The sequence below is a fragment of the Lynx rufus genome, unplaced genomic scaffold, assembly GCF_022079265.1.
Source record: "Lynx rufus isolate CCGP_SWC_20201006 ecotype Redwood Valley unplaced genomic scaffold, mLynRuf1.p SCAF_8, whole genome shotgun sequence".
Taxonomy (NCBI): Eukaryota; Metazoa; Chordata; class Mammalia; order Carnivora; family Felidae; genus Lynx; species Lynx rufus.
In genome coordinates this window covers 27,145,169-27,215,542 of record NW_025814896.1, presented here as the reverse complement: position 1 = coordinate 27,215,542, position 70,374 = coordinate 27,145,169, and the positions used below count along the sequence as shown (strand labels likewise).

General features: G+C 51.3%; 1 protein-coding gene across 5 annotated transcripts; it reads left to right on the top strand.

Annotated features, from left to right (window-relative positions):
• Positions 1-19,833: 19,833 nt before the first annotated feature.
• Positions 19,834-59,110, top strand: HM13 (histocompatibility minor 13). 5 transcript variants are annotated; one of them, XR_006960122.1, is made up of 13 exons: positions 19,834-20,099; positions 28,408-28,506; positions 34,224-34,306; positions 39,363-39,451; positions 41,333-41,418; positions 41,497-41,622; positions 42,433-42,490; positions 45,655-45,738; positions 48,846-48,882; positions 51,469-51,571; positions 55,786-55,871; positions 57,591-57,793; positions 58,641-58,728. XR_006960122.1 is itself a non-coding variant. In XM_047068004.1 (13 exons), exons 1-13 carry the CDS (start codon positions 19,917-19,919, stop codon positions 58,741-58,743), a joined length of 1,284 nt encoding a protein of 427 aa, XP_046923960.1. In that variant the 5' UTR covers positions 19,834-19,916; the 3' UTR covers positions 58,744-59,110. The 5 variants fall into 5 exon arrangements, 3 of the variants coding, with proteins under 3 accessions (XP_046923960.1, XP_046923959.1, XP_046923958.1); XR_006960121.1 differs by having other exon boundaries at positions 41,279-41,418; XM_047068004.1 differs by having other exon boundaries at positions 57,591-57,737; positions 58,641-59,110.
• Positions 59,111-70,374: the final 11,264 nt, after the last annotated feature.

Sequence of the window (70,374 nt, the reverse complement as noted above, 5' to 3'; positions counted from 1 at the left end):
TCCGAATTCTTAAATACTAGTTGCTAATTTTTATTTTTATTTTTTTAAATGCTTATTTATTTTGAGAGGGGGAGAGAGAGAGAGAGAGAGAGGGAGGAAGGGAGAGAACAAGCAGGGGAGGGGCAGAGAGAGAAGGAGAGAGAGAATCCCAAACAGGCTTCATGCTGTCAACACAGAGCCCGTCAACACAGAGCTGGACGCGGGGCTCGATCGCACAAACCTCTATATCATAACCTGAGCCGAAATCAAGAGGTGGACTCTTAACTAACTGAGCCACCCAGACGCCCTTGCTAATTTTAATTTTTAAAAACCCAGGGGGAGAGGGGAAAGTGGGTGATGGGCATTGAGGAGGGCACCTGTTGGGATGAGCACCGGGTGTTGTATGGAAACCAATTTGACAATAAATTATATTGAATCAATAAATCAATAAATCGATAAATAATAAAAAGCCTGGACAAGATAAGCAAAACATGTCCAACCAAATTCTGACCAGAGGCCGAAAGTTTGTAACCTCTGGTCTGAACCCAAACAGTGACAGAAGAATGTACTCTCAGCCATTCCCCCATCTGCAAGGTCAACCTTCAGACCATGAAGTTAGTACTTAATTATAAGGAACAGCTTGTCCCTTTTGTTCAACTCCTCCCCTCCCCTTTCCAAAAGTGCCTCTTCAAGCCTACTGGGATACCAAAGGTGCCCAGTGCCAAGTAGTATATTTTTTAAATTGAACTTTGAATTACAAAAAGAATACATGTTAATTAGAAGAATAGATCAAAACAACAGAAAACTATATGGTAAAAAGTAAAGATGCATTTATTTGTTAAGCTGCCCTCAGCTACACATGATAGAAATCCTTATAAGGATATTTTCTAACAAGGTGTCCAGAGGCCCTAAAAATGCCAGGTCACTGGGTCTGCATCTCCATAATTCTCTCAGCGTTTCCGTCATGGTTGCAATATGGCTGCAACAACCCCAAGCATCACATCTTCACCCCAGTATCCCAAGCAAGAATGGAAAGGGAAAGGTCAGAAAGAGGTTTTCTTTTTACCAAAGAGGAAACTGTTCTCCCAGCAGTTTCCTTTCATATCTCACTGGCCAAACTGGGTCTCACGGCCAGATGCAAGGTGGGCTGAGAAAGCCAACTATCTGGCAAAAAGGAAAGAGATTGCCACACCTGGCTCGGGCCAATCATGATTCATCCCTATGCTATCCTAACAAGATGGTTTTTGCAAGCAAAGGATAAGTGGGGAGGGTCATTGGATAGGCAACTTTAGGATTTGCCACAGAACTCCTTTCTTCTCCCCCAGTACCACTCCTTTCCCCGGGGGTTCCCACCATTAGCAGCAGTTTGGGGTGCATCCTTGCAGATTTTTCAGTACATACATGCAGACATTTGGTCATTTTTCTTCTCTTCCACATTGTCAGAGTTGCAATTTTACTCTGTTGTTCTCTTTTCCATGGGATCTAAAATAAATCCTGATTGCTCAGAACCAGAGATTGGTTTAAAGATGGACCTACAACCCAGCTATGGTCAATGAGACACGAGGGAGATTTTACTGGAAGGTTCTAGAAAAAAGTTTCTTTGCTCTTAAAAAAGAGCTGGGAGGGGTGCCTGGGTGGCTCAGTTGGCTAAGCGTCCGACTTTTGATTTCAGCTCAGGTCATGATCTCATGATTCATGAGTTCGAGCCTGGAGTCCGGCTCCACACTGACAGTGCGGAACCTGCTTGAGATTCTCTCTCTCCCTCTTTCTCTCTGCCCTTCCCCCGCTCATGCCCTCTGTCTATCTCAAAATAAATAAACTTTTTTTTTTAATTTTTTTTAACGTTTATTTATTTTTGAGACAGCGAGAGACAAAGCATGAACGGGGGAGGGTCAGAGAGAGGGAGACACAGAATCTGAAACAGGCTCCAGGCTCCGAGCCGTCAGCACAGAGCCCGACGCGGGGCTCGAACTCACAGACCGTGAAATCGTGACCTGAGCCAAAGTCGGCCGCTAAACCGACTGAGCCACCCGGGCGCCCCAATAAACTTTTTTTAAAAAGGGCTTGTAGATAAACAAACCAAGCTGCAGCAGGAGGAGACCATCCTTTCTCTTCTGGTGGTCATTGAAATGTATGAATGTGATGCTGGAACTGTAGTCAGCATTTTGCAGCTCTGACAAGATCTAATCAGAGGGTAGCAAGGTAGAAAGATGGGAAGTACCCAAGTCCTTGATGAGGAAGTCAGGTCACTGAATTAGCCATCCCAGAAGTGTTCCACCTCTGGACTTATTGTTATGTAAGAGAATATGTCTTCAATGCCGAAGCAAATTATCTTGGGGACTTCTGCACCAAAGTCAAAATCACCCATTTGATACACATATATAGATTCGTTTGCTGTTTTTCACGTAAATGGAATCAGTTATATGCATTGGCACGGAGTTCATTTGCAAGGAATGAAACCCAAAATAGCAGTAATGGAAATAAGACAGGAGTCTATTTCTCCTTCATGTAAAAGAAGTCCAGAAGTAGGCAGTCCAAGGCTGGCATAGCATTCTACAGAACAGGGACCTTGACTCCTTCTATCTTGTGGTTCACCATCCTAAGTACAGTATTCTGTTCAAGCTATAAACAGTCCCATCCACATTTCAGTCAGCAGGAAGTGGGAAGGAGCCAAAAAAAAAAAAAAAAAGGGCACAGCCTCTCAGAATATGCACACATTACTTCTGATTATATCTCATCGGCCAGTATTTAGTCACATCTTGATTGCAAAGGAGTCTAAGAAATGTACTTTACTCTGTGTCAGTTCAAAATAAGGAATTCCATATTTAAAGAAGGGGAGTATGGACATCGAGAGGTGACAAGCAATCCCTGCCGTGAAATGTACATATTAGATATAATTTGCTTTTTTCATTTAATGTACTCTGGCTTTTCATCAATGCCAGTACACATAAATTTACCTCATTATTTTGAGGTCTTTTTGTTATTCTTTTTCTAGCTTCTTAAAATAGGAACTTATATCATTTGTTTAAAAACGTTCTTCTTTTCTAGTACGAGCACTTAAAGCTATTTAAAAAAAAATTTTTTTTTAACGTTTATTTATTTTTGAGACAGAGAGAGACAGAGCATGAACGGGGGAGGGTCAGAGAGAGGGAGACACAGAATCTGAAACAGGCTCCGGGCTCTGAGCTGTCAGCACAGAGCCCAACGCGGGGCTTGAACTCACGGACCGCGAGATCATGACCTGAGCCGAAGTCAGCCGCCCAACCGACTGAGCCACCCAGGCGCCCTGTAAAGCTATTTTAAAAGAGATGCAACTCTTAATCTTGGGATTGTGAGTTCGAGCCCCGCATTGGGTGTAGAGATTACTTAAAAATAAAACCTTTAAAAATAAAAAAATAAAGCTATTTTAGAAAAACACTACATAATTTATATAAAGCTATAAATTTCCCTCTACGCACTGCTCTAGATGCAGCCCAGAAATTTTAGCGTGTTGTTTCCATGATCACTCAGTTCAAAATATTTTCTAATTTCCCCTGTGATTTCTTCTTCCCACAGGTGATTCAAAGGCATGTGGTTTAATTTCCAAGTACTGAGGGGGGCAGTTCTACGTGTCTTTTTTGTTACTGATTTCTAATTTAATTCGACTGCAAACTTGAAACTTGTTCTATAGCACAACATCTGGTCTACCGCGATTCATGTTCCATTGTGCGCTTGAAAATACTATTCATTCCATGATACTATTGAATACTGTTCAATGTCATGATTGGGTGGGGTGCTCTAAAATGTCAGTTAGGTCAAGGTAATTACTAATGCTGTTCAAGCGTTCCACACACTCACTGATTTTATCCCTATCACTTCACCAGTTGCTGAGAAAGCAATGCCGGAACCTCCAATTATAATTGTGTTGTGTCAATTCTTTCTGTCTATTTGTTTGTTTTCACCTTGTTCTTTTTTCATGGGTGCCAGATATTCCACAATATGGATGTACATACACCCATTGAAGGACATTAGTTTACTGTAAATGTTCCGCCCTTACAAACAGGGTGGCGGTGAATATTTTTGCACATATAGGAGAAATCACCAAATGCAAATTTACTAGGTCAAAGAACGTGCACCTTTTACATTCTGACAGGCACTACCAAATTGCATTCCAAAAGGACTGCTTCTTTTTATATTCAGACCAACAGTGCCCAATTCCCCATACCATGACCCACATTAGGTATTACTGGTTTTTTCTCGTTTCACATTTTCTTGGGGCCAGGATGAGGAAAGTTTGGGAACAAAGATGCCTCATTACTTACTTTGCATTTCCTTAATTATAACCAAGTTGAGCAGTATTCCTCTTGGTGATTGTGCCCCTTAGCTGCCCAAAACCCCCGTGAAGCTTTGAAATTACAGCTTGTAAGGGCTGGATTAAAAATCTCAGCCAGAGCTATTCTGCTCTTTATTATCTGCCTGAGGCAGAGGGATGTTCTTTCTTCCAGTTACCAGAGCCTTGGTTAGAAGAGGAAGTCTGGAATCAGCCAGATCTGGGTTTGAATCCCTCTGGCTCAGCCATATGACATCTGTGACCTTGGACAAGTTACTTAGCTTCTCTGAACCTTTGGACCCTCGACTTTACAAAGGGGGTGACAGCACCTTGCACAGGTGTTGTATGGATTAGAAATTGGATACATAGGGGCATCTGGGTGGCTGAGCGTCTGACTTCAGCTCAGGTCATGATACCACGGTTCAAGCCCCACATCGGGCTCGCTGCTGTCAGCGCAGAACCCGCTTCAGATCCTCTGTCCCTCTTGCTCTCTGCCCCTCCCCCACTTGCACTCTCCTAACAATAAAGAAAACATAAAAAAAAAAAAGAAAGAAATCGGATACGTAAAGCATGTAATACAGCATCTGGCCTCTAGTAGGCTCTAATAACAATTAATAAAAAAAAAATAGGTATTCGTTGAACACTTGCCATGTGCAGAGTGCTCAGCTTATTTTATTACCCTCACAACAGTAAGAGACAACACCATTTACAGATGGGGAAAACTGAGGCCCCAGGACGTGTCTTGTCCAAAGTCACACAGTTTAGTAACCAGCTAAGCCAATGAATAAATCAAGAATGTCTGACTCCTGGAGTGCCTGGCTGGCTCAGTTGGTGGAGCGTGCAACTCTTGATCTCAGGGTTGTGAGTTCTAGCCCTACATTGGGTGTAGGGATTCCTTAAAAATAAAATCTTAAAAAAAAAGTCTGACTCTCAAGCCTGCTTCCCAAGGTAGCTAGCTCATTTCACAGATTAAGAAACTGAGGCCCAGGAAGATAAAATGACATACAAAATTAAAGGGTCCCAGAGCGGCAACCAGTTGACCAAGTAAGTATTTCCCCTCCTTCTGGGTCCTGGTGACCACCTGGAGAAGAGGCTAGAGAGAGTGGAGGCAGGGACGGCTACCCAGCATGGAAAATGTCTCTTTCAGCCAATTTTCCTGAGGAACCCTGGCTGGGGCTCAGGGCTGGGAATAGAAAGTGTGCAGGGAGGAGGCAGCAGCCGCGTCCATCCGTCCATCCGGAGAAGCTGTTTGCAAAGTCCTGCTGAGAGAGACAAGTGGACTGGGGGCGGGGGGAGAGGAGCAGATCCCGGGGGCCAAGGGTCTGGCCTCCGCCCAGGGCCTAGTCTCCTGGGAGAGGGGGAGCAGGCGTCCCCTGAGCTCTCTGCTTCCTCCTTGGGCTCCCCTGCTCTGCCAGCTCCCGCTGTGCCCTCCCCACTAGTCTGGGCATCAGTCATCCCGGAATTGAGACGCTGGCAAGTCTGACTCTCTAGGGATTATGCACAGCCTAGTCCGAAGGTGCAGTGACCAGGAAGAAGGACGGATCCTCCTCTCAGAGATCTTGACAAGGGCTTGGCTTGATCCTTCGCTACTCAGTGCCTATAATGCCACTATCAGAGACACAACAGAGGCTCGCGCTCAGCCGGTATGCAGAGTTATGGCCACCCCAGTGGTCAAAATACTTAGATATTTGCCTACTTGTTAACAACCCCTGTCCCGAGTGCCCTCCAGGTACCCCTCAAGCATACTGGCCACTCTGGACCCTCCTCTGGGACTCCCCAGACCTCCCCACTTACAGCTACGAAAGGGATAACCCCTGCCACTGCAGGGCAGTCCAGGCCTGTGTGGACGGGTCCGTGAGCGATGGCCAGTCATAACAGTTGTTAATCCTTTTCCGATCATTCCTGGAAACTACCCTTTGGCTTAAAACTTTGTCTCTTATTTAAAGGCAAACTGAGGGGCGCCTGGGTGGCGCAGTCGGTTAAGCGTCCGACATCAGCCAGGTCACGATCTCGCGGTCCGTGAGTTCGAGCCCCGCGTCGGGCTCTGGGCTGATGGCTCAGAGCCTGGAGCCTGTTTCCGATTCTGTGTCTCCCTCTCTCTCTGCCCCTCCCCCGTTCATGCTCTGTCTCTCTCTGTCCCAAAAATAAATAAAAAACGTTGAAAAAAAAATTTTAAAAAAAAATAAAGGCAAACTGATAGGAATCTAGAGTGAAAAGGGCCTTGTGCAACGTCTTCATTTTCCGGATGTGGAGAAAGGCCCAGAGAGAAGCAAAGACTTGCCCAAGGTTACACAGCGGGTGAGGATAAGAGAAGGCACGACAAGGCAGGTCCCTGACTCCTGACGCCATCTTTGGGCGTCAGTTTCTCTGGCCCCCACAAACACTGAACTTCAGTGGGTGATGGAAGGAGGTGACGGCGAGGGACCTGTGTCGAGGCGGGACTGATAGCCAGTCCACTGGCTCTTGGACCTTGTAATCATAGTCATGGCAACAGTCTCCTCGGTCACTATCTCCACAGAGATAGTCGTCAAGGCAACCACCACCTAGGGCCCCAACTTCCTGACACCAAGAGCCTTAAGATAAACCAGAAGCAAGTCTTTTCCATAGCACTGACCCAGATCGGAGCTCCGAGTAGGAAAGAGACTTGCCTGACATCACACAGCAAGTTGAGGGTGAAGGCTCTCACAGCCACTCCGTCCTTTGGCTGACACCCCCACCCTTGACCCATTTTTCTGCCTGCCTTGGTGCTTCCCACATTCCTCCAGCCCTCAGTCAGGGTCCCCTTCCCACGGCATCTCACCCTTGGCTGCCTGCCAGCCAGATCACCCTCCTGGGAACAGGCTGACATGAGCTCAGTGTAGGACTCCTCACAGGGGTTTTCATCATTCCCTGGGGTTCCCTGGGGGCCAAAACGTCTTCAGCACCCTTTGCCCCCCAAAGAAAGTGATCTCTGCACTGGAGGAACTACAGGCACTCTTAGCTCAGAATTGAGAAGCTCTTTGGGGGGCGGTCAGGCCTGTTCTCTGTGTAACACCAGAGTTGCTGCCCCATCGTGGAAAGGGCTCTGGGCTGGGAGGACAGTGGACCAGATTTCTAGCACAGTCCTGAATCTGATCCCCTGTTGCTTTTCCCAAGTCCCTTCTTCTCTCTAGAACCCTGTATCCCCACCAGAGAGACGGGCACGAGAATACTGGCCTTCTTCAGCACCACCACCGCCCGAAGGCTGCTGGAGACCAGATGCAATCCAGCATTTTAGTGTTACCAGAGAATGATGTGGTTCAAAGACCTGGCCTCCCTTCCGGGCTTCTCCTTTTAGAAGAATGGAATCTCAGGATTGGAAGGACAGTCCTGGCACAGGCAAGAGCTGGAGCCAAAACAGACAGGCTGAAAGAATCTGGAGACCCAAAAGTAGTTAATATGTTGAAGTGTAGGTATGATGCTGGGGGCGAAGAGAGACTAGGCCAGAAGGAGAGGCCAGAGGTGAGTGAAAACAATCGATCGATCGGCAGTTCTAGGGGGAGGACATTGCCTCAGGGACTCCCGCCTGGGTCTGACCCTTGTACTCCCGGGCACCTTGGGACACAGCCATGCAGGAGGAGAGACGAGAGCATACCAGGAATCAGTCCCTCATCCGTTGATTCATGAATACTTATTAGACATGACGCAGGCTGTGTGACCTTGGGCAAGTTATTTAGCCTTTCTGAACTGCAGATTCCTCACATGTAAATGAGGGCAATGAAGACGCCTGCCCATGGGATGGCGTGAGGATCAAATGGGTTGGTTACTATATATAGATGTCAAGCGCAGTGCCCGGGAAGTAAGCACTCCATGCGTGTGCGTGACAATGACCATGATGATAATTGAGTATCCACATATGCCTGGCGCTCTCTAGACAGTAGATGCGCAGGGTGAACACGGATGAACACTGGCCGTCATTCTGCCCTCGAGGGGCTCACAGTCTAATGCAAGAAACAAACCAAAAAAGAGAGCCTCATAAAAGCAGAAATAATAAAAATAATAATAATAATTACAGACTGTCACATCAGATGTAAATCTTAACCCCCAGACTCAGGTGTGCAAGAAATACTCATTTCTTTCTTTTCTCAAAAACCAAATCAATTTCAGGATGCCTGGCTGGCTCAGTCGGGACACTATGTGAATCTTGATCTCGGGATTGTGAGTTTGAGCCCCACATTAGGGGTCTCTACCCTTTAAAAAAAAAAAAGAAACGTGGGTTGCCTGGGTGGCTCAGTCGGTTAAGCATTTTGACTTCGGCTCAGGTCATGATACCACAGCTTGTGAGTTTGAGCCCCACGCCGGGATCTGTGCTGACAGCTAGGAGCCTGGACCCTGCTTCCAATTTTGCGTCTCCCTCTCTCTGCCCCTCCCCTGCTCGCGCTCTCTCTCTCAAAAATAAACATTAAGGGACTCTTGGGTGGCTCAGTCCGTTAAGCATCCGACTTCAGCTCAGGTCATGATCTCGCGGTCCGTGAGTACGAGCCCCGGGTCGGGTTCAGGGCTGACAGCTCAGAGCCTGGAGCCCATTTCGGATTCTGTGTCTCCCTCTCTCTCTGACCCTCCCCTGTTCATGCTCTGTCTCTCTCTGTCTCAAAAATAAATAAACATTAAAAAATAAATTTAAAAAAACATTAAAAACATTTTTTTAAGAAACAAAAAAATAAATTTCTACCCCTACTGCCCCCATCCTTCTGGACTAGAGAGAAATTTAATCTCTGCCCTTACTGAAGGCTACTCCCCGCCAGAGGACAAGAAGGGAAGCCAGGGGGCTCTCCCTGGCACTGGACCACGGGAGGCCTCTGACGGCTGTGCCCAAAGCCTCAACAAGCCCTAAAGTGCAAGCCTGCTTCCAAGCCTGGGGCCTCACAGTCTTGCTGGAGTCTGGCATCTCCGGGCCTGGGTCCATCCCCACAGAGTCTGGCCACCTGTTGCCACACTATCAAGAAGGGGGCAGGAGGATCCCCTCCCCCCACCCCATGCCAGCCTCCATCGACCTTCCTTCACAGCTTCCTAGAGCTCCTTTGTGTCTCCCACCGTCCCTGCCCTCAGAAGCAAGGAGCATTCTCTCTGCAACAAGAATTTGCAAACTCAGAGTCTCTGGAGACCAAACACTTAACAACAGCAACAAAAGTGTGAAGCTTGGTAACGAGAGAACACGTGCTCTACCTAGAGAGGGCAGCACAGCTCAGCCCACAAAAGTGCCATCAGGCCATGCGGTCTAACGGTTAGGAGCCCACATTCTAGAGCTTTGTTACCTGGGTTCAAATGCTGGTGCTGCTGTTTACTGCCTGTGAGTTCCTTTTTTTTTTTTTTTTTCAACGTTCATTTATTTTTGGGACAGAGAGAGACAGAGCATGAACGGAGGAGGGGCAGAGAGAAAGGGAGACACAGAATCGGAAACAGGCTCCAGGCTCTGAGCCATCAGCCCAGAGCCTGACGCGGGGCTTGAACTCACGGACCGCGAGATCGCGACCTGGCTGAAGTCGGACGCTTAACCGACTGCGCCACCCAGGCGCCCCGACTGCCTGTGAGTTCTTAGGCAAGCCACTTAACCCCTCTGTGCCTGCTTCTTTAGCCATGAAAAAGAATATTTGTACCTACCTGTACAACAGCTCCAGGGGAGAAAGCACTTTGAACGGTGCCTGACATCAGTAGGTACTCAATAAATATTAGTGGAAATGCAAGCATGAGATTGCCAGATCCTCTTAAGTGTTCAAGAGAAGCTAGAGATCCAAATTTTTGCTTTGAAATTGCTTTTTCAAAAAATGTGTATTTATTTATTTTGAGAGAGAGAAAGCACGAGCGTGAGTGGGGAAGGGGCAGAGAGAGAGGGAGAGAGGGAATCCCAGGCAGGCTTCGAGCTGTCAGCACAGAGCCGGACGTGGGGCTCAGTCTCATGAACCATGAGATCATGACCTGAGCTGAAATCAAGAGTCAGACGCTTAACTGACTGAGCCACCTAGACACCCCCAAATTGCTCTATTTTTGAACTTTGGCAGCAGAGTGAAAACAGTTGTTGAACCTGTGAAGGTGAAGGTCATACAAGACACATCTGTGAACAGGACTGGACCTAGGGAGCTGAGTTTCCATATCTGTTCTATGATGTTTAAACGTGTACAAAATGGAAGCCAGAAAGGAAACCGTCTTGGAGGCAGCTTCAGCTTTGAACTCTATGACCAAACCTTCCCTAGGCAAGAAATACAAAAAGGGGAGGAGAAAAGAGGGACAAAACCACAAACTGATATGTCAAATTACCCTGGTACACAGCACATTACCCACTGCAGTGTTATGTGCTATGAGGATTTTTTTAAGATGCTGAGATAAAGAATTTAAGGTAACATTATCGACTGATGAATGGGTAAAGAAGATGCGGTGTGTATATATACAATGGAATATTACTCGGCGATCAAAAAGAATGAAATCTTGCCATTTGCGACAACATGGATGGAAGTATTGTATTACGCTAAGTGAAACAAGTCACTGGATGATAAAGATAAATATCATATGATTTCACTCATATATGGAATTAAAAAAAAAGAACATAGGGGAAGGGAAAGAAAAATAAAATAAGATAAAAACGGAGAGGGAGACAAACCATAAGAGACACTTAAATATAGAGAACAAACTGAGGGTTGCTGGAGGGGCGGTGGGTGGGGGAATGGACGAAATGGGTGATGGGCATGAAGGAGGGCACTTGTTGGGATGAGCACAGGGTGTTATGTGTAAGTGATGAATCGCTAAATTCTACTCCTGAAATCCATACTGCACTATATGTTAACTAACATGAATTTAAATTAAAAAAAAAAGTAATTTAAGGCAACATTTAAGCTAAGACTCATGAGAAGGAGCTAGCTTAGCCAAGAGAATCAAAGTGATAGAAGACCAGGAAAGGAGAAACAGCTTATGCAAAGGACCTGAGGCTGAAAAGAGTTTAATGCAAAAGAGGAAAGCAATAATGGATGAGCTAAGTATCTTGGCAGGGACAGGGCATTCAGGGCCTTGAAGACCATGGTGAGGAAGGAACATGAGATTATCTTGAGGGCAGGGGGACCATTGAAGGGTTTCAAGCAAAGAGATAAGATACGGGGGTGGGGAGGGGGAGGTCTCCAGGAGTTGAATGAGGAAGCTGTTGAAATGGCCTAGAAGAGACAATGTGGCCTGGATTGACCAGCAGCTTTGGGCATGGACAGCCCCAGACTTTGGTGTCTGAACTGGCCTCAAAGTCAAAGGCTGGATTTAGGCCTGAGAGCAAACCTACTGCTTTTCCATAAGCCAGGCAATGAATGGCTTTTCCAGAGTCAGGGTCCCTGGGACCATCCTGGATATCCTCCTACCACCTATGCTGTGTCCGTTCACTGGCCTAGTCTGCCCTCTGCTGGCAGAAGGAGGCACTAGCGCAACGGGAGCATCTGCCTCTGGAAGAAACAGTAACGGAAAGAGAGGACACCTGGGCTCCCAAATCTCCCCCATCTCAGTTCATCTTTATCTCAGCACCTTTATCATCCAGTGACTCTGTTCCGAAATGCAGGACTCAGTTTCTCCTCCTCCCTTACACCCCATCAGGGAGTCTTGTTGATGCCGTTTCTTAAATAGAATCCTAAATCAGAAATTTCCTAAGTATATCTTAATCACACCCACTGCTCCCCATCTCCACCAGGCCACGGTAGCCAAAGCCACTTCCCTCTCTCCTTTGGTCTACTTACCTTGTTCTGGCCAATCCATTTCCCACTGGGCAGCCAGAGCCCTCATAATACCCTCTAATGCCAAAATTCTTTCTCCTCAATGCATAGCTCCTCGTACCGCTCAGTGTGGAGCCCAACGGGGAAATCCCTGGCATACACATGCCCTGGCATACACATGTCCTTTCGTTGGCTCCTCTCCTTCCTCCATCCTCCCCTTCATTGCTGTTTGTCTCGTTCTCTGCCTCCTGTTCATGTCTACCACAAAGCAGATTTGCTATTTCTGTTTCTTTGGCACTTGCCAGCCAGGGCTCTCGGGGTCTCACATTCCCCTGGTGCGAATTGTCAAGGTCTTCCCCTGCTAACCATATAGACAGTTGCTTCCCTGGGAAAAATACCAATGCCAAGGCGATAACACTTTCACCCTGAGTACAGTGTGATGCTAACATGCTAGGACTCTAATGTCTCATCATCCCAACATCCTATGGCTTGGCCCATGGTTACAGAAATCCTCACTGACCCTCCCAACCCCCACCATGGAATGGAAGGCTCACCCACCCCAGAGGCCTTCTGACAGTGGGGCGGCACATCATGACCACCCTGAACCAAGAGGGTTCATGAACCCAGGAGCCTCTGGGTTCCTAAGGCAAATCATAACATGTTAACTCAGCTCATGGGGGATGCCATTTGTAACGCACAGGTTTGCTGTGAAAGAGAATAAAGACAGGGAGCAGAGACGAGCCGAGAGACAATCCTGGCAGCACAGGTGCCCTGGTGTCGGAGGGAAACTGAGGCCCAGCTCGGTCCCTGACGTCCCGTCCACAGGTTCGGTTATTCACCTCTTCCTTGTTGTTCAAGAGCCAAACATTCCTATCGTTGCCCAAAGTGTTTGCAGCTGGGTTTTCAGCCCTTGCAAACCAAAGAACCCTGACTCACTGTCTGAAGGGCACTTCATTCCTTTTGCAAATCCAACCTCTGTCCCCAACCCAACAAAGAAGAAAGAGAACTCTGAAATGAGTCTTCGCTTCAAGTCTTCAGAGATCTTGTCTTTTCTTTCTTTTTTAAGTAGGCTCCATGGCCAACGTGGGGCTTGGACCCATGACCCTGAGGTCAAGAGGCACATGCTCTCCCGACTGAGCCAGGCAGGCGCCCCATGTATTTTCTTTCTTGGATCTCCAAAGTAGAGGGATGAGTTCATCATACTCCTTCCTTCATGGCAGACTGTCTTCACTGCTGTCCGGCAAAGTCCCTGTTTCATTTTACTTATGTAAGTTTTGTTGTTGCTGTTGTTGTTTAAAGTTTATTTTTGGTAATCTCTACACCCAACGTGGGGCTTGAACTCGCAACCCCGAGATCAAGAGCCACATGCTCTTCCAACTGAGCCAACCAGGCACCCCTGTTGTCGTTGTTTTAATCCCCAGTTCCCACTCTCATTCCCACCCCTCTATAGGGAACCATTCTAATGTGCTTGATGTATACTCTTTTCTTTTCTTTTCTTTTCTTGTTAGGATTTATTCAGACCCAGGGTTTGGTTTGGGTTTTTTTTAATAATTTATTTATTTTTTTAATTTACATCCAAATTAGTTAGCATATAATGCAACAATGATTTCAGGATTAGATTCCTTAATGCTCCTTACCCATTTAGCCCATCCCCCCCCCACACTCCCTCCAGTAACCCTCTGTTTGTTCTCCATATTTAAGAGTCTCTTATGTTTTGTCCTCCTCCCTGTTTTTATATTATTTTTGCTTCCCTTCCTTTATGTCCCTCTGTTTTGTATCTTAAAGTCTTCATGTGAGTGAAGTCAAGAAATTGGTCTTTCTCTGACTGACTAATTTCGCTTAGGGTAATACCCTCTAGTTCCATCCACGTTGTTGCAAATGGCAAGATTTCATTCTTTTTGATTGCTAAGTAATACTCCATTGTGTATATATATCCATTCATCATCCCTCAATGGACATTTGGGCTCTTTCCATACTTTGGCTATTGTCGATAGCACTGCTATAAACATTGGGGTGCATGTGCCCCTTCAAAACAGCACACCTATACCCCTTGGATAAATTCCTAGTAGTGCAATTGCTGGGTCGTAGGGTAGTTCTATTTTTAATTTTTTGAGGAACCTCCCTACCGCTTTCCAGAGTGGCTGCACCAGTTTGCATTCCCAGATGTATATTCTTTAATATGCAAATATTCCTGTTAGATTTGCAATGTTGCTATGTGATAAGGACTTGTGATTTATGGAAATCATGTTGCACATTTCTTCATACTCAGCTCCACGTTTTAAAGATCTCTACATGTTGGGGCGCCTGGGTGGCGCAGTCGGTTAAGCGTCCGACTTCAGCCAGGTCACGATCTCGCGGTCCGTGAGTTCGAGCCCCGCGTCGGGCTCTGGGCTGATGGCTCAGAGCCTGGAGCCTGTTTCCGATTCTGTGTCTCCCTCTCTCTCTGCCCCTCCCCCATTCATGCTCTGTCTCTCTCTGTCTCAAAAATAAATAAACGTTGAAAAAAATTAAAAAAAAATAAAATAAAATAAAGATCTCTACATGTTGATGAAGATTAGGGAGATGATAAGGGATGTATTTGGTGCCCCACCCAGATCCCCTTTAACAGACATAGTGGCCCATCCCCCAGCTGTTGGGAGTGTTGGCTGAAAGCCACTGGCAATGGCCACCTTCTCTGGAGAATTGCCCTTGGTCAAACGGGGGCCAACTAGTCAGGGTATCTCACCCCCGACTCTTACACTTTGGCCAGTGACGGACAGATACAGGGTACAAGAGGTCAAGGCAGGAACGATTCTGTGATGCCCCAGAGCTCTCCTTGGGGTCACAGAGAACAAAGTCTCTGGCTGAGACCTCCTCCTCACTTAGCCTTTTATTTCCTGCATTCCCTCATGCCCATCCCCCTAAAAACACTCTCCCTCAAAATCGCTTAAACAATGGGGTGTCTGGTGGCTCAGTCAGTCAAGCGTCCAACTCTTAAATCTCAGCTCAGGTCACGATCGCAGGGTTATGGGATCGAGCCCCGTGCTGGGCTCCGTGCTGAGTATGGATCTTGCTTAAGATTCTGTCTCTCTTCCTCTGCCCCTCTGTTCTGCTCAAACATTCTCTCTCTCTCTCTCTCTCTCTCTCTCTCTCTCTCTCAAAAAATCTATTAAGTAAGAATCCTCATCTCAGGTTCTGCTTCTACTTGACCACTTGACTATAACCATTATCATCCCAACCAGTACAAGGGGTTCTATTAATAATTAGGCCAGGGGAGGGCTGCCTGGGTGGCTCAGTCAGTTGAGCCTCTGACTTGGGCTCAGGTCATGATCTCACGGCTCGCGGGTTTGTGGCCTGTGTCAGACTCTGTGCTGACAGCTCAGAACCTAGAACCCTCTTCAGATTCTGTGTCTCTGCCTCTCTCTGCCCCTCCCCTGCTCAAACTCTCTCTCTCTCTCTCTCTCTCTCTCAAAAATAAATAAATGTTAAATTTTTTTTTAATAAATAATAATTAGGCCAGGGCAAAGGGCATATACCATGACTCCCCGCCAAACCAGGAGGCAGTGTCAACCCAGCTGAGCATGCTCTGAGATTGCTTCCTGTTGCTGGCTAGCGTTCCATAGACACATCCATCACATTTTGTCAATCCTTCCCCAGTGACACAGACCTAAGTTTGCTCTAACTTCCTGCTACCAAGAAAAATAACAAACACTGCTGGAAATCCCTGGGCATGTCCCTTGATAGGCCCACGTGAAAATTTCTCTAGGATTATGGAGCTGAAAATAATCCACATGAGCCATTTGGGCCTCCAAAAAGATTTTCCAGGGCACCCGGGTGGTTCGGTTGGTTGAGTGGCCAACTTCAGCTCAGGTCATGATCCCGTGGTTCATGGGTTGGAGCCCCACATCAGGCTCTCTGCTGTCAGGGCAGACCCTGCTTCAGATCCTCTGTCCCTCTCTCTCTCTCTGGACCTCCCCTGCTCATTCTGTCTGTCTCTCTCCCTCTCTCTCTCTCTCTCTCTCTCAAAAATAAACATTAAAAAAAAAAGATTTTCCTGAATGAGAATTCCAGCCCTAAGGCAAGGAGGTATGGAGGCACCAAAAGTGTTTCTCCCTGTTTCTTTCATCTTAGTGAAACCCCAGGGGCATTTCTGCCAGCTCTACTCTGCCAGAGATACAGGGGTTCCTTGGGGTTCCCCGATACTGGAACCTGACACAGAGCTGACGTTCAACTCAAGCTCGGAGGGATTGTGGGGTGAGAAAGTGAAGGTTACGTGAAGAGAATGATATATTCCCTCGTTCATATACAAACATTTATGGATCACATATATGTAAAGGCCCCATGGCCTTGGAAGATATTGAGAACAGTAAACATTTATAGAGTTTTACTGCTTTCTTGCCCATTCTCTTACAGGGATCAAGAACATGGGACTATCTGGGCCCTCGGGCAGACGTATACCATCTAAGAATAAGGAGCTTCTCCTACACCAGCATTTTTCAGACTAAATGTGCATGTGGATCAGGTAGAGATCCAGTAGTCTGGGTGGAGCTGAGATTCTAGATTTCTTCCAGGTTCCCAGGTGATGCTGATGGGGCTAACCTGGGCACCGCACCTGGATTAGCGAGGTCTTACAATCACCAGACAATCATCACACCTAAACAATCCATGTTTGAATTTTCCCACTCATCTCAAACTTTCCTTTCCAGTCTTTTTAAAAATGTTGTGACCCAGGGGCGCCTGGGTGGCTCAGTCGGCTGAGCGTCCGGCTTCGGCTCAGTTCATGATCTCGCGGTTTGTGAGTTTGAGCCCCGCATCGGGCTCTGTGCTGACAGCTCAGAGCCTGGAGCCTGCTTCGGATTCTGTGTCTTCCTCTCACTCCGCCCCTCCCCTGCTCATGCTCTGTCTCTCCCTCTCTCTCAAAATAAATAAGTAAATAAATAAACATTTTTAAAATGTTGTGACCCAGGAACCAATCAAGAATGGTACATTACATTTGTTTCCTTTCATCTGCAACAATCCCCCCCATAGAATTTTCCCCCATGGCACCAACATTTTTGAAGAGTCCAGACTACTTGTCTTGTAGAACCTTCCACAGTCTGTACTTTTCTGACATTTTCTGAGGTTCCTTCATGAGTAGATGGGAGTCAAACATGTTTGGCAAGAAGACCACCCAGATGATGTGTCCCACACATCACATCACCTGTTGTCATATTGTCCCATCCCATCCCATTTTGTCACTCCATTGTAAAGGAAACCTTTTGTAGCTAACAGGTAATCTGTGAGGTGACACTCTAAGACTGTATGGATAGCTCCTCAACCTTTCTCACAACAACTTTAGCATCCATTCACACTCTTTGCTTGTGGGGTCTGGAAATATTTAAATATTTGATAGCGTGTGTAAGTGTGAGTGAATACGTGTGTGGGCATGTATGAGGGAAAAAATTAGAAAATCTGAAACCCATTCACGGTGACTGAACACAGTAATAAGTGAACAAGAGAGAGGGACTACATCCTTCTCTGGAACAAATATTTGGTCATTTAGCTACCTCAGGCTCTCAACAGGCTCCTTTCTTGACGTCAGTTCAGAAATTGGGAAAGTAACCCCATACAGCAGGCTTCAGCAGATAAAGCCTCAGGACACCCACCTGCAGAGTGTCTCATCCCCGTCTCCAGACAATATCAAGACAGGTCTGCTCCAAGCCAGAAATCCAACCCTCCGGAAGCCTTGACAGGATCTTTCTGAACTTGGGTCAAACCCTCAGTTCCCTGGGTCACATTCACAACCTCCCACTCTGGAGTGTGAAGAGAGATGGCCGGATCCACCTTAGAACAAACTAAATCAAGTGCTCAGCCTGGTGGGAAACAGGAGTGTCCAACTTCCGGTCATAGACTCTCAGCTGGGGAGGCACAGAGCCGTGAGGCCTGGTTGCTGGGCAAATCCTGTGGCCTGAATTATTGATGGATGAATTGATCGGGCACACCACCTTCACCCACCCATTCATATCAGGTCCAGCTTAGTGAAAAACGGAGCCTGAAACTGTACGCCATCCTCCCAAAACTAAGTTACTCTGGTCCAAACTCCTTAGCCTCTTGTGTAGCTGGAATATTGCAAAGAGCAAAGGCTTTGGAGTCCTACAGACCTGAGCTCAAGGGTCTCCTTTTCCACTGCTGACTGTGTGTCCTGGGCTGGCTAGTTTAGCTTACCTCAGTGAGGCTCAGTTTCCTCATCTGTAAATTGGGACCAATCAACTCCTACCAGTATTGTGGAGATAACACACACACACACACATACACACACACACACACACACACACACACACACACACACACACAAAGTTACTAGTACAGTGCCTGGCATGTCCTAGGCAAATAACTCTATCATTCAAACTCTTATAGTCTGACTCCTTGCCTTTGTCTGCCTTCACCATGAGCCCCACGCTCCAACCCCACCTCACCACCTGTCAAGCTTGGACCAGGCCATGGGATTTTATACCCTCTGTGTCATTTATCAACTTATTGCCTCTCAGCTCTCAGTCCACTCTTTTTGCATGCTCTGGGTTGATGGAGATGGGCCTTGTAAGTATTTCTCCTTTTCCAGCTGACGTAGTTATGCTTTTTCAGTACCGTGTACTAAAGGGACATTGGAGGGGTGCCTGGGTGGCTCAATCGGTTGAGCGTCTGACTTCGGCTCAGGTCATGATCTCGTGGTCTGTGAGTTCAAGCCCCGCATCGGGCTCTGTGCTGACAGCTCAGAGCCTGGAGCGTGTTTCTGATTCTCTCTCTCTCTCTCTCTCTCTCTCTCTCTGCCCCTCCCCACTCATGCTCCGTCTCTCTCTCTTTCTCTGTCAAAAATAAATAAACATTTTTTTAATAATAATAATAAAGGGACATTGGAGGGAAATGGATCTTTCTTCCTGGTTTCAGATTGGCTTGCTTCCTGGGTTCCAGGAGAGCATACTTTTTCTCCATCACTTGGCCCAAAGTTTCTCCAGTGCTAGGTTTCTGCGGGGTGTAACTTTCTCAGTTTGTCTGCCACATACTTTCTCCAGCTTTTAACTAGGGCAGCAATAACATACCCAGGAGCCCCAGACAGCATGGGCCTGCACCCAAACTCAGATCACGTCTACCCACACCTTCTCAGCCCTGGACACACATACACTGGAAGCTCCACAGGGCTGTCCATCTACAGAGCCAACCACCTGACTTTTGTCCGCTGGAACTGACTGAAGGGAATCACTCTACAGAAGTGCCCAAGCCATATAAGTACACTAGATTCCTAGAGAGGGAGATATCTATGAACTATTTATGTCCCTTAACATGCTATGGAACACACAACTACACACTGACATCCTACACGCTTCATATTTTATTTTGCTCATTTTATTTATTGTCTTCCCAACACCTCCCCCTACCACTGCACTAAAAATGCAACAACCCTCATGAGTATAGGGACGGACTTTTACCCGTATTCTCCCTGTGTGCCCAGAGCCTAGGACGGCGTCTGGCATATAACGGGATATTCAAATACTTAAGGAGCGATGCAAAGATTCAATATTGGATGAATGATGCATGCATAAACAAATTCTCAGTTATTCGGATGAGGACTTGTAGGGAGCAGAACAGCCTGGGATCAAGGAAGCCGGCGAGCACCGGGGCATGGGGTCCTCAGGTCTCTCTCTCCGGATGGATGCCCACCGCAGCGGTCCAGAGTTCCTTTCCCGACCGCTCGCGAGTTGCTTAGCAACTGGTCGCCCGGCCCTCCGCTTCCAATAGAGGGCGCGCGGGCGGGGAGACGTGAACGCGCACGCGTGCGCGGCGCGGGCCGGCAAGCGGGGCACGTCACTTCCTGTTTCTTTAAGGGAACGTGGCTTTTCCCTGCAGCGCCTGTCTTCCTGTCTGCGTCTCTGCTGCGGCGGCCGGAGCTGGAGTCGGACCCCGAGCGCAGCGTCGCCATGGACTCGGCCCTCAGCGACCCGCACAACGGCAGCGCCGAGGCGGGCGGCGCAGCCAACGGCACGGCGCGGCCGCCTTCCACGCCCGAGGGCATCGCGCTGGCCTACGGCAGCCTCCTGCTCATGGCGCTGCTGCCCATCTTCTTCGGCGCCCTTCGCTCCGTGCGCTGCGCCCGCGGCAAGGTAGGTCGGGTCGGAGGCAAAGCCGCGCGCGCTTTCCACCTCCTCTCCGGGACGTGACTGACGCGGATCCTTCCCCCACCCGCCCTACACGGGACAGACACTACCTCTCCCCGGACACTGACCTTTCCCGGCTTGGATCACCACCGCTTCCCCACCACATCCGGGAGCTGGCCTTAGGTGTCCCGGGATCTGACACCTTCCCAGATAGGGGACTGGCTTCTACCCGCAATCGGACCCTGACACATCCCTCCCTCTCCGTGCATCACGCTGCAAACACTGTCAGCCTCACATGCGACTCGGGCATGTATTGTTCTGAGCCTACTGGACCCAGGCAGATCGGCCGCACCCTCTGCTCTGCCTGCTCATCCCATATGGGACGCCTCATCTTGGGCTCTGGGTCAACCCCAATCTGTACCTGATGGGGCGCTGGTCCTGACAGCTGAGTGGTACAATCCCTTGTCATTCCTCCGTTAGGAACTCTGCCTCACCCACCCTAGGGCAAGTTCTAGGATCCAGGTCCATCCCTAAGCTGTGACACCTGTCTAACTGGAATCTGTGAACCGCAGTGCGCTTTCCTAGAACGCCCAGATCAGGCCCCTGCGCTGCCTCAAAAAAATTAACCCAAGGATATAGCCGCAGCTGAGGCCCCAATTTTTTGCATCACCTCTCAAACCACTTGGAAGTGGGTTTGCCAGCCCCTCGGAGCCTGACACCGTAGCACTTCTCTTTTTTACCAGGCATAGACCCTTCTTTTGCTGGTTTGCTCTCCCTGACTGGTAGACACCTCCTACCTTGGACCTGTCCTGGGCTGAACCCAGACCCTACCTCAAAGTAGCTTTTCTTCCTGTGCTCCCTAAAACAATCTCTCCACCAACTTTGGCTTACCTGCTGAGGAACTAAGCTGCTATGGGCCTCTCTTAGGAGACTAGGCCAGATCCACTCCTGACCTTCCTCAGTATATGTCCCATTGGATACCTAAGAGGACCCTGGCACCTTCCACCCCCTGACTTCCTCCCCTCACCCTTCTTCCCTATATTAAGCTCTCTCCAGCCCATTACACCGGTGGCTTCTCACTTCCTGGCACCCTCTCCCCTCCTGATCTGTAACTCCTCCCTGGCCCAAACCTGAAATTGAACCTAAGCGGAAGCTGTCTTACCCAAAGAGGGCAGGTCCACAAAGCAGCTGCCACTTCGGAAACTGCTCAAGCCTGGGTTCTCAAAACATTACCCAACTTGAGGGCTGGCACCTTCCTTCCCCAAGATCAGAGGACCTGCTGTTAGCTCCTTCTGTGGACAAATACAAAGGGGAGTAGTCAGGCAGGGCTTAGGTGGCCCCATTTGCCTGCCTTTCCATTCTGCCTCTTCTAAGCAGAGTTCAGATGGCTTTCAGCCTCCCTGCCATGCCTTTTGGGCAGACACTTGTGGGGGGTGGGGGGCGGGGGGGGGTGCTGAAATAGACCAGGACAAAGGAAAGTGAAGGTGGCATGGCATGAGCTGATCTGAGGGGCTCCCAAAACTGAGTAATTCTCCTTGGTGTCTTCCCCACAAGGATCACTAATCTCTTAAGAAGACACGTTACTGACAACAGAATTTCCTGAACCTCCACTGTTGTTGGGGGGGCATGCTGCAAAAATGAATCGGTCAGAGCTCTGTCACCAAGGGCTTTAGGTGCCTGAATGGAGAAGGAATAACTAGTTATGTGATTGCAGTACAGTCGTGCTGCAGAGTTTAGGGAGAAAGTTGGAGCACACCTGAGGCAGGGCAGAGAGGCTTTGTGCTGGAGGTGGGCTTGAGCCTTGATGCAGACGTAGAATTTCAGCTAGAAGACATTCTAGGCAGAGGAAACCAGGTAAGGAGCTGTATGAAGCAGTTTAGGAGGTGGTGGAAGGTCTGGTGTGGCAGGCACAGAGGGTGTGCATAGAAGGGAGCTTTCGATCCACCGTAGCCTCTAAATACCTCCGCCACCGTCTCCTGCAGGGTAGGGGAGTTAGAAAGCTGCATGAAATCGCAGGCAGCCAGACCCACCACCGATAACTAGGATATTCTGGGAGTTACAGAGCCTTCACCATCTTTGCTTCTCCCAGCAACTGAATGGGACAGATGGAGCCAGTTTTATTTTCCCTGCGGTTCAGAGAAAGAAACTGAGAGTCAGAGAAATGACTTCTCATGATCCCTCTGCCAATTAGGGACAGAACTAGGTGTTGCTAGATCCAGTCCAGGTGCCTCCAAAGACCCACACAAGTGGCATTTGGGCCTAGGGGAGAAAAAATAAACAAAACAAAACAAGGCAGACAGCTCCCTTTTTCTACCCTGACTCATGTTTCCCTGGTCATGTGGCAAGGAGAGAGAAAAGTTAGTGTGGGGGCCCAGGAGTTTTGATTTCCCACCAGTGTTAGACCTTAAAGCCAGCTGAGCGAGGGCATGTGAGGACAGAGTTCTCCCGGGAGCCAAGTTGTCCATAACAGGCAGAGCAAATTGTGAAATCATGGGGAGAAGAAGGTGGAGCATCCAGGAGTGTGTTGGGAAGAAGAAGCCATGGGGGGAGCAGCCTGAGAGGGGTGCCCATCCCTGTCAGAGACCTGTGTTCCCAGAAGGGAGCAGATCCCAGCCCAGGCAATAGCTGGGGATCAGATTGCTTCCCGAGGCTCTTGGCCTGTAACTCAGAGGAGCCCCTCAGCCAACTGGACTGGGCTCCCGCTGTGTGCCAGGCCCCGGGCTGGGTACCAGGGGTGCTGGGACAACGAAGGCCAGGACCTGCCCTCCCGGAGCTTAGTCCCCATAGAGAAACAGATGTGTGAGCAGCCGCCTAAACCGAATCCTGACATGCCTTCCAGAGGAGAGCACAGCTGCCTTTACACGGATGGGCGCAAGTTCAGCGGGCGGAACAGGAGAGAGGGAGGCGTGGCACCGCGGAGTGTGTTCAGGGAGGCAGTGAGCACTGTGATGTGAGCCGGGGCAGGGGCTGGGAGACCGTGACAAGAAGATGCTCAGGCAGCCTGCAGCCTTCCTGGGCGACAGCATCCTGAAGGCAACACAGCAGTTCATCTTCGTGGTTAACAAAGCGACCACACACTGGCGCTTGTAAAGCCGCGCGGAAGTATAAAGGAAGAACCTCCTCAGTGCCACTCCTCGAAGGAACCCACTTAGCTGTTTGGTGTGTAATCTTCCAGAACTTGTCCTGTGTGTATACAAATGTATTATGCGTGTGCCTATGTGTATACACGTACATAGGTTTATTTTTACAACAGTGGGATTTTACAGTACTTACTGCTCTGCAATTTGATTTTTTTTTTTTTTTTTTCCTGCTTTAGCCCTATGTCTTGGTCATTTTTCTATGTCATTACATGCAGATCTGCCTCATTTTATGGTGGGGAGGGTGAGTACTGCATGCTCGTGGCATAGATTTCCAAAGGCGCAGAGGGGCACATGGTGAAAACCCCCCACCCACCCCTGCTAGCCATTTTCCCTCCCCAGAGGCAGCCCCCCTTACCTGTTTCTTGGATGTCCATCCAACAAATTCGTGCCTTTACAAATAAATAAGCATATGCTTTCTCCCGTCTTTGTTGTATAACTTCTATGTTGTTATAAGTACTCTCTTTTTTGCACCTTGCTCTTTTCACCAAATATATGCTGGAGATCAAATACGTCAGTACATACGGAGTGGTCATGTTGTTTAACAGCTACATAGTAGCCTACCTGTGTCCCACAGTTTGTTTAGAGCACTGGTTTTCAAAATGTGATTTCCTAGACCAGCAGCGGCGGCATCACCTGGGAACTTATTAGAAATGCAGATTCTGAATTAGAACCGAAGGTGGGCCTGGCAGCCTGTTTTCACAAGCCCTCCTGGCAATTCTGATGTGTGCTCAAGTGCGATTTAGAGTCCTCCACTGGTCGTTCAGACGGGTGTCAGTCTTTTGCTATTACAAACCATGCTGAAATTAATCTAATACATCTGTTACTTCACACTTGTCTGTGTTTGTGGGATGATTTTTTTTTTTTTTAATCTGCTGGGTCACAGGCTATGTGCATGTTTGACTTAGATGGTTTTACCACATTTGCACCATAGAGGTTGTGTAAATTGTACACCCCCACCAGCAGTGACCTCAATTCCTGGGTGATGGCTGTGTGATAGTCCAGTCTCCAGGGCTTTCTGAGCCAGGTACGTATATGATACAGTCAAGCCCAGGCTTCAGAAAGCGCTCCTGGCAGGGTCAGTGATGGGCGGGAGAGAGGACAGGAAGGAGGCTGGTGAGGTGGTCGTGGCGAAGACTCAGTGGGGCACAGGATTGGAGTGGGTAGTGCTAGAAACGCCTACGAAGCGGAGTTGTGGTGACGTGAGTGAGTGAGTGTAGTGGAAAGGAGAAGAGACCCTGGGGTCTCCAGCTGGGGTGTCAGAGGAACACAATGGTCCACAAATCCCAGATCATTTCTAGGGCATGGCCTGGAAGCAGTACTCCCAGAGCTCAGGCCGAGCCAATGACTTGAGGTTGGGCATCTGTCTTCCCTCACTACTTTTGCTTCTGCCCTGCTAACTGAACGTCCAGAATGTCACTGGAAGCTAAATTTATTTCTCCTATTTGTGTCAGCTTCCCCCCCACACATATTCTCTAATTACGTTTTGCGTTTCGGGAGCTATTGTGTTTGCACGAGAGCGTCTGGCTTAAAAATCCACATTGAACTGATGGAGCATCCTCATAACCTTTTGTATTTTTGTAATGGTGAAGGTCAACTGTTTTATGGCCACAGGCCCCCTGAGCATCCTATCACCGCTTTCCAGCAGGAATTTCCAGGTAGGGAAGGTACAGGTCATCTAGGAAGTAGGAGCTAAGAGTTGGCACACTAGAACCAGAGTGCCTCAGTTTGAATCCTAGCTCTACCACTCACCAGCTGTGTGACCTTAAGCAAGTTGCTTCACCTCCCTGAGCCCCTGTTTCCTCATCTGTAAAGTGGAGCTCTTAAAAATACCTGCTTCATAGAGTTTTTGCGAAGATGAAATCATGTAAAGCACCTAGAACAGTGCTTGGCATCTAGAAAGCTGTCTGTAAATGTTAGGCTTATTACTGTTGTTGTCACATTTCCAGTCTCCCATTCAGACCCAGCATTGCAGCATGGGTATTTACACAGTCACCCACCAAGGAGACCAGGTTCCTCTGTATAGTGGAGCATGTGTCCCACCTTGGCTTGTTGTCAAGTAATTTTAAGCCTCTCCCCACCCAGGTCACTGGGCCGAATTAAAAGGAATATGTGGAAATGAGCCATAACACCGGTTTGTAGGTGAGGCCAGAGTCCCATGTGTTCTGCATCTGCAGCTCCCTCTGCCTTGTTCCCTACCTTGTACACAGAGCAGATTCCTCAATTCAGCATTTATCTCGCTCCTGCCCCATACCAGACCCTGCGCTTGACCTTCAGGGCCTTGCCCTGCTTTCATGTGATTCCCTTCTACACCACCACCACCACCATCACCATCATCATCTTACAGAGAGTCTAGACAGCTTGTGTGATAGCTCAAGGCACAACACTAAGTATTTCCAGTGCAAAAGTCATAGAATCCTGAAGCTCATACAGGATGAGCAAATCGAGGCTTTGAGAGAGAAAATGACATTCCTGGGTCTCACAGCTGAGAAGAGGCAGAACTGGAAGTCGGGCTGGGCTTTCTGACGTCAGAACCTTCTCTCGACCATGTGGCACTCGTACTGGGTATCACACCGGTATACATCTTACTTTGTCACGTGTCACATTGTATTGTGATATTCTGTTTACACAGCAGGGTCTTGGCCCGCCTGCCTGTGAACTCTCTGAGATCAGCAGCTGTCTAATTTATGTTTGTGCCTAAGCTCCTGCTACACAGGACATGCTCTGGATTTGTGGAGGAATTTTCCCAAGCCCCCCCCTAGCACACTGCTGCCCAAAGCAGAAACCTAGGGCCAGGGGAGAAGGAGGGAGAGAGCCCTGCCTCTTTCTGTCAGTACCACTCATCTGCCCCACTCCCCACCTCCCAGCAGAGCTGCCCCCGGGGGCTCCGGAGACGAGGGTCTCCCTCCCAGCCCGGTGCCTAGCCCACCTCAGTCATGCGTGTTGGGGTTTGGTGAAGTGCCTCCCACTCACCTCTCCCTGACCATCATGGCTCCTCATGCAGTCATGGTACTTTACAGTTCGCCAGGCTATTTCACATCCCATCTCATTTCGTTGAAGTCTTTTGGCCCTTTTAGAGGTAAATAAAGCTAGAGATTGTGCTCCTGTTTGACAGATGGGTAAGCTGAGGCTCAGAGAACAAGGACTTGCCACAGTCACCCAGCAAGCTATTAATAGAGCACTGCATACATTGGCCATGCTTTACATGCGTCATTTGCAGGTGTGTGACTTATCTGTAGGAAAAATTCCCAGCAGTGGAATTGCTTGGTCAAAGGTATGTGCATTTGTTGTTTTTTTGGGGTTTTTTTTTTTAAGTTTATTTATTTGTTTTGAGAGAGAGAGAGAGAGAGAGAGAGAGAGAATATCCCAAGCAGGCTCAGCACTGCCAGTGTAGAGTCCGATGCGGGACTCGAACTCACGAACTGTGAGATCATGACCTAAGCCACAGTTGGACCACCAAGCAACTGAGCTACCCAGGCATCCGCATTTATGGTGTTGACAAATATTGCCAACACGCTCTCTGCAGGAAGACCGATTTACCCTCCTGAAGGCACCATGGGTCAGGCCCTGTTTCCCCACAGCCTTACCAGCTCCACCTGTTAGCCAGCATGGGGACCTTTGCCATTCTGATAGATGAAAAATGGAATCTCTGTGTACTTCATTTCAAGTTTCTCTTACTAAAAAAGTGAGGGTGAACATTTATACCTGCAATTGAGAGCTTTAGGTGGTTCCTGCTCTGTGAACCTTCTCTGTCCTTGGACATGTGCAAATTACAATTTGATGCAACTGCCAAGTCGTCCTCCTCAAAAGGCTGGACCAGTGTATACTGAAACCTACAGTGTATGTGCATCCCCGTTCCCCCGCCCCCCCATCTCCATCTCATAACCATTTAACGGGCTTGCTGCTCTCTGCCCCCCTCACCTTCCCCTCCTGCAACTTTCCTTCCATCCTTGAGCAGAAGGCCTGCCTGAGCCAAAATCTTCCCTCTCTGGGCAACTTCCCCTTGAGCATGTTTTGTCCTGTTGGTTTTTAAGAGGCAGCTGTGAGCCAAAAAATTAATGAGACTCTACGGCTGAACATGATCCCTTGTCCCAGGCTTGCTGGTACCTTACTCATAGGACAGATGTGGTGATGGTGGACTCTCGGGCATTGTGACAAGAGAACTTCACTTTGACATGGGCAGAAGTCTCATCTGGCATTGCTAGGACTTCAGGTAGCTAGGTTATGAATAGAATTACACATATAATAGGAATTGCCTTGGGGGGAGTAGGCTTAGCGTGGTGGGAAATCTGGGAAAGGTTGGTGGCAGGGACATTGGCCAGGTCCTTGAGGACTGAGGATCCTGCCTAGCAGAGAGGGCATGGAGAGCGTGATGATCTTGAAAGCTGTTGACTCTGTGTCTTTTTACTATAAATTTAAACCAGAATTCTACTACCATTGGTGGATTTTCATTAGAATGTTTTCTGGCAGGAATTCTATGAAGCTGATACAATCCCTGTGCTGCACTGTTGCTCTACTTTCATTTTTTTCCATTTTTAAAGTACTGACATTATTTTGACTACATTCAGGTTTTTTTTCATGTAAATATTTATCCTCTGTCATCTCTTCACCCAAATCGCGTTGTCGCCAACTATGGCATCTGCCATTGTAGATTTAATTTTGGCTTTTACTCTTACCAGATTCACTTTTCCCAGTCAGATTCCTTAAGTTTAAGTATTGTCCAGATTTGCTTCTTACAAGTTGGTGTCTTCCCACATACAGTGTCCGCGGCTGTTGTTGATTTGTTTCTACTCATACCTATTGGATAAAAAATTCATCCTGTTGAGCTAATCCAGAAGGAAATTGGGAATAGTTCTCACGAGGTCTAGGACTACTCTAGTGTTACCAGTTTCCAGGGTTTTTCCTCTCGGTTATCATATACTGGAACTGCTCTCGTTGTCACCCTTCTCCCCAGATGGGCCACATGTGCCCCGTGTCCTCCCTGGACTGTCCCTATCGGGGTTCAGATCTCCCCAATGGCAAAACGGCAGGGTAGACCATCTTGCTCCAGACCGTCTTTGTCACACGGACACGTCTTGGGTCCAGAAGACGTGGAGGGGAAGGAGGTGAATGAGCTGTGGCCTTTGGAGGCCCGAACCACAACCCCTGCTCACAGCCACCTTTCTTGTCTGCTCCAGAACGCCTCGGACATGCCTGAGACTATCACCAGCCGGGACGCCGCCCGGTTCCCCATCATCGCCAGCTGCACGCTTTTGGGGCTCTATCTCTTTTTCAAAGTAAGTCCTTTGCCACCTGTGTGTCATTTGGTTTCGATAACTTTATTTTGTTTTGTTTTGTTTTTCCCATCACAGGCGACATGCATGTTCATTTGTAGAAAATAAAGAGCAGGGGGAAAACCATTAATCATTCACCCCTAGACCGACTCTGTAGAGATAACCACTGACGGTGTTTGGAACTCATTCCCATGGTCTTTATTTCTCTTCTCCACGTAGCTCTTGTGTTTTGTTTTCACGACGCTGTGTTGGTTGCACTGTCGTGTTCATGCTGGGACGGGGTGTGTAGCTTGTGTCTCCGCCACGCCTCTGCCCTACTAATTGCCTTCTTCTTTTTTTTTTCTTTCTTTTTTTTTTTTTTTTTTAATTTACCGAGGTTTATTTTCCCAATAAAAGTTACACAGGCTCAGTGTTGAAAACCTGGAAAACACAGAAAAGTAAAAAGGGGAAAACAGCAGTCATCCAAAACCCCACCACCAGAGACAATCACAGATTCCCTTTGGAGGTGTGTCCTTGTTCTGTCTTCCCGGTGCGTGGTTGTCCGTCGCTGTGGCCGCGCGCGGCCGGCGTACTCACTTGCGTAGCTGCTGCTTTCCCTCCCCACTAATGACGTCATGGGCATTTGCTCACGTGACCTCAAACTCTTCTTACGCTTCCGTGTTTTTTTTAACGCAGCACATAATATCTCCCGACTGTGAAAGCAGTGGTATCTACGGAAAACTTAAAGGGAGGGGAAGATATCAAGAGAGGGAAGAATACGCAGAGGTGATGATCACTGTTAACATTTGGGCAGGTCTCCTTCCAGGCTTTTAACACGCACGCTTTTAACGTAATTAATCGTCCTCTTGTAACCGAAGCGGTGTGTCTTTTGGTTTTGCGGTAGTGCTGCGTCACAAGCGCTTTTGTCCTGGTCACTGAAAGTTCCTCAAGAAGGACTTTTAATTTACATTTAAGACATGTTTTCATTTTTAAATGTTTTTATTTTTGAGAGCGAGAGAACAGTGCGGGAGGGGCAGAGAAAGAGGGAGACACAGAATCCAAAGCAGGCTCCAGGCTCTGAGCTGTCAGCACAGAGCCCCACGCGGGGCTCGAACTCACAGACTGCGAGATCATGACCTGAGCCGAAATCAGGCGCTTAACCGACTGAGCCACCCAGGCGCCCCTAATTTACATTTTAAAAATACACTTAAAACACTGTTTTCAGTCTAAGGGAAGGTGTCAGTGAGCCGTAAGCTTCTCCCTAGCGTAGCGTCTTGTGAGTCATACGCGTAGATCTACGTTTATGCGAAAATTTAAAAGCATAGATCTGTGTCAGATAAAGGGTTCTTACCACGGAGATATTTTTGTATCAGCAAAAGTCACATCTACCTCATTCTTTTTAGCAGCTGCTTGTGGTTGTATTTTACGGAGGTGGCCCCGAGGGATATCTAATGCTGGGCTATCACCGCAGGGCCGTGTGAACATCACGCACAGTATTTTGGCCCGGCCCGTATTCTCAAGTGTATCTGCAGCGGGAGAAGCAGGTCACATACCACCTCCACTTGTCATTTGAATAGATAGTACCAGATCCCTCCGAAAAGACTGCGCTCATTTACATTGCCTCTAACAGTTAGGAGTATGCTGACTCCCCTGTATTTTCACCTGCATGGAGCAGTATCCGAATTCTTTCCCAGTCTGTGAGTGAGTCAGAAACATAATTTTTAACGCCGGTTTGCTGTTCCATCGCTCCCTCGTTGTTGGATCAGAGCTGCACTTCTTAACGGTTTCAGGATACCCCCACAAGCAGATTCCCCACAGCTAACCTCCAGCATCCCCCTCACTTTAAACAGAAGAGGCCAGGGGCGCCTGGGTGGCGCAGTCGGTTAAGCGTCCGACTTCAGCCAGGTCACGATCTCGCGGTCCGTGAGTTCGAGCCCCGTGTCGGGCTCTGGGCTGATGGCTCAGAGCCTGGAGCCTGTTTCTGATTCTGTGTCTCCCTCTCTTTCTGTCCCTCCCCCGTTCATGCTCTGTCTCTCTCTGTCCCAAAAATAAAAAAAAAATAAAAAAAATAAAAATAAACAGAAGAGGCCATCCCAGTTTTTACTCTTAAAAATAAGAGTGTATCAAATAACGTTAGGTATTGACTGATGGTTTTTTTTCCTGGACCTCGGGTGAAGAGTTGAATTTATTCCCCGCTTTGGTTCACAGCCCACGATCATGCGTCTGTGCCAGGCTCCCCTTCACCCCTAGTGCCCGCCTCCATTTCCCACCTCATCTCCCTCTCCACGAGCAGCACCTGCTCTGATGCGTTTGCTTTATGTCCTCAGATGTGTGTCTCCTTATAAAATGTACGGTGTTAGTATATCTGTGTGTGTCGAGAGTCTAGCTTCCCTAAATAGAACTGTGTGGTACATCTCCCTGTATGCTTTCTCTCCCCCCATACCTCTTTTTTTTTTTTTTTTTTTTTAATGTTCTTATTTTATTTTTGAGACCATGCGAGAGACAGAGTGCAGTCAGCGGAGGGGCAGACAGAGGGAGACACAGAACCCGAAGCAGGCTCCAGGCTCCGAGCTGTCAGCCCAGAGCCTGACACGGGGCTCGAACTCACGAACTGTGAGATCGTGACCTGAGCCGAAGTCGGATGCCTAACCGACTGAACCACTCAGGCGCCCCAGCCCCTATACTTTTGAGAGCGCTCTGTGGCTGTCTCTACATCCAGCCCATTGCCCCCAACTTGGCTTTTGGCAGATAATTCTCAAGTCTCTGCCGTGCTGAGTGCCAGGGATACATACCCAGGCCCTTGCCTCAAGACCTTCTAACGTTTTTACTACTTAGGATTCTTTCCTTCAGCCAGGTTCCCTCTGAGAGAAATTTCTGGCAGCAGAAGGCATGGGCATTTTTCTTTAAAGCACTGGATGCTCAGCCTGTCCCCCTCTCCAGGTAGGTAAGCCCCAGCCTGCCCTGTGGCAGAGGACACAGCATACCTCTTGCCCACGTCTCTAGAGGGTCCATCCTGAGATTTCTGAGAGGCAGCTGGACAACACAGCCAGCGGATTCTCACCAAACTCTGGGCTGGCAGCTTGTGGAGTGGTTTGCCAAACGGTGGTAGCCCTCAGCCCCTTTCCTCCTCTCCCGCCGGGTGGGACAGAGAGAGTTTGTAACGTTTTTCAATATCCTAAAATTTATCTTCTCCTTACCTCATTCAAAACTGATTATTCGAGGCAGCTTATAAAAATTATACCCAGCAGTGTAAGGAAAAAAAGTAAAGGAAGAAATTGGGGTGAAGGAGAGAATTAAAACAGGAGAAAACAAAGCCTTGGGTAAGGACCGCACCCTGACCCCAGGCTCTAAACTTGAAAGACTTGTACTCTTGTCAGAGTGACTCTGAAACCCGTGTGGCTCTGAGTTTCTAACAGCTGAAGCACAAAGAAAGCCAGACCTGGTGCACCATTCACAGGCCGCACAGTCAACCCACTGGGTAGCTCAGAGTTGCAGCCAGAGAGGTTTCCCCAAGGGCCCACGTGAAAGGAACGCAGCCGAGAGGTTATGCCGCATCTTCTAAGACACGGCCCACATGCCATGGAATATGTCCATGGGGCCTTTTCTTTTCCTAGTCACATTATAGGCCACTGCTTTGCTTATCTATTCATTCTGCAAACATTTATTGAGTGCCTGCTATGTACAAGGCCCAGAGTGAGAAAAACAGCTGACCCATCCCTGCCCTCGAGGAGCTTCTTATTAATTGGTGGAGGTGGACACCAGTCAATCACATCGATAAATGTGAAGTGACGGTCCCGGGAAGCATCGCAGGGGCAAGGTCTTTAGCACCAGGGAAGCACGGAAGAGCCAGCCTGGCTAGCGGGAACCTGCTCCTGCCCCCACCCCACCCCTGCACCCCCCATCTCAGACAGCAGCACCTCCGCTTCTGCTGGTCCAGAACAGATCCGCTGCTCATCCCTTCCCTCCGTCCCCCAGCTGAGGGCACCATCCTCCATCCGCCGACTGTGCAGTGCCCTCCTCACCAGGCTGTCTGCTTCCACCTTTGCCCTGTGGAGTCCGTCTTCCACACAGCAGCATGGGATCCTCTCACGCCGTCAGGTCAAGTCATAGCCCTGCCCTCAGCCTCCAATACCAGCCTGCCTCACCCAGAAGAATCTAGTTTTTCTCGTGGCACTGCAGGGTTTCTCTCCCTCTTACCTTCCCAGCTTCATCTCCTGATACACCATCCCATTACTCCTTCGGCTCCAAGCTCACAGGCCCTCACTGTTCCCCACACACATAAGCAATGTACCCACCTCAGGACCTTTGCACTCACCCTCACCTCTGCCCCAAATGCTTCCCCTGCCCGCCCCCCGCCCCCCCCCCCGGCCCTCCAGTATCCTCACAGCAGCTCTCTTGCTTCGTTAAGGTTCTCCTCCTGAACAACAGAAATCTCTTCCCATTGGGAGGCTTTCCCTGGCCACTTGTCTACAGGAGCAGCTCTCCCCTCTTCTCTCTGTCTCCTTGCCCGGCTCTGCTTTTCTGAGCAGCATTACCCCCTGACAAAATATAGTGCATATTTGTTTCTTTTGGGATTCTTTGGCTCATGAACTCCACGAGGGCAGGGACTTGTATGCCTCATTCCTTGCTGTATCCCCAGGGGCTCTCACGATGCCGTGCGCATAGTAGGCAATCAGTAAATGTGAGCTGAATTGATGAGGGGTGGTTGTACCCAGGAGAGCTGCTCCGAGCTGAGAGCTAAAGAGGGAAGAGTGGCCTAGGCGAGGAGAGAAGAGTGTGTACACAGGCTGGCTAACTGTGCCGGGGCTGTGGCGCCGACAAGGCCCTGCAGAAGGGCCACTGTGGCCACAGCAAGTAGAAGGAGAACAGTGTGGCATGAGCTGCAGCTGAGAAGGTCTGCAGTGACCGTCGGGGGTGGTGAGGGCCGAAGTGAGCGTATGAGTCTCGAGCTTATGAAAGCGAGGCTTGAAGTAGGGGAGCAGCGAGGGGAGATAGGCGTTTAGACAGATTCCGTAACAGCCTCCTTGCGAGTGCCTGGTGCCCCTTTGCCCCATACCACGGCTACAAACCCTCCTAAAAACAAACTCAGCAGAGGGTGCGGAAAACATGGAGTGAGATGGCAGAGGCTTCCCAGACTCCTGAATTTACAACAGTGACAGCTGGCTTCGGAACACAGTGAAAGAGAGCTTGACAGTAAGGCCGAGAAGCAGAAGTCAGGGCCTGCTGTTGTAACTTCCAGCCATCACCATGGGAGGAGTCATCCAGAAGCACATAACGTAGAGGATGGAGCCAGGCACGAGTGACTTGTAACTAGTGTGCTTGGGGCGTTGGTGGCCGCCGTAGGGGGCTCCCTAGATATTTGGGCAAGGAGAAGGAAACTTGGAAGAGGGCATTCTGAGGTTCAGATGACTGCCTTGGGACTCTGCACTCCAGACTGTCCTCCCCCGTGATTCCCACCCAAGGACGCTGAGCACAAATCTATTCCCTGTCTCCCGATAGCGGGGCCACCAAGCCCAAAAGTACAGACTCCTTTGCAAGTGCATCTGAGGACCTGAGGTTCCTCCCTTCTTCTCTATAGCCACAGGAGCTAGAAGGCCCCTAGCACTCCCTGAGGTTCTTCCTGACACCGTTCCCTAACTCCAGCGGGTGAGACCAGCCTGGAGAAGAGAAGCGGGGACTCTGGTTTCCTCCTAGCCACTGGCAACCCTGACTTCCTGTTTCTTTTTTTATTTCTGCCTCAGATATTTTCCCAGGAGTACATCAACCTCTTGCTGTCCATGTATTTCTTCGTGCTGGGGATCCTGGCCCTGTCCCACACCATCAGGTCAGAAGGCATCTCTGCAACATTTGAAGCAGCTTTCTCAGGAACCAGTACAGGGTCTTGGATGAGAACATGACCTTTGGCGTCATTCAGAGCCAGGTTTGAATCCTGGCTGTAAAACCCAAGGGCACCTTTCCCCTGTGTTACACCGTGGATGACCTAGAACAAGAACCTTAACCTCTGGGGGACACAGTGTCCTTACAAGGAGTCATAAGAGTATCCAGTGGGTGTTTCCCACCAGCACGGTTGTTGGGAAAGTTAATTTGTGAGCAGTAACGTGATGTCAGTCGTCACGGTGCTGAGGTGGGGAATACCAGTGCCACCTGCCAGGTGTTGTAGGCTGTTGTGCACCAAGCACTGAGCCCGGCTTCTCCCACGTGATCTTATTTCATAATGAGAGAGAGGCAGTATAGTGAGAAGAGTGCAGGCTCTGGAATTTGATTACCTGAATTTGAATCCAGACTCTGCTACTTAATAGCCCTGTGGCTTTGGGCCAGGTATTTAATCTCTCTGGCCTCAATTTCCTCACCTGAACGTGGGGGAAAATAACGGAACCTTCCTCGTGGGTCGTGTGGAAAGCTTTTCACATAGCATCTGGCACCTGATGTGTCCGGTGACTTAACTGTCGTTGCCATTATTACCTGTGCTCATCTGCCAGGTCACTTTATGAGGTTAGCTGTTGCTTTTAATCCTGTGTTATCTTCAGAAACTGAAGCTCAAAGAGATTAAGGAATTGGCTAGGATCACACATTGGATAAGCAGCAGAGCCAAGATTCAAATCCAGGTCTGGGTGACCCCAGAAGCCCATCTTCTCACTGCCAGCCTGCTAAGACTGCCACGTGCTTATGTCCGTTCTGTGGGGATGAAGGACCTAGGCCAGAGGCCCTCAGGGGTTGCTGCTGTTAACGTTGTAGACAGGCCAGTTCTCCGTGTGTTGTAAACATTTGGCATCCCTAGCCCTGCTTACCAAATGGGAGTTGTGTCCCCAGCCCATCCCCTAGCTTGTGACTACAAAAGCGTCCCCAGCTGTTTTCACCTGATCCCTTGGGGTGGTACAGCCTCAGGTTGAGAACCACTGACCATGAGGTGGTCAGCAGACCAGGAAGTTCCCAGAAGGAAGGAACTCAATTTGTAGTCAACTTTGAAGGGTAGGAAACCTGGAAGAGGTGTGAAGGAGAGGGGGAAGCCAGGAGCTGGAAGGTCTATATGCAGTGAAGGCACAGTCAGGATCTTTCCACAGTAGTCAGAGAGAAAGCTAGAGAGGAAGCGCAGGGCCTGCTCACCAAAGGCATTGGAAGCCATTTGAGTTTGGCTTTGCTCCTCTAGGCACACTGGCAGGACAGTGTGGTTGGTAATCAAGAGCATGGGTTCAAGAGACAGTTGGCCCTGGGACCAAGGCCGGCTCTGCCGGCTGCATGATTTGTGTAAGTTTCTCAAGCCATCTGAGCATCAGTTTCTTCACCTATAAGACAGAGGCACTACAGCACCTCCTCATTGGGGCGTGGGAAGGAGCAAGCGAGCCACATCTATCACCTGCCTGGAGCTCGGTGCTGGGCACACTGTGAGTTGTGCTTCTGGCCCAGGGTCGCATACTTGAACTCTGGTCTTTTGACTGAGTTCATTGTTGTCTTCAACTATACCTACCCTTTACCCACAAAATCTTGTTCCGGCCATCTTACGAGAACTTTAGTCCGGCCCCGTCCTTAAAATTAAGGCTCAGAGAACCTACCTAGGTAACTTGGACCTAGCAGCAAGATAGAGGCAGACCCGGTCTCAAAGGGCGGACCTTTCTATCTGATGGATCTGGGGTGGGGTGGGGGCAGTCACTTCCAGGCACTGGGGCCCCTCCTTCCCCATGATGATTAGGATCGCCCTCCCCCCCTTTCACCCATCCCACCCCTGCATCTGAGAGGCTTGAGATTCCCAGGCCTCTTGGTGGCCCAACCCCCACCTCAGAATGAGAACCCAGTATATTTTGTTTGTCTGTCTTTTAACTAATTCATGATTTTGACTGGTAGAAATTACTGACGGGAATAGAACCAACAGCAAACGGAAGTGCGTGTAGTAAAAACTACGTCGGTGACCGAAACTTCATGGAGGAGTCATTTTCTTGATAAAGTTGAGGGCACAGTATTTGACACATGGGAAAATCCGACGTCCTAAGGCTAACAGATGACCAGGGACAGGCAAGGTGTTCACCGCACAGGGTCAGGGCTGTCCTCTGAAAAATTGCATATGGACCAAAAACAGTGAAAGAAATTGCTTTGGAAAATTTACAGGGAAAAGAACTGATCAGATGCAAATAATCTTAGCAAAAAGGGCGGAGGGCATAATTTAATCACGTTGTTTAGAAAGCTGAGCCAAAAATTAAATTTATTTTTCTTCTTCAGTCAAATTGAGTTTCCTCAAATACTTTATGGAAGAAAGTCTACAGCGTTGTTAGCATTTCCATGAGCTGTTTATATCCAGACTTGGAGTCAGACCTCTGTCGAGATCCAAACCAGAGGGTCTGAAGGTGGGATTCGGGGAAGGTGTGGCTCCAAGGGGTTGTGTGACCACTGGGATTCACAGCTGGTGGGAGCAGACGGGGTTTTGAGCCGAGGTCTGTCCGACTTTGCAGCCCATGTTCTTTCCAATGTGGTGAGAGTAAAGGGGAAGCAGAGCTTGGAGGGGGTGACTGGCTGTCCCCTTGGAGCAGTCCTGCGGTCCCCAGAGGACTGGGGTGGGGAACAGACCTGCTGAAGGGCTGGAAGAGCCCGCCCCGAGCCAGGTCAGCCCCGGGAGGAGATTCTCATGGATCCTTCCACCCCCGCTGCCATCGCCTGGCCGGCCACCTGCCTTCACCTCGTACAGCCACCGAAACTCGAGCCCCTGCCAGCACCCTTCCTGCCAAGGGAACCTCAGCTTATTTTTATCATATCTGCGCTGACCTTTAGAGGGAAAAGGGCCCACAAGGCAAAAATCTGCCACCCCGGGAGGAAAAGGCCAGTTTCACTGCCCCTTGCTTTCCACTCCCAGGGGAGAAGGGCACCAGGATGTGGTTTCCCAGCAGGAAGCGGTGACCTTTATTTAGGTTTGATGTGAACCATCAAGGGCCAGAAAGAATCTGCCTGCTACAAAGTCTGCATTCAGAGGCATTCAGCAAGCGTTTGCTTACCACCTGCTTCCCAGGCACCAGGCCTGTGGTGGGTGGGGGTGAAGGTGATGAGACAGGACCCCTACTCTCAGGTTCAGCCTCACCAGCCAGGTTGCTTGACTCCTGTCCCATGTCCTCCAGCAGCCCTTCTTTTCTAGGGATAACCAAGTCGTCAGTCTAGAGACTTCCTACTTTAAGTCGAAGCTGCAGTCGAGCTTACAGGGTGTCGAGAATTCATTTAATACCCTTAATAACTAAGAGAAAGATATTATCGTAGTGTTCCAAATGATCCAGATGAAGAGACCGTTGTACAGAACAGTTAAGTAGCTTTCCCAAGGTCACGCAATTAATCAGTGGCCGGGTCAGGATTTAAAGCCAGGAAGTCTGGCTCCCAGAGTCTGTGTTCTCAGCCATTGCACCCTGCTGGTTCCCAAGTTCGGCATCAAGCTCCTCAGGAAGAGACCGAGCTGCGGTGAAGGGCTTAGCTTCTCAGCCTTTTCTCGGCCTCTGCTTCAAGCTCTGGCCCAGCGTCTCCCAAAAATGATTCAGCAAACGGAGCTGAAAGTAGTTTCCAGCCTTACCTGTCCCAGCGTCTGCCCCCCACCTCTTCAGAGCCCTCCTGTGGAAGCTTGCTCCCGGTTCCGTCCTTGTGCCCACTACACTTCTGTTCACAAAGCCTTCTCGTTCATGGCACAGCCCTGCAGACAGGCGTTGGCTGTGTGATGAGTGGGGAAACTGAGGCCCTAAAATAGTTCTTAACTCCACATCTTCTTTCTCTAACCTCCAGGGTCTTAGAAAGGGAGCTCTCTTTCCCTGCCTTTACTGCTGTGCCCTGGGTACCTCTTGGCCTGCCTCCATTTACCTACCAGTCGGGAGCACCATCCTGGATTTGCCCACCTCATCTGCCATTGTCAGTCTGATCCGGTGTTGCCAAATGCTTTTGAGCTCATGCTCTGGACAAGTGCCAACGCTGATGGACACTCACAGTTCTTACCTCCCTGCTGTGGGTCCAGAGCTGGACTAAAGCCTCTTCCCTGCCTTCTCTGTATCTTTACAGCAACCCTTTCAGACAGTGGTATTATTACCCTGACATACAGCTGAGGAGATGAGCCACTGAAGTGAGTCGCCCAAGGCCACACAGCCTGGTATATGACAGAATAGTCTTCCGGGCTGGGCTACCCCCAGGGCCAGGCTGGGCCAAGAGGTCCTTATCTGCTCATCTTTCTCTGAAGGTGATCCAGAAAAGAATTTCCGTTGCCTGCCTGGCCAAGGCATAGAGTACACTGGATAATCAGAGACAGTTTTTCCAGAGATGAAGCTAAGCCCATCCTGAGCAACAGAGGCCTCATGGAAGAAGTGAATGTGAGGTGCTTCCCCCCACCCCCCACCCCCCACCTTGGGGCTGTGATTCATCCAGCTAATCGAGTCCAGCTGAGTTTATAAAAATCCAGGCCTGACAAGTCATGGAGTCAGAGGTAGGCAGTAGCCATCAGGTCATCTGACTTGATAGGTCTGGAAGGGAGTCCAAGAATAGGCATTCTTGACAAAGGACTCTCACAGAGACAGCAAGCGGACCAGGCTTTGGCCTCTCTTGATGTCCTAAAAGTGCACTTTACATGGAAGTCTGCCCCTGCTTCGTGCTTCTTGGACGATAACCAAGAGGCAGTGTGGAAGCACTAGGAGTCCAGAGGCCTAGGTTCGCGTCTCAGCTCAGAGACCCTCGGCTGTTGACCCCGGGCGGTCACTAACTCTCTGAGGGTCTCTGTTTCCATCTGTAAAATAGGGACAATGACTCTTCCCCACCGGGGCAGCCGTGAGGGTGCCAGAGGGCAAGAGCTGTGAGTGGGTGCCTCTGGGGTGGTGTTGGGGCTGTGACTGCCCGTGGGGGCCCAGTTTGCCAACCTGCTTTGTCTTTCCTTCCAGCCCCTTCATGAATAAGTTTTTTCCAGCCAACTTCCCGAATCGACAGTACCAGCTGCTCTTCACACAGGGCTCTGGGGAGAACAAGGAAGGTCAGTGCTGCCCGCTTTCCCTTGCCTTGGGGATCTCCCACCTCTGTTCCCCTTTGTCTCCAAATTCGGGGCTCTCCAACAAAGCGAGTGATGGAAAAGGTGGGCTCTCGAATTACACCGCCTGGGCTCCCGTCCCCACTCTGCTGCTACCTACACATAGGACTCTGGGTGAACGCCTTTACCTCTCCGAGCCTTGGGTGTTTTGTTGGGTTTTTTTTTTTTCATCTGTAAAATGAAAATGATAATCTAGTACCTCCCTCATAGGCATGTTGTTGGGACTGCGAGTACGTGATGAGGGGAGCACTCAGCACCCTGCCTGGCTCACAGGAGCACTCAGTCAAGCTGACTGTCATGGCTCCTTGTGTCATACCTACTTTTAGTGTGATTACTCTCCCACCAAGACTTGGAAAAGGGGTTCTTTGGCTTGAAAAAAAATTGAGAACTATGAGGGGCGCCTGGGTGGCTCAGTCGGTTGAGCGACCGACTGCAGCTCAGGTCGTGATCTCACACTCCGTGAGTTCGAGCCCCACCTCAGGCTCTGTGCTGACAGCTCAGAGCCTGGAGCCCGCTTGGGATTCTGCTGTCCCCCCCTCTCTCCGTCCCTCCCATGCTCATGCTCTGTCTCTTAATAATAAATAAACATTTTTTAAAAATTAAAAAAGGGGCGCCTGGGTGGCTCAGTCGGTTAAGCGTCCGACTTCGGCTCAGGTCATGATCTCACGGTCCGTGAGTTTGAGCCCCGCGTCGGGCTCTGTGCTGACCGCTCAGAGCCTGGAGCCTGTTTCAGATTCTGTGTCTCCCTCTCTCTCTGACCCTCCCCATTCATGCTCTGTCTCTCTCTGTCTCAAAAATAAATAAACGTTAAAAAAAAAATTAAAAAAAATAAAAATTAAAAAAAAAAGGCTAAGCTTACACCACAGAGTCTTTGGGGTCCCAGGTTTCATCTGTCTTATACTCTGCCACACTCGGGTGGCCCTTAGGCCCAGCATGATGTACCGTCCCTCCACAGGGAGGGAGAGGCAGCTGTATCATGGGCCCGTTTTAGCTACAGGGCAAGCCAGAAGATGTGGCCGTGAGCTAACTGACCTCATGTCCAGTTAAAAATCTCCAGGGTGCTATTACTGCAGAGGAGAGAACAGAAATTGGGGCCAACCAGCAGTCCACTCCACTCCAGAATCTGAAAAAAATGGCTGCACTCCGTGATCGTGGGCAAGCCCCACCACCTCCCTAGGCTTCCTCACTAGGAAACTTGAAAGTGACAGAGATTGGCTGTAAAGGGACGTCTACCGTAGGGCTCCCCACGGGAGCAGACTCGGACTCCCTCCTGCTTTCTCTCCAGGCCTCCCACTCTTACCTACTTCTTCTTCCTCCTTTGCTGGTGAGGTAGGGCTGCCAGCAACCTTCTTGGTTTCCTTTGGTGGCAAAGTAGAGAGACTCCTGAATGAACTGGGACCTAGCTAAAGACTGGGGCTCAGTGGCAGCTAGTATTCATTGAGCACCCACTGTGTGCCAGGCACTGTGCTGAGTGCTTTCTAAGGACCATCTCACTTGGTCCCCGTGGCGGCTCTATCGGGGAGGTGCTGCAACCCCCTTGTTACAGAGGAGGAAACTGAAGCTCAGAGAGGGAACTGCCTCCCCCAAGGTCACCCAGCTACAAATGCTGTGTCTGTGCTTCCGGCACCTCGGACCACCTCCCACTGACCCTGTGCCAGGCCTGAGTTCTCTCTGGGCCTCCAGTCCCTCCGCTAGGAAATCGGGGAGGGGGGGGTGCTGGGGAGGCTCTGACGGTGCCCACAGCCATGCCCTCCTCCGTCCAGGGGCTGACAGGTGGGAGGGGCAGCCCCGCCCCGGGGAGTGGACTTACCCGGCCTCTCTGCCCAGAGATCATCAATTATGAGTTTGACGCCAAGGACCTGGTGTGCCTGGGCCTGAGCAGCATTGTGGGCGTCTGGTACCTGCTGAGGAAGGTAAGGAGCCAGGGCCCGGGGGAGGGGACGTGGGGGCAGAGGGGGCAGATAGCTGATCTCACTCCCCCCTTTCCCCAGCACTGGATTGCCAACAACCTCTTCGGCCTGGCCTTCTCCCTTAACGGGGTGGAGCTCCTACACCTGAACAATGTCAGCACCGGCTGCATCCTGCTGGGCGGACTCTTCATCTACGATGTCTTCTGGGTGAGTCGGGCAGGGACACAGAGGGCCCCTCGCTGCCTCCTCCCTGTCTCTCTGGCCCCGGTGGCAGTCATCTGGTGGAAGGCAAGACCCCGGAGCGGGTCCTCTCTGGGTCCGCTTGCCCTCATCTGTGAAACGATGAGAGGACAGACTCCCCCCTCGGCTACGAGCCCATGGTGTGCCCGGTGCCTTCCAGCCACCCTCGCCTCTTCCCGCTGGTGGCCCTGGCAGGGCACTTCCTTTCCCATGTCTTCCCAGCAAGCGAACTGAGACTCAGAGTTCAGTCAGGCAGGGGCGGTTAATGATGATGAATGGGCCCAGTGAGGGCACTGATCCGAGGACAGAGGCTGCTGTTGGCAGCACGCCCTGGCACACACCAGCCCTGGGCCGAGGGACCTGCCACACACACTCCCGACAGGCATTGCCGAGGCATCAAGGTCATCCTGACTTAGGCCCCCTTTCCCTGGCCTCATGCAGCCTCTCTCCACCTTAAGTGGGTGGTACCGAAGGACTTTATCTCTTGGGAGGGGCAGAGCCCTGGGCAAGCAGGAGGCCTGGCTGTGGCCATCAGAGGCCCTCTTCCAGCTCCTTCGAATCGTCCGTTTGTTGCCCAGAACCAGGAGCCCCATGAGGTGTCCATGTGACCAGTATCGGTGGCCACCTAACCTCAGCTTCACATCTGCTCTGGAGCGCCTCCTCACTCCTTGCCCCTCCCTGCGGATCTCAGGCAGCATCGCATCCAGAACCCCTACGACAGCCATTCTTTCCCACCTGGCCCTCACCTCCCTCCAGACTCCTGTCTTCTCCTCCTAGGTATTTGGCACCAACGTGATGGTGACAGTGGCCAAGTCCTTTGAGGCACCAATAAAACGTAAGTGACCACATCCTTGTGGGGAGCCCCTCTGCTTCTGCCTCATGGCCCTTCCCCTCGTGGTCCTGTTTTGGTCAGTACCTCTCCTTTGGCTCTTCCCCATGCACCTCCTCCTCCCCCAGGCTTCCCTGTGTCTCAGGCTGGTTTCTTTCCCCTCTTAGACTCATCTGGCTGTGTTTGTGCGCAGCCACCCTCTGCCCAGGTCCTGGCGTCCGGCCGCTCGGGCCCAGTGGAGTGTGACACGGGATGAGCTGGAGGGAAGCCAGTACAGAGGGGGCATCTGACACAGCCTGTGGTGGGGCGTGCGAGGACTCTCCAGGAAAGGAGATTCCACGCTGAGACCTGAAGCCTCACTGGATGCCTAGCTATGGGCGCCGTCTGTCCCAGACCCCTCCCACTGCTCAGGTTTTGTTCTTTGGTGTAGCTACCCGTTGTATAAATATGAGAAAGTCTAGCTGTAGGCACCTAGGCGTCAGTGAGCAGTGTGGAAATTTTTTTTTAATTTTTTTTTTAATATTTATTTATTTTTGAGACAGAGAGAGACAGAGCATGTGCAGGGGAGGGGCAGAGAGAGAGGGAGACACAGAATCCGAAGCAGGCTCCAGGCTCCGAGCTGTCAGCACAGAGCCTGACACGGGGCCCGAACTCGTCAGCCGTGAGATCATGACCTGAGCCGAAGTCAGATGCTCGACCGACTGAGCCACCCAGGCGCCCCAAGCAGTGCGGAAATTTTATCTCACGCTATAGCAGGCCCATGGCAGAGCGTCTCAGGAGTGAGTTAATGACCCTCACAGGGTGGAGGCCCCAAGAGCTGGCTTGCTCCAGTGTCCACACCACCGTCTTCAACACGTTCCCCTGTCCCTTCAGCTCATCACTCCATGGTCCCAAGCTGGCTGCCGCAGTTCCTAGCACTAACTGCCCATGTCCAGGGGCAGAGAGGGAACTTTGTGTCTCTCTCATCAGAGAGAGATTTTTCCCCCACAGGCCCAAATCCAAACTGGTCATCAGCAAGGAGGTGGGAAAAGTATGATTAGCTTTACGTTTAAGGCTCAAACCAATCAGTCACCTCCTGGGATCACGAGACCCAAAGAAGAAGATGGGATGAGTCAGGCCGATCGCAAGGAAGAGGGTAGCGTCCTGTTGGGAAGGCATCGTCATTGAGAAGTGAGCGCCACGGGCACTTGGCAGCCAGGGTGAAGCCAGCCTCGGAGAAGCAAGAAATAACTGTCCTTCTCACAGTCATACCCACCACTGCTGCAGACTGGCCTCCATGAGCTAGACAGGCTCCTGGCCAACGCTGCTCCAGATGCTATGGTCCCGGCTCAGAGACCCCGAGGAAAGGACTTTCTGCCAGCTTGGGCTTGAATAAACTGATGGGGCCCAACCCAGCCCATGAGCCAGGCCCTCCCACTGGGAAGATGGGGTATCACAATGGACAGGCCTGGGTCACTGCCCTCCTCAGTGTCTGGGAGCAGAGTATTTGAATTGGCCGTCCCCCAGAACTAAGGATGTAAAGCAAGGCAGTTCTCCAGCAGGAGAACAGATGCTGGGCCAGCCGGAACAGCAGCTATTCCCCACGTGCTGTGATAGATGAAGCCAGCCAGGGTGCCAGGAAAGCTTTCATGAAGGATGAACGCATGTTTGCGGAGCAGGCGGGAGCAGTATGCAAAGGGCAGAGGCACAGAAATGCATGGAGGGCCCTGGGAGCAGAGAATCGGGGAGGGATTCTCATGGCTGAGTTTAGGGGAGCAGCAGAAAAGAGGCCAGGTTGGGGAAGTCAAGAGTATCGTGCCAAGAAGCCTGGGCTGCCCAGTGGGCGGTGAGTGAATTACTGGAAGACTCTGAAGGGGGAAGTGACACTATCATACTTGGGTTCCAGCGTGGGGAGAAGCCCCATTGCTCTCTGCTGCTAGGCGTAGAGCTCAGGAAGGATAGCACAGTGGTTAAGTCAGGCTGCCTGGTCTAGAATCCCAGATCTGACACTTGCTGGCTGTGTGGCCTTAGGCAAGAGACTTCGCCTCTCTGGGGCCTGGTTTCCACATCCGCCACTTCGAAGTGGATGGTAGCAGGATTGGAAAGATTGAATGAGGAGATCTGTAAATCACTGTGACTATGCATTCAGTGTGGGAAGAAGTGGGAGGGGAAGGGCATCTCGGTGTTCGCTAGGGAGGCACAAGCCTCCCCCAGTTTACCTCTGCTTACATATCATTGGCCAGAGCTAGACCCCACAGCAGGGTCTGTGCTAACAGCTCAGAGCCCGGGGCCTGCTCCAGATTCTGTGACTCCCTCTCTCTGCCCCTCCCCTGCTCGCTCGCTCTCTCTCAAAAATAAATAAAAACATATCAAAATTAAATTTAAAAAAAGAAGGCATGGGGTGACGGTTAACAACGTGTGCAAATCATCTGATCCTCACACAGCCCTATGGGGTCAGTTCTGTTATACCTGTTTCACAGATGAGAAAATTAAGGCACAGAGCAGTTAAGTAACCTGTGCAAAATCACAAGCAGAGCCAGGATTCAGACCCACTCAGTCTGACCCTGAAGCCCACACCTAATTGCTCTCCTGCATAGCTTGCAAGATGCTGTAGGTGAAGTCCGGTGACAGCCACCTCTTGCCATAACTGGACACACAGAAGGAGGCATTTATCTCAGTGTGTGTTTATATAAATAAGCAGGTGGGTCAGCGTGGTTTTCGAGTGGGGGGGGGCTTTAAGTACAGAGAGTGTAGGAATGTGGCCTTTTCCATTCAGCATATCCAGAAGGAGCCTATAGCCGGGGTGCTCCCTGCTGCGGACCAGGCCCACCCCCTGTCTCTACCCCTGCTGTAGTGAGACGGAAAGCCTTTGAGAAGTCAGCACTGCATGGGCTCTTTGGTCTCATTTGTACATGTGGCTTTAGGGTCAATCCCACTTAACCAAAGGGTTCCATAGCTATCAGAGGTCACCGAAAGGGTATGGTGTGTGAGTCTTAGCTTCGATTCTTCCTCTTCTAACCGGCCGTGATTCCAGGTGGAGGCTTTGCCGTTCAACCTGTCAGCATCCTCTTACTTCCCCTGCCCCCTTGACCGCAGGTGTGCAAGTTTTGTGTCACAGAGGTGGGGAGCCTGGGAGGTGGTCTGAGCTGGGCTTTCGCCGATTCCTTACATCCCCACCTCCCCCCCCACAGTGGTGTTTCCCCAGGACCTGCTGGAGAAGGGCCTCGAGGCAGACAACTTTGCCATGCTGGGACTTGGAGATATCGTCATTCCAGGTGACGGGGATGGGGTGGGGGCCGCAGTGCGAGTGGTGGAGGGACTGAAAGGTGGGGCAGGAGCACTGTGAGACAGTCTCGCCTGCCGGGAACCTGGAAGGGTGAGGCCGGGCGATTCCAGACACCCACCCCGTGGCTCAGCCCAGGGTCTCAGCACACATTGTAGAGCGCCAGTCACATGCCTGGCCCTGAGCTGGGTACTGGAGGGACGGCAGTGAGTGAGACTGTCCCCACAGAGCTTCTGATCTGACGGAACACACCTTACTTGAGCTGCAAAAGTGTCTGTGGCCGACCGAACCATGTTGTGAAAAACACAGTTCATGACCCTTCTCACACCTACACACGTACGCTTCCCTTGCCAATGTTTATAGGTATTACCAATATGCTAGAACTGCCAAGGCCCCTGTGGTCCTCCTCCCCCAGCTCCCAGGAGAATGTGCCCGAGTGTGTGGACACAGGCGCCGTGAGCGTGGGCTCCTGTACCCTGGGCAGAGGGACGTGTGGCACGCGCCTGCTCGTCCACATGAGCTGACCTTTGAACCGTCTGCATGTGGGCGCCAGTGCACCTGTGGCTGTGGGCATGCATCTCTGGGGGCCCACAGCCTTGCCTTGGGGTGCCGGCAGCCTGAACCACCAGTCAGAAGGCTCAGAGCTGCTGCTCTGCGCGTAGCTGCAGCGACTGTGCCCGGGATACACACATCCTGGTGACAGGGGTCCAAAGGGGACACTTGTTCGTGTAGTCCAGAGGCTCAGACTCAAAGGATCAGAAGCACCCCTGGTGCTTGCTTGAAAGAAAGAACAAATGAAAAGCCAACCTATTCTTCACTCGAAGAAGTAACAGCAGTTCTAATAACCTGAGGTGGCACAGGCACTTCCGTCGTGACACTTGGGATTTTGTGTGCGGTAAGGCAGCGGTTTTCTCTTTTACCAGTGAGGGAACTGAGGCTCAGAAGTAAATGGACTTAACACACCTTCACACACTGGCTCAGGGCCAGGGCCAGGACTCAGGTCAAGTTGTCTGTCTGCAGAGACAGAGGGCTTCACTGTCAGAACTGCCCTCTACGAGCGGTTACAGTGAGAAGAGGATGATGAGCACAGCTACCATTTGCCAGGCACCTGTCTCATGCCCACCACCGTGCCGGATGCTTTTCATACAGTGTCTTTGCTGCTCCTAGCAGCCCAGGGAGCTAGAGGGTATTTCCATTTTACAGATGAGTTAACTGAGATTCAGAGACTTGCTCACGTTCCTGGGCACGTGGGGGTATGGTCTTGAACTCAGGAGTTTCCATAATTTGCAGTGCTGGGAGGCAGGGAGACGAAGTTCCGTCAGACAGAAGAAATTGAATCCTGGAAAGCAGTCAACCCACTGTGCAGGGCACCGACTGCCCCAGGCACCCCCGCAGACTTCCCCGGTATCCTTGTTGGCTATAGTTCTGGACTTGAGGCGTGCACGGGGCGTCACTGCACGTCCCTGTGTATCTAAGTCTCTGAGCAATTTCTGTAGGTGGAGGTTGATGGCACCCTCACAGCGCCCCAGTGATGCTCTTCAGAGGATAACGGGTTGCTGCAGACCGTTGTTTTGAGGACCAGATGCGTTACTAGGAGTGAAAGCTCTTAGCAGAACTCTGGCCCCTGGATTGGTAGGAGAGCAGATGTAGAATTCGGCCGTGGGGGGCGGGGGGGGGGGGGCACTGGGTTCCCAGCTTTGTTTCCAGAAAGGCAGCATGTATCTTCTCGTTGCACCCGCCCACTCCTTCTCACACACAGCCTCATGGTCTTCAGGGAGGATTAATTGATTTCCCGATTTAAAATAAGTCCTGTGTCAGGGCGCCTGGCGGGCTCAGTCAGCAGAGCACGTGACTCTTGATCTCGGAGTTGTAGGTTCGAGCCCCACATTGGGTGTAGAGATTGCTTAAGGATAGAATCTTTTAAAAATATAAGTAAAAAATAAGATAAAATAAAAAAGTCGTATGTTGCCATTCGGTGCTTCTGATCAGTACAGAATGTTTTGTTTCTTGAGAGCCTACTCTCAACTAAATGAGATTCAGCCCTTGCCCTGTCTGAGCCCAAAGACCAGTAAGGGGGACAGACATTGGTATGTGAACAGCATACAGAGTCTGGGCTAGCCTGCTGTGTCTCTGGGACTCTGGCTTTTGGGGGTGTCTGGGCTGGGTTTTGAAGTGCGAATAGGAGTGCAGCGGGTAGACAGAGTTAATCCTCTCCTGCGCTCCCCCAGGGCCTCCGGGTGGTCTTCTTGCTCCTACTCCCTCCAAGCAAGCAATTGCCACATGATTTGTTTTCAGAATCTGTTTAGGTTTTTCCCCTGCTGGTAATTTAATTCTTCCACGTGTTCCCTTAGTCAGGATGGAGACCCAGTTCCTCCTTGTGCCCCATGGCCCTCCCTGCATGGCTGGTCCAGCCCCTGCATCTCCTGCTCTGGGCTGCGTGCAGTCTCAGCTGGCGCCTTGACCCCTGCCACAACTCCAGCCCCTCTTTCCCCGGGACCTTTGCACGTGCCGTTCCCTCTCCCTGGCAAGTGTCACTTCCTCAAAGAAGCCTGCCTTCCTCTTTCCCTCCACTCCCCCTAGCCTGGCATATCTCCTGATAGACCTTCCCATGACACAGAAAGCACCCTTTGACGGTATGATCTTACATTGCATTTTGTTACTGTTTGATCAGCTTGTCTACCTCCTGCCACCTCAGCTGAGTTCTGTGTGCGCAGTGGTCTTGCTTACTGTTGCCTACAGTGCCTGGTACTTAGGAGGCCTCAAGACACATACGGGTGGATGGGCCCAGTGTGACACAGTGTGGTGCTCTGAGGTGCCGGGTCAGTGTGGTCCCAGACCAAAGCAAACCCCTGGGACCTTCTCATTGTTCTAGGTGGCCTGATGGCAGAGAAGCGGGATTTCTGCTGGCAGTTGGCAGTGTTGGCCACACCCTTGTTCCCCAGTGATTGCTGCATGACTGGGAACACGAGGTTGGGGACCCGGTTGCGTGTTAGTTTACTACCCCCCACTCCTCCCCATCCCAGGCAGGGGACTCCATCCCCGAGCCTTCCTGAGTGCCAGTTTCCCTGCCACCTTCTAACCCTGGCTCTCTGCCCACAGGGATCTTCATTGCCTTGCTGCTACGTTTTGACATCAGGTAAGCTACCTGGAAATTCTAGCCCTCAAGCTCCATGAGTGGGGGGGGCCTTCTCTGGGCAAGGTACTCCAGGGGCTTCCCAGAGGCTTTCAGACGCCCAGAAGAGTAACTTGGAGATCAGACCCTCCACCTCCACGGCAGCCAGTGCAATTCTGATTTTGTCTGCACTTGACGTCTGAGTGTTCAGGGAGCCTACGGCCAGAAAGAAAAAAGGATCACGGTCCGAGAGATTTAAACGCGAAAGGTCCTAGTGGTACTCACAGTGCTTTCACTGTGTGTCCTTGCCAAGTGAGCTGACCTTTCTGTGCTAAAGTTTCGCATTCTGAATGTAGTGTATTACCAAGAAAATCTGGAGGGAGTAAGCACAGGGCCTCAGGGCAACCCAGCTGCAGCCCAGTCAGCCGTCACCATGTATTATCAACCGAGGGTCGGGTCACTGCATCCCAGCTGCTCTAGCTGCTCCCGCCCTCTCTTTACTCAGATTTTTTCAGTCCATTGTAGGAAGTGAGCACAGGGAGAGGGAAGGGGGCCAACTTGAGTCCCCACTTCCAACAGAAGAGGTTGCACTGTTAACTAAGCACTTGGGCCCCTGGGCCTCCCACCAGCAGGTGGCGCTCGGTCTTCCCTGTGTAAGGCTGGCAGCATGTATGCTGAATTTCGAGGTGGTTCATGAACTTTTCTTAATCTCCTCGTGCCCAGTAGTTGCAAAAGCAGTAATGGTGTTGACAGTGATAGCAAGAAACTCTGTACCAGTGTCACTGAAATCGAATTGGCCTATGAAACTTGACCCTGCCGACGTACATCTGGGTTATTTGTGTGGTACCACTCGGAGCTCACGAACATGGGCTTACAGGCGGCCTTTGGAAGGGACCTGGCCAGTTTGTAAGTAGAGTCACATCTGTGCCAACTGGCTGTAGTCCTGGCTGTTCAGAGGCAATACAGAGAGAACCCCAGGAGAGTCCCTGGGCCACTGGCTAGGGACACAGATTCACATTCGGCTGCCAGCACCCTCGGAGGCGGGATCTCCTTCCTAGCCTGGATTTGCAGGATCAGCTAGCCCTTCAGAGCTGGTTCCAGAATCCGGGCGGCATGCCCGAAGTGGTCAGCTTCACCCCAGGGTCCATGGCAGCATAGCTTCGAGAGCACTTGCAGCTCTGGGCTCAGCAGCAGCCAGAACAAGGAGAAAAAGGACTGGAAGGACTCATTCACTCCACAGATGGTGCTGGGAACACACGGAGGTCATAGAGCTGATGTGAAAGGGAAGTCCCGTCATGGCAATGTATCCAGCCCTTCTGAGGCTGATCTTGGATGAATTGCCTCCAGGAAGCTACTGGCACTTTATCCAAGGTAGTCAGGGTCTATTTAGCGTACAGAACAGGTTGCTGAACTGTTACATCCACTGTACTGAAAAGTAATAACTCAGCTTTGCAGCTTCTGCATCAGTGTTTCTCAAAGCATGACTCCCCCATGTGAGATTCTCCTGGGTGGTTTTTCAAAGTGCACATTCCTGGGCACCTGGGTGGCTCAGCCGGTTAAGCATCTGACTCTTGATTTCAGCTCAGGTCATGATCTCATGGTTCGTGAGTTCAAGCCCTGCATCCGGGCTATGTGCTGACAGCACAGTACCTGCTTGGAATTCTCTCTCTCCTCTCTCTGCCCCTCCCCGACTCGTCTGCATGTGCTTTCTCTTTCTCAAAATAAATATATATTTTTTAATGTAGGGGCGCCTGGGTGGTTCAGTTGGTTGAGTGCCTGACTTCAGCTCAGGTCACGATCTCATGGTTCATGGGCTTAAGCCCTACATGGGGCTCTCTGCTGTCAGTGTGGAGCCCACTTCGGATCAGATGTCTCCCTCTCTCTCTGCCCCTCCCCCCCACTCGCATTCCTTCCCTCTCTCTCTCAAAAATAAACTTTAAAAAATATATGAAAAATAATTTTTAAAAATGCAGATTCCTGGGGGCGCCTGGGTGGCTCTGTTGGTTAAGTGTCCAACTTTGACTCAGGTCATGATCTCACAGTTAGTGGGTTTGAGCCCTGCATTGGGCTCTGTGCTGACAGCTCAGAGCCTGGAGGCTGCTTTGGATTCTGTTTCCTCTTTCTCTCTCTGCTGTTCATGGTCTGTCTCTGTCTCAAAAATAAATAAAACATTAAAAAAAATTTTTTTAATAAATAAAAATGCAGATTCCTGGTCCTTGCCCTAGACCTATTTAATCAGATTCCCTGGGATTTGGACCTGAAAGTCTGCTGTTTTTTTGGTTTTGAGGGATTTTTTACAAGCTTTCTAGGGAACTTGTATGTTGGCTGAAGTCTTAAAGCCACTGTTACAGGTCATGGCGCTTGATATTCGCAACCACTGAGCAGATGGGTCGTGGTTTTCCCGTTTTGCAGATGAGTAAACTGAGGCCTAAAGAAGGAAAGTGACTTGTCCAAAGACATACGGCTGGGGCAGCACCTGAATACACAGCCAGTGCCAAACTCTCAGCCGTCCCAGCCAGCCTCCATGGAGGCTCTCCCCACAGAAGAGGTGGCGCTGCTCCCATGCCTGTAACTAACCCTCCTCCTCTTTCTCCCCACACCTTCTTGAAGCTTAAAGAAGAACACCCACACGTACTTCTACACCAGCTTCGCGGCTTACATCTTCGGCCTGGGCCTTACCATCTTCATCATGCACATCTTCAAGCACGCTCAGGTGAGTAGGACTGTGCTCGGTGCCTCGGGAATGTTCTCACTGCAGGTAGTAGGGACTTACATACCTGGGGCTTGTCTGTCGCATACACAAGCAACCCAGAGGTAGGTGCTCCCAACGATGTCAGAGTGCGCACGTCTGTGACCCTTGGCCTTTCCCCCATGGCAGGATGCTGCTGCTTCTCCAGGGAGCACAGGCACATGAGTGGCAAGGGAGAGGAGCACGGATACCAGCCACGCCTGTGGCCTTCATCAGGAAGGCAGAACCTCTCCCGGAACACTTGTCAGATTTTTGCTCGAATCTCATGGGCCAGATCAGGGTCACATGGCCCCTACTGCAGGGAGCCTGGGAAAGAGAGGCTGCAGCTTATGAGCCTCAGGAGTGGGGCCAGTGGAACAGTGTCGGGTGGGTGTTGAGTGTTTCAGCCCGGTGCCCACCCTACCGGATGAGGGAGAAGCTGTTCGGGGCCCTCCCTGACTCCCCAAGCATCCAGCGTCTGCTTCCTCCTCCCATCAAGATGGGTACTGAGCCGCCGCAGAGTGAAGCAGGGTGGATGAGGGCTGAGAGCTTTTATTGAGACCTGAGGAGGGGGCGACAAGGAGGAGACCGCCAGCAGATGGGCTTGCTGAGTACTGGAAAGCAGGGCCCTTCCCATACACCAGTCTCCATTCAGTTCTTCCCGAGGGTCCTCACGAGCAGGTAAGGGAATTGGAAGTCAGGTGCCACATGGCAAGCATGTGCTAGAGCAAGGATCCCAGATTGTGACATGTGGAAACCAAGCCCAGACTCTGAACCCCTGGCAGTGGGAGAGGCTGGGTGAAATGAAGGCCAAGGGGACTCGGGGGAGGAAGTCCAGACTCCCCCATCTGTTCAGAGCAGGACTGTGGGCAGGTTGCAGAAGTCCTGCTTGATTTCCTGTGGTAGTTAATTAAGAAAAAAAAAGTGAGATTAGTTAATCGTAGCTAGCTTGGAGTTTTTTGAGGACGAAATGAGTTAGCGTAAGGAAAGTGCTCACAGTTGTGCCTGGCCCAGGTAGTAGTAGCTGTCATTGTTGTCACTGTCCCCTCCATCCTCCACTGCCTCTGCTCCCCCGCTTTCTCCCCTCCCCAGGGCACCAGCCACAGAGAAGCCACCTTTGAATTAATCACAAGAGCTGTTTGTTGAGCAGTTACTCTGTGCCAGGCGCTGTGCTAAACCCTTTTGCTCATTAACTCATTTAGTTCCTACAGTACCTATGATGTTTATGAACCAAATAGTAGTCTCTTTCTACAGAATGTCCAAGGGCCAGAGGCCCCTAGCCTATAGGTAGAGAAACCAAGAACCAGTGAGGAGCCATGTCTTATTCACTTCTACCCCAAATGGCCTGCAAGCCGAGAGTGACACACACCTGACAAGAAGGTCTCCGAGACTGACTGGGCCTGGCTTGGGGGACGAACTCAGAGTCGTCTGGGAGGTCTCTGCTCCCAGCCCAGATTCCAGGCCCGGAGCCATTCCCCCAGAGGCCACCAGGTGGCAGCCTAGCCCGCTGCCTGGGCTAGACTCGAGGATCCGGTTGGGAGCTCCCATACTGGCTGGAGAGGTGGTCCTCTGTGCAGAGACACTGTAGGCCAGAGAGAAAAGGAGACTTCCTGGGTCATACAGCAAGTTAAGCTGGGCCCTGGCCCCAGGCCTGTGCTGCCCCCTAAGCAGCAGCGCAGCCATTGCCCCGTCATCCACCTGGGCCTCCCCCTGCAAATCTTGGGAAGGGGATCCAGGACACAAGGGCAGCCTGTTTCTTGAAGACCCTCTTCCTCTCCATGACACAGGCAATCCCAGTGCCAGTAATTCCCTAGGTGGAAGTCCCAGTGGTGCTGCTTAAGTGGTTTTCAACCCATGTAGCCTCTACCAAAAACCCGCTCCAAGCCAGGGGTCTGGCAGCCTCCTAGAAAAGCCCCCTCCAAGATGATCAAGTGTCCTCATTGTACAGAGAGAGGGAAGCGGTTTAGCTGTGGTCACACAGTAGAGCAGAGGCCAGATGGAAAGCCAGGAGCCTGACACCCAGTTCACCATCCCAAGCTATACATCCTAGCCTCTCCTTAGCGCCAATTTTGGAGAGGTTCCTTGGTGCCTTGAGAGGAAGGAAAATAGTAGGCGTGTATTCCTGTGATGATAGCAAAGTCGCCACCTCTCAGAGGAGCCTCAGTGGCCCCCGGCCCTCAAGTGAGGCAGGCCTGGAGGGAGCCACACTTCTCCCACCCTCCCCCGGGAAGCCCTGTACTTTGCCCAGCCTGGTGCTGGTGACTTAGAGACAGAGGCCCCTGGAGCCACATCCTGGCCAGCTGTGTGATTAGGGCAGTCCTTTCCCTCCTCTGATCTTCAGTCTCTTCATCTGTAAAGTATAAGGAGATCTTTTCAGGAATTAAATTCTATTAAGTTTGTATTTATTTCATTTTCTGTTTCACAAATTTCTGCTTCTTGCCTTCATTATTTGCTTTCTACTTTTTGGTGTTTTATTCTTTTCTGGCTTCTTGACTTGAAAGTTAAAATTATTTCAAGTCTTTGGTGTTTTCTAATAAATGCACCTAGAGTTATAGATTTTCCTCTGAGTACTGCTGTGGCTGCCTTTCACAGGTTTTGGTGTGGACTTTAGTCATTGTCATTTCTATCGCTCTCCAAAAGGCCTAAAGCCTAACTCACCCAAGTCCTGACTCAGCAAACACCTAATATAGTGAGAAAAGCTCAGCCATTTACACACCTCGAGTGGCCTTGGGTGAATCATTTCTCCTTATCTAAACCTCAGTAGCATCGTCTGTAGAACTCAGATTGTGTTACTAGCTCCAAAAGTAATACATATGAAGCGGTGTGGTTCATGACCCATGCGTGGCAGGTGCCAAGAAATGGTCTGAAGGTCAGGCTTGGGGGGCTCTGGAGTCCTGTCCTCTGAGCAGGGGCTGGCTTCCCCTTCGGAGTGAGGTCTCACCTTACATCTACAAGACACCTTCTTAACTTTGCGAGCACCCATGAAGAAGCTGCTTGCTTAGGATTTACCAGGCCTCCTCCTGAAATGCCAGGAATAGAGCAGTGACCAAGACGGCTGTGGACCCAGCCCTCATGAAGTTCACAGCCTAGCAGCAGAGAGGCTGAAGTCTGCAATGATATAGCAGTGTTCCACTCCACATTGCCAGAGAATGCTGCAGGGGGCCTTGAGAGTGGATAACAAGGGGGCCTGGCTCCGTGCCAGGGAAGGTTTCCCCGGAGAAATAAAACTGAGCAGAGATCCAAGGAGGAGGAGTCTAGGCAAAGGTGGGAGAGCATCGCAGGCAGCAGAAACTGCCGGTGCAGAGGTCTTGTGGCTGGAGGTGACAAGGAGGACCAAAACCAGGTCATTGTGGCCAGAGTAGGGCAGGTCAGGTGACATTGGAGAAGGAAGTGGGGTCACGTCTCACGGGGTCTTCAGGCCCTTGGGAGCATTGGTGGTCATGGAGGGCTGGGCAGTAATGTCCAACTTTCGGATGCTGTGGGGAAAAGAATAGGTTCAGTCCCCAGTTTACCATTTAATAGCTGAGGCCTGTGCTGTCCCCTGTCCTCCCGAAGCCTCAGCCTTCCTCCTGTGAACAAGAGGATGGTCATAGGGAATTGGAGATGGGCTGAAGTGTTCCTTGGGAGGCTGAGCTCGGCATAGTGTGTCCAGCACATGCTCCATCCTGCCCTCCAAACCCAGCTTCAGCAGGAGTCTCCACACACAGGCTCTGGAGCCAGACTGCCTGGGTCATGTTATTGTAACAACAGCTCCTGGAGTGTTTGTTAAGGACGCAGACTTCCACCCTCAGACTCGGGAAGCAGGGGCGAGATCCGAAGCCTGAGCTCGGCACCTGCCCTCACCCTCTGGCTCATCTGTTCTCAGCCACCCCCCTAGTCTCTGGGACTAGGACCCACCCAGGAGGTTGTTTGTTTGAACCTGATGTCCCAGGTGATTAGGATACTGCCAGCCAGACTCCTGGGGACCCTTAAAGCCCTGCATGCTTGAGTTTCTTTGGGTTCCTTGCATTCCCTCCCAAGGAGGAGCAGCCTGGTCAGAGAGCCAGGAGCCCCAGGTAAGGGCCCAGCCACTGACTTGCTCTGGGAACCTGGGCAGTCACTGTCCCTCAGTTGCTCCCAGAAGAGGGTTGGAGTGATGCGCGTGGCCCTGAGCAGGTACCCTATACAGCATTTTGTCACCAGCCTCTGTTCTCTCATAGCCTGCCCTTCTATACCTGGTCCCCGCCTGCATCGGCTTTCCCGTCCTGGTGGCACTGGCCAAGGGAGAAGTGACAGAGATGTTCAGGTAAGGCAGGGCAGGGGGCGGACGTCCGCATGGCCCAGGTGCACCTGCAGGCAGCTAGTGGGGCCTGCCGGGGCTGCTTGTACACGTCTCCAGGGGAACATTGTTCCTGCCACCAGCCCACCTCTTGTCCTTTCTGCCAGCATGTGGGTGCCTGGCCTGTGGCGCCAGCGGGCACCTTTCCTCGGGCTGAGAGCCAGGGGGAGGCAGCCCCCACATCCAGATGCCTGCTGGGTCTTGAGAAGGGACTGGCTGGGAGAGTTTCCCCCCAGGCTGCCCCACTGTCAGGAGCCCTGGGTTCCCAGCCTGACTCTGCCACATGACTTCAGGCATGTCCTTCCTTTCCCCGACCTCAGCTTTCCCATGTGAGTAATAGGGAGGATCCTAGTGTGGTGGGAGGTGCCCCAGGTTGGAAATCAAATGTCAGTCCCTGTTGAGCCGCCTCAATGGCTCTGACCCACAGCTCTGTCTCAGCCAATGTCTCACTCACACACATACCCCTTCCCCGTGGCCATACGCACACCTGCCACGCCCTGTGCACAGCCCCACCCATACCCCAAGGCCTGCGTGACTCTGACAGGTGTCTGTTCCCCAGCACCACTGACCCCGCCTGCCAGGGACCCAGAAATAGCTGCCAGCTGCGACTGAAGCTGCCCACTCGGGGGCCTTCCACCCAGCTCCACCTGCCTGGCCTCCAAGTTGTCCCTCGAGTGCCTGCCAGGGCCATCTGTGCACCTGGCTGCCTGCAGGGGAACCTGTGACTCACCCCCTCCCCCGTACCTGCCTCTGCCCTCCCTGTCTTGCCTAGAAGCCCCAGGCTCCCAACCTGCCTGCCCGAATCTCCTGGCCGGGCAAAGCCCTGCGGACTCACGCAAGGCTGGGGGATGAACTTGGAGGCAGATCTGGGGGCAGGGGTGGGATCTGATGTCTGAGCTTAGCACCTGCCCTCACCCTCTGGCCCATCCATTCTCCGCCACCCCCCTGCCTTGGGGTAACCCCCTCCCGCCAGTCCCAGTCCCACACTGGGCCAAGCTCTGAATATCCACAGCCAGGGCACCTGTTCGGTGCTGGGCTCCCCTGAATATTCTACCACTTAGGCACTCTACACCCCTTCTGCCCCCACCCCCAGGATATCCTCTGGTTAAGGTGAAAAAGCAGGTGGTCTCTCTCTTTCTCCATCTCTCCCTAATTCTCCACCTTACCTTTTATTTTACTTTTCCCTTACGAGGCTCTCTCTTTTTTTATTCACTTGTTTATTTTTAAATAGGTAACACAGTCACATGGCTCCAAATTTCATAGCCATGGAAAGGAAAACCCCCTGACACCCCAGCCATCTCAGAGCTCTGTCGCATAGACGTTCCGAGAACACTTTGCTCCTAACAGCACGTGTGCGCGTGCACGCTCCTGCACAGCTGGTGGCCCTCTCCGAGCATTCTGCATCTGGGTTTTTCACACCACGGTAGATCTCAGAGACGTTTCTGCAGCAGCACGTGCACATCTAGAGCATCCTTGCTCTTTTGCACAGCGGCATAGTGTCCCCTTGTACGGGTGCATCATTTTATTCTCCTAGTAATTCCGGCTTCTTTCCACGGAGTCCAAAAGTGCAGAGGAAGACAAAATTAAGACACGGCTCTGCTCCCTGCTCATTGCAAGAGAAGTCTCTGTCCTCCCCCGTCTTTTCCTCTCCATCTCTTTTTTCTGTCTTCTCTGTCTCTCACACAGCTACGAGTCCTCGGCGGAAATCCTGCCTCACACCCCGAGACTCACCCACTTCCCCACAGTCTCGGGCTCCCCAGCCAGCCTGGCCGACTCCATGCAGCAGAAGCTAGCTGGCCCTCGCCGCCGGCGCCCGCAGAATCCCAGCGCCATGTAATGCCCGGCGGGTGTCCACCTGCCCGCTTCCCCCCACTGCCCCGGGGCCCAAGGTAGGGCAGACATCCCAGCTCCAGTGTACGGGGCAGGGAGCATTGCCAGGGGCAGGCAGCAAGTGGCACCTCCACAGCCATGAGGCAGTCACTACACCCAGCCTCAGGGCCGGGAGCAGGGCTCTAGAACCTCACTGTCCTCACCGGTAGCGTGGGGCTCATGCGAGAGAGCGGACAGTACAGCCCTTGTCGTCCAGGAGTAGATATTCTTACATGTAACCCTGGGCAGATCACTTTCCTCTCCCGGAGCCTCGCTCTGTTCATCTGTAAGTGGGCACATTCCTGCCTCATGGGGTTCACCTGGGGAAGAGATACAGGTACTATCCTTGGTGTGAACTCAGTTGTTCGATAAATGGGGCCCATAGCAAGAGCTAAGCCAGGGTGGTGGCCTTTGAGAGTGGCACCTTGCTACTTGCCAGTGGAGCAATCCCCTACCTGCCTGCACCCCTGGGGCTGAGTTGTTTGACCCTTGCCATGTGCTCTGGGAAGCAGCCCATCTCCATAGCCTCGTCCTGGTTGCCCCATTTTTTCCCCACTCTCTCCAGTGGAAAGTTCAAGAAGCTTAAAGTTAGTCCACCCAAGCCCAACCAGCCCTTCTTCCATCTGCCACTGCCCTTGCCACCTCGTGGCACCACCAGGCACAGAGAAAGGAGAGAGCAGCCTGTCTGAGGAGGGCATACAGTGGGGCCAGGGCCAAGTACTGGAAGATGCTGGGCCATGGATGCCAGGCTGGTGTTCCTCGTGTGGCCAGGGATTTTCCTGGGATGGTGGGGAGGCGGGGCCCAGAGATTCTGCCCTCCGCCTCCTCTAAAGGTGTTGTTTTTTTATTGTTTTGTTTTTTGGTCAGTTATGAAGAGTCAAATCCTAAGGATCCAGCAGCAGTGACAGAGGGATCCAAAGAGGGAACAGAGGCCTCGGCATCGAAGGGGCTGGAGAAGAAGGAGAAATGATGCGGCTGGTGCCTGACCCTCTGAGGGCCAGACCAGGCAGGCGGGGACGGACCAGCATAGGCCTGCACGGGCAGAGGGCGCAGGAGGCCTGGCAGCTCCGGGAGAGGGGCGGGGGCAGCAGGATCCCTCCAGCAGGGCCTCCCATGGCCTGATTCCCTCTTCCCCCTTCTCTGGCCGCCTTCTGCCCCTTCACATCCCCTGCAGGCAAAGGAAGCCCCCAAACTCCCCCACCCTCCCAGAGGCCAGGTGGGAAAAGTGGGTCTGATTTTTAGACTTTTGTATCGTGGACTGACTTTGCCTTACATTAAAAATTCATCCCATTGCCCGGGCAGGCCACTGTGCCCCTGGAGGGGTTCTCTGCACCCAGCATCTTGCATTGACTTTACTAGCTCTCACCCTCCCACCCAGAAACTTCCCTGCAAGCCCCTTCCTGGGGACTGTGAACTCTCACAACCTGGGGGAGAGGCCCCGACCTCCAGGTCCTTCCATACTCCTGGATGCCCACCCAGTGCCTGGCTAGCTCAGCCTCCCGTGGATACCCTCTAGCCAGCAGAGGGGGCCCACGAGCCTGCCTTCATTTCCCCCCACCCCCACCCCCACCCTTTCAGTTCTCCTTGCCACTTCCTCCAACATTTGGGGGCTATGAGGCTGTGGGACAGGTGCTCTATGTGTCACCCACCCATCCCAGCAAGTCCACAAGGAAAGTACCAAAAAGCCGACCTGACTCTGCAAGGGGACCAGAATCTGCAAAGCTAGTGAAATGTGCAGGGCCTCATGGACCCCAGGGATGAGTTTAAATTTTATTCCCAGGCTGGCAGGAGCCTGCTTCTCTGGGCCTGATGTCCATATGGCTTCAGCTGGAGAGCACTTGGACTCTAGGTCACCCTGGAGATCAAGCCCCCATCATTCCTATTCTGCTCATTCCCAGGGTTGTTCCCACAATGACTGTGCAAGGCCAGGAAGATGCTGTTGCTAGAAGCCACCCACCCCACCCCACCCCCACATTGACGCCACTCACAGCACAGGGGCCAGGGCCCCTGAGAGGCTGGAGTGGGAGGACAGGAGGCCCAGTGCTTTTGGGAGGTGATCCAGGCCCGAGAGCTGGAGATCTCAGAGCCAGCGTTTCTCCAAAGTTTGCTGAAGACAGCAAGCAGCCCAGACCTGTAGGAGAATCTCCAGTGGACCAGGCGAGGCATGGGCACCGCCCTTCTCCACCTGCCTGGTGCGGGGTCACTGGGTGGAGAAACAAGTGGGAGGGGGTGACCACCAGTCTGAGACTCAGGCCTCCAACTCCCATTCCAGAGCTCTCCTGCCCAAGCTTCGGGTTCAAAGGCTGGAAATAACAGTGGCTTCCAGACAGTTTGGAGGTGGCCAGAAGACAAGTATGAGCAGAGAATAGGAAGTATCTCTGTAATAATCACACCTCCATACGGGGTTTCACTTCATTTCCGTCTTAGGCTCCAGGTGCTAGTATTAGTCCCCTTGTGCAAATGAGACAATTGAGGTGGGTTGCCCACGGAGGTGGATATGACCTCAAGCAATCCACGCTGAATTCCAAAGTTCCTAAGGACTTTGCAGCTCCCCTCTAGACCCTGGGCCTGCATCACTGACTGCTGTTCTGGGCACCTTTGAGACAGCCGCCCAATTTCTCTGGGCCTACAGAGAAGGAAAGGAAGGGTAGGAAATCTCAAAGGTTTCTCCCAGCCATGGGGTCCCTTTCAGGGGCTTCTCGGATCTCTGCCGGCTCCTGCCGCCTCCAGAGGGGAGGCCGTGTGGTCCTGGAACAAGGCCCCTCTGAGGGCAGCAGATGGGGCAGGCAGCCCAGGCACACAGCATGGTTGGCTCTGCGGCCCAGGGCCCACAAAGGCTTCATTGAGTCACCGCCGGCCCCCGGCGGAGGCTGAGGTGGCAGTGGCGCCGGGCGCCTGCCACCTAATGACCGTCCTGGCCTGGCCAGATGTTCCACAGACCTCGGCAGCGGCCATCCAGGGCCCGCCCGGCCAGCCGGCACCGCAGAGGCCACTCTAATTCCAATTAACCAGCTTCAGCTGAGCAAACAGCGGGCAGCGGTGGCCCAGCCCGGGCGGTAGGCCCGGCCCGCAGAGCCTCCGAGTCTAGACTCCAGATGTGAACCGCCACCGCCAGAGTCCCATGGAAAAATGGCACCAGGCCGGGCACGGATTGGGCCTGCACGCGGGAGAGGTGGGGGTGGGCGGGTGGCTGGGCAGGGCTCTGGGTGGGCCTGGTGCCAGCCTCACCCTGGGGTAGGGGTGGACTCTTGGGAAACAAACTGCTCCAAAACCCCCAAGTTCTGTCCCTGATAGAGGAAGTGTTCCTCTCTGGCCTCCCATTTCCCCTGACTACAGTAGGCAGCAGGGGGCTCCAATGGGGAGGACCAGGCCTGCTGAGAGCCCTGATACGATTTCCTTTGTATTCAACATGTTTCTAGCAAGATGTTATGTATTTTAAAAACATTTATGTGATCGTTATAACAACCCTGTAAGGTAGTACCATCATTTTTACAGATAAAGGGAACTGAAGCAAAGAGACATTAAGTGCTCAGGGGGGGATCTGAACCCAGGATGTCTGGCTTCCAAGACCACGATGTTCACCACAGGTGCTGTTTGACATAAATCAGGATACTGGATTCCGGGTTCCCTTCCTTGGGAGCAGCGCTGGAGAAGAGGGTCAGCATCTGGCAGAGCAGGGCTGGCTGCCACCCTGTGCCTGGAGGGGCCTGCCCGCTCTGTCCTGTTTCCTCAGCTGTGAAATGGGTAAGACCCTCCCAGGGCCGCTCCAATCTCTGGGGTTAAAGCCTTGAGATAACCCTGTCAGAGCTCAGCACCAGGAATGAGCTGGGCACCGGTCAAGTCAGTGGGCACAGCAGGGAACACAGGTCAGCCCCCCCCCCCCCATCCCGAGCTGAAACTGTGATGGGGAAATAGACTTGAAACGGCTGAAAAAGTGAATAATGTCAACACTTGCGGCAGGAGTGGTGCCTCCGGTTTCCACAATCTTGTCCGGGGTCCCTTAGAGGCAAGGCGAGAGCTTTCGAGATCCAAGAGGTCAGAGTTCATCTGTCCTTGCACACGTGGGAAGACTGGGCCCCACCCCGCCAAGGAAGGGCAAGCCTTACCCCGGGTCTCACAAGGAGTGGATACTGGGGAGGGGTGCTCCGACCCCAGCCGGCTTTCCCACCGCTGGGATTCCCTCCGCGATTCCAGGCCGGGTCTTGGGAGGCGGACGCATCCTGCCCGCGGGTGCGTCAGGAAGGGCCGAGCGGGAAGGAAGGCACCACCCCCACCCCCGCCGCGGCCACACCTGGGCTCTCCGGGCGGGCGGGGGGCGCGGGCCGGCGCCTGGCTCCAGCGAGTCTGGGCCGCCTCCCCGCGCCGCCTCTTGGGGGCCGCCAGATGGGCCGGCCGCCCGCCCAGCGACGCAGGCAGGAAACGGCCGCCCGGGCTGCCAGGGACGCGGCCGCGAGCGCCGGGGGCGGGGCCCGATCTGGGGCCGCCCCCTGTGGGGAGGGGCCAAGCGGCCAAGCGTGGTGTGGGGTCAGCGGGTGTGGTCCCTGAACTCCCTTGGGCAAACCTCTCCCTTTCTCTGGCCCTCAGTTTCCCCACCAGTGGAACGGGTCTGCTTTTCCTAGCTCTTTTCTCAGCACATGACACGGGGCAGTTTCTTGCCCTTCTGTTCCTTTGTTCCCTTACCCGGGAAATGGGGTGACGGTGATGGGCCATCTCCACTAGAATACCAACTCTGAGAGGGCTGAGCCGCCCTCGCCACCATTTGAACCTGGCCCAATGGCCGAAAGATGAGGACACTCAGTACCCTAGGGGCCTGACACATAGTAGGCACTTCATAAACGAACACACGTTACCTTGAGTCCACCGCTTACCAGAGGTATAGCTTCAAGCAAGTGGCTTCTTGTCTCCGAGCCTGTTTCCCCATCTACCTCGTGCGTGGCTGTGAGGATTAAGTGAAATCATCACGGGAAGCACACGTAACAGGTCCTCCATAGATGATATTTACCAAAGCATCTACCAGATGTGTAAAAAGAGATATTATTGGGGTAAATTTGAGGGCCAGAAAGATAAAAAGGAATTGGTCAGCTTGGGAGGAAAATTCTGTTGTATTGGTATTCTTTTGCATATTTTGTATTTTTAAAATTTTGAGCCAGGTGAACATACTTTTCAAAAACAAATACAATTGAAATAATACAAATGAAATGGAGAATAAAAAGAAATCCAACCTCAGCAGAAAGAAATATTAACTATTATCTGCCTCTGGCAAAGGAGGCATCTAAAACTCAGGAAGGGTCTGAAACCTGCCCAGGGTCCTGAAGAGCTAGGAAATGGCAAGGATGTGATTTGCACAATTTGTTGGACTCCAAGTCAAATACACAGAGGAGAGATCACAGCTTCCAGGAGAGATCCAGTCTGAGCAGAGGGGCCAGATGAGCGAGAGTGAGAAAGAGTGAGAGAGCCAGCAGAGTGAGAAAGAGTAAGAAATGAGGAAAGGTAAGCAGGTCCCACAGGCCAGGCCAAGGAGTGTAGGTTTTATCCTGGAGGCAGTGGGGATCCAAGGAAGGATTCTGAGCAAGGGAGTGACATGGTCCTTTCTAAGCATTAGAAATGGAGGTCAGGAAGCCAGGTGTGGAGCTACAGGCCAGTGATAGTGATGTTAGGGCAAGGGCCATGGACATGAATAGACGAGAGCAGGCCAGAGAGTGGACCCAGGTTCATCCAGATGTCCCTCTGTAGCACAGCAGGGCCACAACCCCAGATGTCCCAGCTCTACTTACCTCTGTCCTTTTCCTTGGAGGTTTTTGGGGGTTTTTTCATGTTTATTTTTTGAGAGAAAGAGTGCACATGCCAGCAGGGGAGGGGCAGAGAGAGCATCCCAAGCAGGCTCCGTGCTGTCAGCGCAGAGCCGGATGTGGGACTCCAATCTCACAAACCCTGAGATCATGACCTAACCTGAGCCAAAATCGAGAGTCTGATGCTTTACCAACTGAACCACCCGGGCACCCCTGCTTGGAGGTCATTCAACCTACACCACTCTCACCCTTACAAATGTCCTAAGACCCCTGAAGCAGCCCTGGACCTGGTGAGGTGCCAGGAAAAAGCCTCGATTTCCAGCGACTTTCAGCTGAAAGAATTGGGGACAAGGGTGCTGGAGGTGGAGAACTGAGAGGGTGTCAGCACCGCCCACCGAGGGGCCCTGGGCCAAGGGTCTGGCTCCTGTTTGCATGCACTTTGTGCATGTACGTGATGTTCCACGTGTGTGCAATGTGCACGGTTTGGGTGTGCGCACATGGGCGGATCTGTATGCGTGTGAACCTGCACAGGAAGTCAGCCTAGGGGACTCGCGCACACCCTTCCCTGCGGGCAGTACAGATGACACTGTACCCTGGCAGTGTAAGCAGAAAACCTTCACTGGAAGAATAAGAAGAGCAGCTGCCTTTATCGAGCACTTACTGTGTCCCGAGCACCAAGCGTTTACATGCAGTACACCCTTAAAGCTCACATGGCCCTCCATGTGGCGAGTCTCCATTATACAGATGAGGAAAGTAAAGGCACAGAAGAGAAGGCACCAGCCACCGCCCGCCTGCGCTCAAGAGCCTGCCCAAGCTCTGGGCTCCCATGAGGCCACCACCTCCTTGTCATTTGTTATGCCATTAAACAATCATTTACAAAAACTTGTTACTATCCAGAAGCTGCATCCATGCCCTGTAGAAAATTAGAATATGTGTTTTAAAAATGGGAAAACAGCATACTCCTGCCACCCAGAGATTATTGCCTGCCGTTGATACTTTAACATAGATTTCAGATTTGGGTTTTGTTTTTTTTTTTAATGCTCATTATGTCTTTTTTGTAACGCAAATTATATCTAGGCTGCATCTATGTTGACATCCTTTTTTGTTTCCACAGTTAACAACCTTCCCCCTCCCATTTTGGTCAGTTGTCAACTCAGCTAATGCCCTGACTGCATCCAACCTTTTTTGTCATTTAAAGGCAGACCAGGTGAGACAAACAGGCTATCTGCATGTGAAGGCAGACCCCTGTGTGGCGGATGAGACCCGCTGGGATCTGCGGTGAGCCCTTCCTCCCCTCTGGGCCCTGCCCTCCTCAAAGCTAAAGAGTGGAGTGGCCTGGCCCCATGCCCGCCTGGGAGCAGCCCTGCGGGGACAGCGGAAGGAAACCCAGAGAAGAATGAGCCCCTTGGCTCTGCATTCAAGGCCTCCACGTGCCTGTCCCCCGCAGGCAGGTGCCCACCCTTGCTGCTAAGAGCTGGATGCCCACCGCTTCTCGGGCTCCCCCAAGGGCCAGCTGGGGCACCCCAGCTGGAATGGGGGAGAGGGGGTGGAGGCACACTAGACACACGCGTCACAGATGGTGGGGGACAGTAGAGAAAACCCAGGGGCCAAGGCTGGGGAGCCAGCTGCCCAAGTGTGGAGGTGGGGGAGGGGCCAAGGCCCTCTCTGCTGGACCCGGGTCCTCTCTTCTGGAGAGTTGCCCTGTGCACTTAGGAGTACGTGTGTGTGCCTGCGAGAGCGAGACCGAATGTGTTCTTTCGAGAATCCCTGTGTGCTTGGGTCTGTACAAGTATGTCATAAGCACGAGGACATCTTATGTGGGACAGTGTTGTAGACGTGCCTCCACCTGGTTGCATCTGTGAACATGCACTTGTGCTGTGTTTAAGGGTGTGTGTTTGTGAGCAAATGCCTGCCCTGGTGTGCGTGTGAGAGACAGCAAGATCGATCGTGCATGACTGGGAGAGTGTCTAGGCTTATGAAAGGGTTTTTGGAAAAGCTTGACTTGGAGGAACTTCTGCAACCTTCTTCCTGCCTACGTGTGTGTGGGTCTGTGTTCCAGGTCTCCTTCTGTGGTCCGTGCTCCCCTCTGCGTGGGTCCCTCTGAAGCCTCAGTTCTCCCACCCGTGAGACGCGGGTGCTTGGTGACTGGTCACTGTTGGGGTTGTTCTGATCACCCTTATCTTCCTCCACCGCCTGCCTCCTTTCCAAGCACTGGCCAGTCCTTTCTGCTCCAGTCAAATTGATGACATCTTTGTTTTTTAAGCCGAAAACCTGCTTCTCCCAATTTGCTCAGCAACTCTTTGCTAATCACCCTGGATTTACCTAGGACATATTTTACAGGAATGAAAGAGCCATTCAGGGAACAGCCTGGAAAATGCCCCCACGGAGCTGCTGATCTGTGCGGCATGCTGTGAAAGGCTCTGACTTTAACTGTTCAGGCCCAAATGTGCAGCGCTATCAACGGAGAGGGGGAAAACAAGGGTTTTTTTGTCCTTTAAAAAAAAAAAAAAATCTTTTTGTTTTCAATCGATGTCTCTCTCAAGCCCCACAGGATGGAGATGTCCTAAAATAAGAAATTAGACAAGAGGGGAATTCCCATTATCTGAGTTTTTTTAATGGGTCCCTTAGGATTCCACAGGGACCCCCTTCCCAGCTGCTGTGTGGTCCAGGCCTGTGAACGCCAAGCCCCCCGCCCTGGGGCCCGCGCCCACCCACCACCCAGCCCCGGTGGCAGTTTCCCAGGATTCACATGGTAATGAAGGCATCCATCTTCTCCCAGACACACACTGGGCCCTCCGACCCTCCCCGGCCCCCCGCACAATGGCCCCCAGCGCCTCGGCCTGCCACCTGTTGGACTTTCCCAGGGAAGGGGGGGAGAGGGTGGAGGAGAAGAGCCCCTTCCTCCCAGCCCCCAGCCCCATTTGCCCCCTGGTCCTGGGAGTCAGACACGGGGAGAGCGCCCAGGTCCTCGACTCCCCACGCCCCTCAGCCATCTGCCCCCTCAGTTTCCTCATCTGCAAAATGGAGGCAATGTACCTGGGGCACGGTGTGGCTGGAAGGATTCCGTGGGGGATGGCGCCACGAAGCGTGGGCTATGGACACCGGAGAGTCAGATCAATGACAAAGTGTCAGGAGTCGCTGCATCCTTGTCAGGATACGTCCCCACCACAATCTTTCCGAGTGGCACTGCTAGAATCCCATTTGCAGAAGAGGACACTGAGGCCCAGGGAAGACGGACCGTGTGCCCAAAGCACCACGGTCCCTAAAGCATCAGAGCCCTGGTTGGAATCGAGGTGTGCCTCACCCCAGAGCCTGAAGTCTCAACCCCTACATTAGATCATTACCACCATTATTATCCTCACAATTACTGAGTTAGATAATGATCCTGGAAAAGGCTTCATAAAGTCCCTAAGGAAGCTAGGAAGGGACGAAGGCCTAAATGTCACTCATGTAGGACTTGGCCAGAGCCTGGCACACAGCAGGTGCCTAATGACTGAGTAGAGTCTGCTGCCTCATCTCCTCTACCCTGTTGAGCACCTGCTGAATGCCAGGCCCTGTGCCCTGCCTGGTTTCAGACTGTCTCTGTACTGTTGCTCTTTGAATGAGGCTGAAATTGTTATCCCTATTTGGTTGACACCCTGCAGAAACCCAAAGGCTCCTGAATACGTGAGTCCCCAAATAAATGCATACTTCTGCCTTGTGACAAGTAACAGGGACCTGGGGTGGGGGTGGGGTGCAGGGGGAGAGCATTCCCAGCAGGTCTCTGAGAGCAGGGATAGTTACCAGTTACAGCAAGCAACAGAAAATCAAAATCATGACCTCTTTAAAAAAATTTTTTTACATTTATTTATCTTTGAGAGACAGAGCGAAACAGAGCACAAGCGGGAGAGGGGCAGAGAGAGAAGGAGACACAGAATCCGAAGCAGGCTCCAGGCTCCAAGCAAGGGGTCCGCACAGAGCCCGACACGGGGCTCGAACCCACGAACCGTGAGATCATGATCTGGGCCGAAGTTGGTCACTTAACCAAGTGAGCCACCCAGATGCCCCAAAATCATTGCCTCTTTAAATGGAGTCTTGGGGGAGCCCAGCTTCCTCAGTCAGTAGAGCACACAAGTCTTGATCTCGGGGCCATGAGTTGAAGCCCCACATTGGGCAGAGAGTTTACTTAAATAATAAATGTAGGGGCACCTGGGTGGCTCAGTCGGTTGAGCGTCCGACTTCAGCTCAGGTCATGATCTCGCGGTCCGTGAGTTCGAGCCCCGTGTCGGGCTCTGGGCTGACAGCTCAGAGCCTGGAGCTTGCTTCCGATTCTGTGTCTCCCTCTCTCTCTCCCCCTCCCCCGTTCATGCTTTGTGTCTCTCTGTCTCAAAAATAAATAAATGTTAAAATAAATAAATAAATAAATGTATTACCTATTTAAAGAAATAAGTCATAATAAACGGAGTCTTTGGAAATCACTGGATTCTGCCCCACCCCCCGGCTGCTCCCCAGTGCCTTCCTACAACTTGCCCAAATCCAGCACACACCCCCCCCACACACACACTTAAGTGTTCAGAGGTTTTCTCTCTGCATTTATGGGTGCACGTATAGGATTAAGGAGGATTTTAATTTTGTTTAGAGTTGACCTGCATGTCCAAATTCTTTATAATGAGTATGTATTACCATTGTAACCAGCTTTTACACCAAGAATGAGTCCATTGTTATGAAAAAGCAGATCCTAGAGAAGTACATACAACAAAAAAGAGAAGGTCCACCTTCAGTCTGAGCCCCCTACTTATAGGAAGTATCCAGAACAGGTAAACCTGTCGAGACAGAAAATTAGTGGCTGCCAGGGGCTGAGAGGTAGGGGCAAATGGAGAGTGACTGCTAATGACAACGGAATTTCTTTTTCTTTAGAACATTTTGATGAAAATATTCTATACTTAGCTGTCATGAAGGTTGTGCAACTCCAGGATGTACTAAAAACCGCTGAGTCGTACCCTTTAAATGGGTGCATTGTATGATATGTGAATTGTATCTCAAGAAAGCTGTTGGAGAGGGGCGCCTGGGTGGCTCAGTCGGTTGAGCATCCGACTTCGGCTCAGGTCATGATCTCACGGTCCGTGAGTTCGAGCCCCGTGTCGGGTTCTGTGCTAACAGCTCGGAGCCTGGAGCCTGTTTCAGATTCTGTGTCTCCCTCTCTCTCTGACCCTCCCCTGTTCATGCTCTCTCTCTGTCTCAAAAATAAATAAACATTAAAAAAAAGTTTTTTTTAATAAAAATAATAATAATAATAAATCCTTAAAATTTTTTAAACAAGTAAATAAACAAGTGTAAACATCTGGGTTTTCCTTCTCAGAGGCAGAGATTGATCAGTATCCCAGCGAGATACAAGCAAATGCAAAACAGGTATATGATCCTTTTTCTTTTCTTCTTTTCTTTTAAGTTTATTTACTTATTTTGAGAGAGAGAGAGAGGGGGGGGCAGAGAGAGGGAAGGAGAGAGAATCCCACATAGGCTCTACACTGTCAGCACAGAGCCTGACGTGGGACTTGAACTCACAAACCATGAGATCATGACCTGTGAGCCAAAATCAAGAGTCGGATGCTTAACTGACTGAGGTACCCCAGCACCCCTTTTCTTTTTCTTTTTTAATTTTTTTTTAAATTTTTCTCCTGTTTAAAATATAAGTAGATGGGGTACCTGGGTGGCTCAGTCCATTAAGCGTCAGACTTAAGCTCAGGTCACAATCTCCTGGTCTGTGAGTTCGGGCTGTGTCGGGCTCTCTGCTGTCAGCTCGGAGCCTGCTTTGAATCCTCTGTCTCCCTTTCTCTCTGCTCCTCCTCCTCCCCTGCTGTCACTCTCTCTTTCTCTCAAAAATAAATAAACATTTAAAAAAATTAAAAAATAAGATAAAATCTAAGTGGCGGCAGTCTGTATGCATAGTACTCGGCAACTCATTTTGTTTGGGGTTTATTTCCACTTAACAATGTACCGTGTCGATCTTAGATCCCTGTAACAGGCAGCTTCCTCCTTCTCTTTTACAGCTGCTTGGATTCCGTTATATGGAGAGAACGTCCTTCATTCAACCAATCCCCTAGTGATGGGTTTTTTCCAGTTGCCTGTTCTTCCTGTACATACATCATTTCACACATTGGAGTGTGTCCTTAGTATAAATTCCTGAGAGTGGAAGTGCTGTCTCATGATTTCCCAGGGCCACATGGCATTTCGTAGTTTATTTAACCATTCTCCTTTTGTTGAACACTTAGGTTGCTTCCAATTGGTGGTGCTTCTGAACAAATTTGCTATGAACCGAATAAATCTGCTATGAACACTTTTACATCCCTCTCAGACCCCTTGAGCAATGTGTTAGGACCTGTGGATCCTCCCCACTTCTGACAGCCACCCCCAGGGAAAAAAAAAATGCATCAAATTCACCCAACTTGGAAACCTACCCAGAAGCATCAAAGTTAAGAAACTCTGATCTGGGGGCATCTGGGTGGCTCAGTCGGTTAAGCGTCCGACTTCGGCTCAGGTCATGATCTTGCGGTTCGTGGGTTCAAGCCCCATGTCGGGCTCTGCGCTGACAGCTCAGAGACTGGAGCCTGCTTCAGATTCTGTGTCTTCCTCTCTCTGTGCCCCTCCCCTGCGCTCTCTCTCTCAAAAGTAAATAAAACATTTAAAAATTTTTTTAGAAAAAAGAAAGAAAGAAACTCTGATCTAAACCAACTGCTGCCATCATTCAAATGGAGAAACATAAGACCCGAGGTGGTCAGGGCCATGCTTCACACAGTGGGGATAATGACTTTGCAGGGGTAGCAGCAGAGCCGTTG

Bases quoted from the DNA above. Each gene is read 5' to 3' on its own strand.
- HM13 (XM_047068004.1), top strand. From the start codon at position 19,917: ATGGACTCGGCCCTCAGCGACCCGCACAACGGCAGCGCCGAGGCGGGC. The intron at 41,623-42,432 runs GTGAGTCGGGCA...TTCTCCTCCTAG, and splicing joins TCATCTACGATGTCTTCTGG to GTATTTGGCACCAACGTGAT. The intron at 57,738-58,640 runs GTAATGCCCGGC...TTTTTTGGTCAG, and splicing joins CCGCAGAATCCCAGCGCCAT to TTATGAAGAGTCAAATCCTA.